General features: G+C 35.9%; 1 protein-coding gene, 1 long non-coding RNA gene and 1 pseudogene across 3 annotated transcripts in view; 1 reads left to right on the top strand and 2 right to left on the bottom strand.

Moving 5' to 3' along the window:
* Positions 1-36,775: 36,775 nt before the first annotated feature.
* LOC131042464 (uncharacterized) lies at positions 36,776-64,072 on the bottom strand. Of its 2 annotated transcripts, XM_057975755.2 has the most exons (4): positions 54,475-54,673; positions 54,268-54,361; positions 38,313-38,433; positions 36,776-38,187 (listed from the first exon to the last, which is right to left on the bottom strand). In XM_057975755.2, exons 3-4 carry the CDS (start codon positions 38,395-38,397, stop codon positions 36,989-36,991), a joined length of 1,284 nt encoding a protein of 427 aa, XP_057831738.2. In that variant the 5' UTR covers positions 38,398-38,433; positions 54,268-54,361; positions 54,475-54,673; the 3' UTR covers positions 36,776-36,988. The 2 variants fall into 2 exon arrangements, with proteins under 2 accessions (XP_057831738.2, XP_057831747.2); XM_057975764.2 differs by lacking the exons at positions 54,268-54,361; positions 54,475-54,673 and adding an exon at positions 63,918-64,072.
* Positions 40,617-42,382, top strand: LOC131043028 (ATP-dependent DNA helicase Q-like 4B; annotated as a pseudogene).
* A 7,668-nt stretch (positions 64,073-71,740) lies between the features above and the next one.
* LOC131042461 (uncharacterized) overlaps positions 71,741-72,089 on the bottom strand; it is a 1,263-nt gene continuing 914 nt past the window's right edge. Inside the window, exon 2 of the long non-coding RNA XR_009105260.2 lies at positions 71,741-72,038. This is a non-coding gene — a long non-coding RNA (uncharacterized LOC131042461). The remainder of the gene's footprint in view (positions 72,039-72,089) is intronic.

The raw sequence follows: 72,089 nt of genomic DNA, 5'->3' as shown, positions 1-72,089 counted from the left end.
ACTAAATATAACTTGCCTAGTGGGATTTTGACAAATGATCAAAAGAAAGAGCAATAGGAGAATAATCAAGCATTGGAGGCCATCATCAGTTCCTTGTCTGATTCAAAATATGTTGATGTTCATGGATTGGAGACTGCATATGAAGTATGGAAGAAACTGGAAGAGACCTATAGCGGTGATAAGCATGTTAAGATTGCCAAGGAATAGAGTCTAAAAGGAAAATTTGATGATATGTGGATGGCTGAAGGTGAAAAAATTCAACAGTGTGGTCAAAGAATCAAAGAGATAGTCAGATAAATCAAGAGTGTTGGAGGTATAGTGGAGGATACCACTATGGTTAGCAAGGTGTTGAGAACCCTTCTACCAGTCTACGCTATCTGAGTTGCAGCCATTCAGGAACTCAAATCTATTGATAAGACAAAGGTAACTCTTGACTCTATCATTGTAAATTAATTGAATTTGAATTAAATGGTTTTGATGGAAGTGTTTAGAGATCAAAATCTCCATTTAGAGCCTCAGTCTCAACCCCACCGGTAAGGAAAAGCAAAGAAGTGAACTAAAGTCATGAGTCTAGATCCAGCAGAGAGGTAGATGATGAAGATGGTCTGATTGAGCTTGAAGTATTGTTGGCCAAGCGATTACCCAGAGGTACCGGTAAGTACAGAGGCAAATTAATGTTGAAGTGTTTTGCATGTAGCCGGATTAGACATATTGTTGCTAACTGTCCAATTGGAGATAATGAGGAAAAACGTGAGAAGTATAGGAAGTATAAAGGCAAAGGTAAAAGAAATTATCTCATTGCAGTAGATGGAGGAATTACAGATGAAGAATCTGAGGAAGATGCAAATAAGGACATTATCTTTGTTGCTATGAAAGAAGAGATGTCATATCAGAAGGCATTAGTCTCTCACATGGATAGTTTTCATGATTGGATTATAGACAATGGTTGTTCACACCACATGACCAGTGACCGGAGTAAGTTTCTTACTTTGAAGGAATTTGATGGAGGTGTTGTGAGATTTGGGAATGACTCACCCTGCATGGTGAAAGGAAAGGGATCCATCTCTCTAAATGGTAAGAGAAGTGCAAATGATGTCTACTGGGTTGAAGGATTGAAACACAATCTTTTGAGTGTTTCTCAACTCAATGACAAAGGTTACCCACTGGAATTATGAATGGAATGTGCAAGATCTATGGAAGTAAAAGTAAATTGATTGCAACTGGCTAACAAACAAAAGGTAACTTGTTTCACCTAAATTCTAAAATCAATAATTGTTTAATTGCAAAAGTAGAAGATAGTTGGCTTTGGCATCAAAGATTTTGTCATATAAACTTTGATAACATTGTAAGAGTCAGTAAGTCCAAATCAGTAAGAGGTTTGCCACAGTTGGACAAACCGATGAATGCTTTGTGCAAGGAATGCAAGTTAGGAAAGATGGCATCCTCAACCTTCAAGGGCAAATCTTTCTCGGCTGAAATATTTGTTATATTTTGTTCATACCGACCTTTGTGGACCAATGAGGACTAGGAGTATTCAAGGTGATTGGTATTTCATGATCTTTACCGATGATTGCTCAAGGATTATATGGGTCACATTCTTGAAAGATAAGACAGAATATTTTAGCAAGGTTAAGGCATTTAGAGCCTTAGTTGAAAATGAAAGTGGAAGAAAGCTAAAGTGCTTAAGAACTGATCAAGGTGGTGAATTTACTTCAAAGCAATTCACTAGATACTATGAAAACGATGGAATTAAGAGGCAGATTTTTGCACCAAGGACACCACAACAGAATGGTATTGTATAAAGGAACAATAGGTCAGTATTTGAAGTTTCTAGGACTATGGTAATTAAAGGAGGTGTAGCTAAGACATTCTGGAGAGAAGTTGTCAACACAGTTGTTTATACAATAAACTGGATACCGGTTAAAAGAGGTAAGGATAAAACACCCTATGAGTACTGGTATGGTAGATCACCTAATGTCATTTACTTTAAGATTTTTGGTAGCAGATGTTTTATCAAAAGAGGTGATATATTTGTAAGTTTGATGCCAAGAGTGATGAAGGCATATTTCTTGGTTACTCCACCAAGCGCAAAGCTTACAAGTGTTACAACAACCGGACTAAGAAGATCATCAAAAGTGTTAATGTCTGAGTAGATGAGTTTCTTGAAGATTCAAGAGAAACCAACAAGAAGGAGGAAGAAGAAACTTACATATTATTTTTGGAACTGGAACCGGTAAAGCCAAAAGTTGGTGAACTAAATACGGAAGCCCCAATTCAACCAGAACAAGGAGGTCCTGCAGAAGATGAAGATGGTGAAGAAGAAGTGGAAACTGAAGACCATGATCATGTATTCCAAGATATGTTAGACTCAATCATAACCCCGATCAGATTATTGGAGACATGTATGTAGGTTTATTAACTAGAAGAGGGATAAGAGAGAACTCTTGTATGATCTCCACCATTGAGCCTAGAACAGCCAAAGAAGCCTTTGGAGATGAACACTAGATTAAGGCAATGGAAGAAGAACTTGACGAGATAGAGAAGAAAAATGCATGGTCACTAGTACCCAGATCAGAGAACGAGAATGTAATAGGTACAAAATGGGTATTCAGAAATAAACTGAATGAAGATGGAATAGTGGTCAGGAATAAAGCCGAACTTGTATGCAAAGGATATGCACAAGAAGAAGGTAAAGACTATGGTGAGACATTTGCACCAGTTGCAAGATTGGAAGGAGTAAGGACTCTACTTGCATTTGCAGCATATAGAGGATTAAAGGTATATCAGATGTATGTGAAGTCAGCATTTCTAAATGGAATATTAGAAGAGGAAGTCTACATCAAACAGTCAGATGGTTATGCATTGACTGAAGAATAGGATATGGTGTGCAAATTACATAAGGCACTATATGGTTTGAAACAAGCACCTAGAGCATGGTATGAAAGACTGCACTCTCACTTAGCGAAGATAGGTTGTCATAGAACCAGTGAAGATAGTAACATATATCTCAAGACAGAAGGAGATAAGATACTGCTTAGTGAGGTATTTGTGGATGATATTATTTTTGGAGGTAATGATGACATGTGTGATGAATTTTCTAATGACATGAAGAGTGTGAACTTGAGATGTCTCTGGTAGGTGAAATAAAAAAATTCATAGGTTTGCAAATTCAACAGACGAAGGAATTTTTATCACATAGTCCAAGTATGTGAAAGAAGTGTTGAAAACTTTTGGAATGGGAGATTGTAAACCAGTTGGAACACCAATGGGTACAGGTTGTAAATTGTCTAAGGAAGATGATTATGCATCAGTTGATGAAAAATAGTACAAGGCCATGATAAATAAACTACATTATGTTGTCCACAACAGACCGGACATTGCTCATGCAGTTGGATTGGTTGCCAGATTTCAAAAAAATACAAAGGAGACACACATGGTTGCAACCAAAAGAATTTTCAGATATCTAAAAGGCATAATTGATTATGGATTATGGTATCCATATGCAGGAGACTTTGATTTGAAATTCTATACAGATGCAGACTGGGCAGGCAATGTTGATGATAAGAAGAGTACAACTGGAGGAGCATTTTTTCTTGGAGGCAGACTAGTGTCTTGGAGCAGCAAGAAACAGAGTTGTATCTCTTAATCAACCGCAAAAGTTGAATATGTTGTAGCATACATGAATTGTACCCAAGCAATCTGGATGAAACACATTTTGGAAGGTTTCAAGTTGAAGATATCAGAACCGATAAGAATTTTCTATGATAACCCAAGTGCTATAAACATTTCAAAGAACCAAGTGTTGTATGCTAGAACAAAGCATATTGAGTTGAAGTATCATTTTCTAAGAGAGAAAGTGCAAAGTAAGGATGTGTCACTGGAGCGTGTATCTACAAAAGAACAACTAGTAGATATCTTTACTAAACCTCTCCCTAAGGCTACATTTGAGTATCTTAGAGGTAAGTAAGGGGTTGTACCCCTCCATGAAGTCAATTAAGAAGATGTGGAAGACATCCATCTCCAAGCCTATTGAAAATCTTGAAGAGGGATTGGTGTAGAGTGGAGCTACTCCACAGGGGGGTTAGCTAGTTGCAGAAAGGTGAAGCTTGAAACTATATGATTTACCTTCACTTTGGCATTGTTGTCAAAGGGGGAGAAAGGTATATGATTGATTGTTGCAGACATGAAAATATAGTTGAAGGAGAGTATATGGAGAAAAAGTAAACCAATATTCCCATTCTATGTATATGTTTTACTCTCAGCCATCACAATCAAGTGGTATTGATATTTGTATTGCCATCAATGCCAAAGGGGGAGATTGTTGGCATTGCATGCAGATTGCATTGATGAAGTATGGTGTTGTCATTGATGTCAGTAGAAACCGGTAATAAAGTTGTATGCAACCGGTAGTAATGCAGTAAAGAAACCGGTAGTAAAGTTGTGATGGAAACTGGTAATATTAGTGAAGCAGAGAGATCAACCGGTAACCCTAACCCGTGTTGGCATTTTGCTTGAAGATTGCATTAATGATATGTTATGTTATCATTGATGTCAATAAACTGGTTATGATGTTGTTATGATATTGTAATGATTTTGTTAATATTGTATTAGAAACCGGTAGGAGGAGCTAGCAAAGGGTAATGCAACCGGTAGGAGAATTTGTATTGGAAACCAATATTACTTATGTTGTGGAGAGTTGAACCGTTAACCCTACCTGTAGAAGATGTCCAAACCCTAACTGATGAAGTTGAAACAGATTATGATCAAATGGTGAATGACAAAGATTATGACACGTATGCATGTTGATTGATAAATATTTTAAATATTTCTTGGCACGTAGAGACAACGATTTTTATCTTGGGAATGAGAAAGTTCATTGCATCTAATGCAAACCATGTGATGAGTTACAGAGTTCAATGAAGCGGTAATCAAGGAGCGGTCAAGAATATCTTGAGTGATGTGCATTGATTTCTATGTTATTTTCTATGTAATCCAGCGGTCATACTTGAACCAATTTGTTTGTAATCTCTATGAGATGATTAGGTTTGTGATGTGTTACTGACCTATTGATTTTTTTATAAGGTCGATGATTTGTTTTGTTTGAGTGTTGGAAAACTTGTAGTTGAGAGTGAGAGAGTGGTTGTCAAACCTAATAATATATCTGTAGTATGTGTAATGGCATATAGGAGCATGAAAAGGATATGAACAAGCAAGTGTAGTGCTATTCACACAAATCAGCAAACCCTTGTTGTTTTCTAACAATTACAATAGTTAAATCCCCTAGCCGGGTAAGCTCTAACAAGATTATTTATTCAAATCCTCTAACGAGGTGATCAATTAGCTTGGATTCTAAATCCTCCATTGAGGTTACTCCTAACAGGGTATTTCTTTTAATAGGGTATTATAGTCAATCCCTTAACCGGGTGGTCCTTAATAGGATTTGTTCTTAACAGAAATTTTTGTAAAGCTTTGATAGGCTAGGCTCCTAACAAGGCGAACTTCAGAAGAGTTCAGAATACTTGTGGGTATTCATCCCCACCATGGTTTTTCCCATTTGGGTTTCCACATCAAAAATATTGTGTCAAGTGGTGAATGTTTTTGTAGTTATGTTTATTGTTGAATTGCTTAACTACTAAATCCACTTTGATATGTTATGACAACCGGCAGCAAACTGAAACATGTTTTAACTATTGTCAAGTAAAGTATTTGAATGATCAAGATAAAAGGTTTTGTAAGTTTCAAGTTGTTTTACTGTTAATCTGTTATAACATTCAACCAGTTAATCTTGTCAGTATTATTGCATTTGAAGTTCAGTGATGAAACCAATCAATTTAGTGTTTGTCATGAGAGGTTGATTTTAAGTTTGGTAAAAGAGTATCAAGTTTTATATCTACTGATTCAACCCCCCCCCACCTCTCAGTATTTGATCGGATCCTTATTCTTTCATCATACCATCAATTCATATCAGAGCATTTTAGGTCCTCTGAGGTCTAAGCCTTACAGCTTGAGGTAAAGATCTTGTAGATCATGATGAAGAAGGAAGGTCTAAAGTTTAACAGAGAGAAATACAGGATATGGAAAGATAGAATGAAAATTTATATCAAAAGTCTTGGAAGTCAATACTGGGAACATTTTGTTACTCAATATGTTGCACCTAGTGGGACTATGACTGATGATCAAAAGAAAGAGCAACAAGAAAACAATCAAGCTCTAGAGGTTATTATTAGTTCTTTGTCTGATGTAGAATATGTTGATGTCCATGGTCTAGAGACTGCTTATCAAGTATGGAAGAAACTTGAAGAAATCTACAGCAGTGATGAGCATGTGAAGATTGCCAAAGAAGAGAGTCTAAGAGGAAAATTCGATGACATGCGGATGGTTGAAGGTGAAAATATCCAACAGTATGATCAAAGGATAAAAGAGAGATTCGGTGAGATTAAGAGTGTTGGTGGTAAAGTTGAAGATGCCATAGTGATTAGCAAGGTGGTGAGAACCTTGCTACCGGTCTACGCTATCTGAGTTGCAGCCATTTAGGAGCTAAAGTCAATTGATAAAACTAAGGTAACTCTAGATTTCATCATTGGTAAGCTTACTGCTTTTGAATTAAATGGTTATGATGGTAGTGCTTAGAAATCTGAGTCTTCATTTAGAGCTTCATTTTCTAACCCATCTGTGAGGAAAAGTAGAGATGGCAGTCACAGTTATGAATATAGATCCAGCAAAGATTTTGATGATGAAGGCAGTCTTCTTGAGCTGGAAGCATTGTTGGCTAAGCGGTTGCCTAGAGGTACCGGTAAGTATAGAGGTAAACTACCTTTGAAATGCTTTTCTTGTAACAAGATTGGACACATTGCAGCTAATTGTCCTAATGGTGACAATGAGCATAAGCGTGACAAGTTTAAGAAGTTAAAAGGTAAAGGCAAAAGAGATTGTCTTATTGTTGTTGATGCTGGTATCACTGATGAGGAATCTGAGGGTGATGCTAATGAAGACATTGTCTTTGTTGCCATCAAAGAGGAGACATCTGATCAGAAGGCATTAGTGTCTCGCATGGATAGTTTTGATGATTGGATCATTGATAGTGGTTGTTCACACCACATGACCGGTGACTGGAGCAAATTTCTTTCTCTAAAGGAATTTGATGGAGGAGTTGTGAGATTCAGTAATGACTCACCCTATATGGTAAAACGTAAGGGAACTATTTCTCTTAATGGAAAGAGCAGTGCAGATGATGACTACTGGGTTGAAGGATTAAAGCACAGTCTTTTGAGTGTTGTGCAACTCAATGACAGAGGTTATCCATTGGAGTTTAAGAATGGTATGTGCAAAATCTATGGGAGCAAAGGTGAACTGATTGCAACTGGCAAGCAGACTAAAGGTAACCTGTTTCACTTGAATCCTAAAGTCAACAATTTTTTTATTGTTAAGATAGATGATAATTGGCTTTGGCATAGGAGATTTTGTCATATAAATTTTGATAACATTGTCAAAGTGAGTAAGTCCAAGTCTGTGAGAGGTTTGCCACAATTGGACGAATCGGTTAATGCTCTATGTAAGGAATGTCAGTTGGGAAAGATGACAACCTCAACTTTCAAGAGCAAGTACTTCTCAGCGGAACACTTGTTAGATCTAGTTCATATAGATCTCTGTGGACCCATAAGGACTAAAAGCATTCAAGGTGGTAGATATCTTATGATCTTCACTAATGATTGTTCAAGGATGATGTGGGTCACATTCCTGAAGGATAAGTCAGAGGCTTTTGGTAAGTTCAATGCATTCAGGGCCTTAGCAAAGAAGGAAAGTGGCATGAAGATAAAGTGTATGAGGACGGATCAAGGTGGTGAATTTACTTCTAAGGAACTCACTAGGTATTGTGAAGAAAATGGCATCAAAAGGCATCTTTCTGCACCGAGGACACCACAGCAGAATGGTATTGCAGAGAGGAACAACCGGTTAGTTGTTGAGGCTACTAGAATGATGTTGATTCAAGGAGGTGTAGCAAAAACTTTCTGGAGAGAAGTTGTCAGTACAGCTGTCTACACTATGAACCGAATACTGGTAAAAAGAGGTAAGGACAAGACTCCTTATGAATAGTAGTATGGTAGATCACCTAATGTCAGTTATTTTAAGATATTTGGTAGTAAATGTTTTATTTAGAGATGTGACTATGTCAGCAAGTTTGAGGCTAAGTCATGAAGGCATATTTCTTGGTTACTCCACCAAGAGTAAGACCTACAAATGTTACAACAACCGAACTCAGAGAATAATTGAAAGTGTTGATGTTCAAGTGGATGAGAATCCTAAATTCTCAAGGGAAACTAGTGTGGAGAAAAAGGAAGAATATCCTTGCATTATGTTTTTGGAGCCAGAATCGGTGAAACCTAAAACTGGTAAGGAGAATGTTGATGTGCCAGTCCAACTGGAACAGGTTGAATTAGAATTTGATGATGATAATGAAGAAGAACCCAAAGATAATGATCATCTTATTCCGAGGTATGTGAGACTCAATCATAATCTTGACCGAATTGTTGGACATAAAGATGCTAGAGTGCTAACCAAAAGAAGAATTAGAGAGAATTCTTGCATGATCTCCACTATTGATCCTAGAATTGCTAAGGAAGCATTTGGTGATGATCATTGGATCAAAGCTATGGAGGAGGAGGTAGATCAAATTGAGAAGAACAATACATGGACCCTAGTACCCAGACCGGTGAATAAGAATGTGATAGGTACTAAGTGGGTGTTCATGAACAAACTAAATGAAGATGGAGTAGTAGTCTGAAACAAGGCTAGATTGGTTTGCAAAGGTTATGCATAGGAAGAAGGAGAAGACTATGGTGAGACTTTTGCACTAGTTTCTAGACTTGAAGGTGTTAGGACTTTACTTGCTTTTGTAGCACATAAGGGATCCAAAGTATATCAAATAGATGTGAAGTCGGCATTTCTAAATGGAATACTGGAAGAAGAAGTGTACATCGAGCAGCCACATGGTTATGCTTTGACTGATGATAGAGATATGGTATGTAAACTGCACAAATAACTATATGGTTTGAAGCAAGCACTGAGAGAATGGTATGAGAGGCTACATTCACACTTGATGAAGATAGGTTTCCAGAGAACCAATGAAGATAGCAACATATATCTCAAATATGAAGGAGATAAGATACTGGTGAGTGAAGTGTTTGTAGATGATATTATATTTAGAGGAAATGATGACATGAGTAATGATTTTGCAAATAAAATTAAAATGACTTTGAAATGTCTCTAGTAGGAGAGATAAAAAAAATCATAGGCTTGCAAATTCAGCAGATGAAGAGTGGTATTTTTATCACACAATCTAAGTATGTGAAAGAGGTGTTAAAGACATTTGGTATGAGTGACTGTAAACCAATTGGGATGCCAATGGTTATAGTTTGTAAACTATCTAAGGAATATGAAGCAAAATTTGTTGATGAAAAGGAGTACAGGTCAATGGTAGGGAAGTTGCACTATGTTGTTCACAGCAAACTGGATATAGCTCGTGCAGTTGGTCTAGTTGCAAGATTTCAGAAGAATCTGAAAGAAACACGCCTAATAGCAACCAAGAGAATATTCAAATATTTGAAAGGTACTATTGACTATGCTTTATGGTATCCATATGCAGGTAACTTTGATTTGAAGGTGTATACAGATGTGGATTGGGTAGGTAATGTTGGTGATAGAAAAAGCACAACCGGTGGAGCTTTCTTTCTTGGAGGAAGGCTTGTATCTTGGAGTAGCAAGAAGCAGAGTTGCATATCTCAGTCTACTACTGAAACTGAATATGTTGTAGCTTATATGAATTGTACCCAGGCTATCTGGATGAAACACATTTTGCAGGGATTTAAGATGAAGTTTTCTGAACCGGTAAAGATCTTATGCGACAACAACAGTGCTATTAATATTTCAAAGAACCCAATGATGCATGCTAGGATCAAGCATATTGAATTGAAGTATCATTTCTTGAGAGAAAAAGTGAAGAGTAAAGATGTGATATTGGTGCATGTTTCTACCAAGGAGCAGCTTGCAGATATCTTTACTAAACCTCTGCCTAAGACTACTTTTGAGTATCTTAGAGGTTGGATAGGGGTTCTACCCCTTCATGAGTTCAATTGAGAATGATGTAAGAATACATCAATCCTGGAGCTACTTAAAGAATCTTACATCAGGATTGGTGTAGAGTGGAGTTATTCCACAGGGGGAGCATCAGTTTGTAGGTTGATGATGCTAAACAGTGAAGTTTGACATTGCATGTTTTACTTTCACTTTGGCATTGCTGTCAAAGGGGGAGAAGAACTATAAGACTGTGAGGACTATTGTATGATTGTGGTAAAATTTAAACTAGGATTCCTATACACATCATCGCAATCAAGGGTATTGATGTTTGTATTGCCATCAATGTGAAAGGGAGAGATTGTTGGCATTTTGCTTGAAGATTGCATTAATGATATGTTATGTCGTTATTGATGTCAATAAACCGTTTATGATGTTGTTATGATATTGTAATGATATTGTTAATATTGTATTGCAAACCAGTAGGAGGAGCTAGCAAAGTGTAATGCAAGTGGTAGGAGAATTTGTATTGGAAACCGGTATTACTTATGTTGTGGAGATTTGAACTGGTAACCCTACCTGTAGAAGATGTCAAAACCCTAACCGATGAAGTTGAAGCAGATTATGATCAAATGGTGAACGGAAAAGATGATGACACGTATGCATGTTGATTGATGAATGTTTTAAATGTTTCTTGAGACAACGGTTTTTGTCTTGGGAATGAGAAATTTCATTGCATCTAATGCAAACCGTGTGATGAGTTACGAAGTCCGATGAAGCGGTAATCAAGGAGCGATCAAGAATATCTTGAGTTATGTGCATTGATTTCTATGTTATTTGCTATGTAATCCAACGGTCATACATGAACCGATTTTTTTGTAATCTCTATGAGATGATTAGGTTTGTGATGTGTTACTGACCTGATGATTTGTTTATAAGGTCGATGAGTTGCTTTGTTTGAGTGTTAGAAAACTTGTAGTTGAGAGTGAGAGAGTGGTTGCCAAACCTGATCTATATCTGCAATATGTGTAATGGCAAATAGGAGCATGAAAAGGATCTGAACAAGCAAGTGTAGTGCTATTCAAACAGATCAGCAAACCCCTGTTGTTTTCTAACAATTATAGCAGTTAAATCCCCTAACCGAGTAAGCTATAACAAGCTTCTTTATTCAAATCCTCTAGCCAGGTGATCCATTGGCTTGGATTCTAAATCCTCCATTGAGGTTACTCCTAACAAGGTATTGCTTTTAATAGGGCATAATAATCAATCCCTTAACCGGGTGGTCCTTAACAGGACTTTTGTAAAGCTTTGACAGGATAGGCTCCTAACAGGATGAACTTCAGAAGAGTTCAGAATACTTGTGGATATTCATCCCTACCATGGTTTTTTCCATTTGGGTTTCCACATCAAAAATATTGTGTCAAGTGGTGAATGTTTTTGTGGTTATGTTTATTGTTGAATTGCTTAACTGCTAAATCCACTTTGATATGTTATGTCAACTGGCAGCAAACTAAAACGTGTTTTAACTACTGTCAAGTAAAGTATTTGAATGATCAAGATAAAAGGTTTTGTAATTTTCAAGTTGTTTTACTATTAATCTGTCATAACAGTCAGCCGGTTAATCTTGTCAGTATTATTGCATTTGAAGTTCAGTGATGAAACCAGTCAATTTAGTGTTTGTCATGAGAGGTTGATTTTAAGTTTGATGAAAGTGTATCAATTTTTCTATCTACTAATTCACCCCCCCCCCCAACCCTCTTAGTAGTTGACCGGATCCTTATTCTTTCATCATACCATCAACCCATTGATAAGAAGAACCCTAACTGATGGAGCTTGGAGAATTGGTTGTGATGATCTATGACCGAATGATGATCAGAGCTGAAGATGCCACATATGCATGATGCACATGATGAGTTTTGAAGTGGATTTGGCGCATAGAGATAATTGTTTATCTTGGGAATGATCAATTTATTGGTATGGAGTGACAAATGCATGATGAGCTACAAGATCCAATGTGCAGTGATCCAGGAGCGGTCGAAGTTGTCTTGAACGATGTGTAGTTGATTGCTATGCAATCTAATGGTCAAGATTAAACCGATATGTTTGTAATCTCTATGAGATCTTAGGTTTTGTGTTGTGTTACCGACCTTTTGTATTTGTTTTTAAGGTCGATGAGTTGTTTATAATTGTGTTGGCAAATTTGGTTAAGTGTGAGTTGTTGCCGAACTAGAAGGTGTATCTGCAGAATGTTGTGAAGGCTGATAGGAGCATAAAAGGATCTGATTAAGAAAAGTAGTACTATTACCAGATTAGCAAAGAACATGTTGTTCTCTAACCATTACAATAGTTAAATCCCCTAACCAGGTAAGATCTAATAGGCTTCTTCTTCAAATCCTCTAACCAAGTGATCCATTAGCTTGGATTTGAAATCCTCCACCGAGGTTACCTCTAGCAAGGTATTACCTTTAATAGGGTATTGTAGTCAATCCCTTAACCAGATCTATTCTTAACAGGTCATTTTTGTAGAGCTTCTAACAAGGCTTGTCTCCTAATAGGGCGAACTTCAAAAGAGTTCAGAATACTTGTGGGTATTCATCCCCACTGTGGTTTTCACATGAAAAATCATTGTGTCAAGTGGTGAATGATTCTGTGAGTGTGTTTTTGATATGGTTGATATGAATAACTGGTAAATTCACTTAGACATGTTTAGATGACTGGAAATGATCTGAAATGAGCTATTACTAATATTAGTTAAAATTTAATTGACCTTAAATCGATAACCCCATTCCATCAATTGAGAAGAAGAAAAAGTAGGGTTATTGTCACATACAAGGGCGAATGACATAGCAAACTTGGTTACAATGTTATCTTCGACAAATCTATTAACCATGTATGTGATACAAATTTTACAAGTTATAACTTATATCCAATAAGTGTAGTATATAGTTGTCATCAATAAAAATTTGTGACCTGTAGAAGAGTTTGGGTTAATGACACTACTGAAATATAATGCCCATTAGGCCAATGGTCTTCATACACCAAATAGTTGTCTAATTCTGTGATCAAACATTAGCTAAGTCTATGAAGTATCTAAGATCAAAATTTATCAGAATGAGGTCCATTTATTGTTAGGAATTTAGTAAAAGTGGAAGCCATTTTGATTGTTGGATCTCTATTTGATAAATTTTGATCTTAGCTACTTCATAGACTTAGCCAATCTTTGATATAGAGTAAATAAAATAGAGTTTAACCCAATACACCAAATAGTTGTCTAAGTCTGAGATCAAACATTAGCTGAGTCTATGAAGTACCTAAGATCAAAATTTATCAGAATGAGATCCATTTATTATTGAGAATTTATTAAAAGTGGAAGCCATTTTGATTATTGGTGACTGCCCTTTTAAAAATTTAAATGAATATTTGTCTATGTAATTAGAAATATGAATATAAACAACAAAATATATTTTCTACAATTCATGGGTTAAACTCTGTTTTATTTACTCTATATATCTCTATGCTATGGAAATGACCTTAAGTTTATTAAAAAAAGTAGTTCGTGTCTATAGATATAAAGCATTGCAATTGTGGAATATGACTTGAAAAGATTTCTAAAATATTGAATTAACCCTACAAAACTCCTTGTCTCAATCACAATGAAATTCTTGGATCACTTCAAAATGGCTTTCACTTTTACCATTTGTATGTTAACTTTTTATCGTAAGTGTTTATAAATCTAGTAACAAAGATTTCATCGTAACTATTTATAAAGCTAGTAACAAATCTAACTAAGACTAATCAATCTCTTAACATTAGATTATTTTTGCCAATATGTTCAACGTATGCTTGTTCTTTGTGTATGACACATTCGGCAAGTATCTTCTTCATCGTGTATTCTTGGGAATATAGTTCATCAGTGATTTTGGAAACCTGCATTGCCAATTCTTCATCCTCTTTGATCTTTGATGTTATGCGCTCTAAATTTCTACCCAATTCAACCTTGAATTGCTCCATCATCAAGAGCTCGTTGTCACTCATCAAATTCGGAAGATCTTATGCATTCTCAAACTTATCCACATCGCTTTTCAATAGTTTATAGTAATGATCATGAGTGGCAATCATCTCCTCATCCTTTGGCCCTGTTTTATCACACAACCCCTTCTTCAATGTCATATGGTTATCCAAGCTTGTGAAAGTGCCTTTGTATGCAAACCAGAATGGAGTAGCCTAAGATTTCATTGCATCAATCATGTGCTTGATTATCCTTGTTATCAATGCATGTACAGCAAAATCTTTCTTCTCATTTGCCTCATTCATTTTCTTCTCAAACTTTCCTAGTTTGTATTTCCAATATATGGCATCCTAAGATGCAAGCACAATCATCTCCTCTTCCTCATAATCAATAGGTTGTTCTAGTATTGCAGTCCTTTGATCCTTTTGCAATTGAGTGGCTATCTCTTGCCACTGTTTTCTTTATTCAACCTCTGCATGATATGCATCCTTCTAGTGAATCATTTCTCTTGTGACAAAATCCACCTAATCTACATTCACTCTAGCCACATATAAATTTAACATTGCAGTCTCCATCAGATTGTTCATCCCCACCTATTGAATAGTCAATGTGGAAAATAGCTCATTTGGATCAATCAAAATGGCCCTTTTGTCTCGAGGGTACACAGCCCATTGCAGTAATGCCTTTTTCCCTAGATCATATCTAGATCCAGTATATACAATATCAATATTTTTAGGCAATTTGAAGTTCTCTTTACCAACTGATGTGGCATATGTGTCAAAAATTAAAGCACCCTTCATATTCCAACCAGGATATATGATCATGCCAGCATCTTTTAGCATTTGTCTCCCTTTGGCTAGATTTATTGTCATCATTTCCTCATCAATGGACTCTTGAAGCTTATTTAAAGCTTCTTCATTGATGTCTTCTCTTCCTTTAATCCTCAACTACTTTGCTTTATGTTTATATATAAATGTCTGAAATTCATGGGTTTGGATGAATTGATCATCTGAAACAAAGTTGTCACAATCATCAATTCTCTCATCTGAAATTGCATATTTTGGGGGCTCAACAAGAATTTAATATTCTCCCTCTCCCTCAATAGCCTATATTGGAACCTCATCATGCCTCTCATGGGCCCTAGAATATGGTGACAAATGATCAAGAGGAACCTTTATCCTTGGTTCAGATGGCTTGCGCAGAAGAGCCTTTTCAGGGATTCCTTCAAGGATTTCTTGTCTTAGATCCATAAGTTTCTCTACTTTAGTCAGTGGTTCTGTGATATCTTCAAGATCATGTTTGATCAGATCCTTAACAAGATTCCATTTGTATGCACTCATCACTTTATTATATAGCTCCATCTTCTGTGATGCCTCCTTCCTTTCCAAATTTCTAATGAAATCTTCTTTTAACGAAGGTACATTCTCATAACCCTTAAGCCCTTGTAGATTCCTGGCCTTTTGAATATAACCTTCAGGATCAAATTGGACCCTTGCATCAACAGGTGACAATAAAAAGTATTTCATCTTCTTACCAATAATTTCATAACTTTTTGTATTCTTCACAATAAAATCTCCAAAAGATAAATAACCTGGTAAGAAGGATTGCTTGCCTCTTGATCTCAGATGCAAATAGCTGGACTCGTGCATCTACCTAATAATCTCCAAGTAAGCAATTCTATTTGGGATTGTTTTAGGTAATACATTGGGGGCTCCTTCAAATCCATAGACCCTAATTTCAGTATGGGTCTCAAACAAATGCCAATCTCCCCAATTGTGATCAAATTCCAACTCTAGATTGAAGTCTTTACGTCTCAAAAACTTCTTGATTTCAAGAGAAAGTGAAAAATCTTCATCATAGCCTAACAAACCCATTAGTGGTTTCACAAATTGATCTTCAAATCAATAATATTGACAATTGGCATAACATTGATCCCATATTGAAAGCCATAACTACATTGGCTTCTTCTTCCCCATAAGTTGTTTTCCTCTTCAACAAACAATAACATATGCATCAACAATGAATAATGTGTGAATGCAATTTGATTGGGATTCCCTTTTATATTTTCAAGGTCATGATTCATCTGGTCAGCAATGAAGGAAGCATAGTCAAATCCCCTAGGGTCCTTGGACTGTGCATCAATAGCAAGGACCATTAGTGCAATGTCCATGACTAGGGGTTCCTCAACTCCAATGACCTGTCCTATGGAGTAATAGATATATTTAATGTGTGGTCTAAACTGGTTCACATCAAAGGGAGCTTGATTAGTATCCTTAAATGTCTTAGCTTTCTTTCCCTTTTCCCTCTTTCTGTGGAAAGGCAATCTCCACTCCTTGTATACGCTCTCAAGAGATGTGTACTCATGTTTTAGCTTCCTAAGGTCAATGGTTGTCTCATATCCCCACTCCAAACCAAACACCCGCTCAATGACATCTTTTCTAATTGGCAATAGGGGTTCACCAAACCTATCATATATTGTTTTTGTGTTAACATCATACTTCTCAGCTAAAGCTCTCATCAATTTAGGGCTAGTAAAGATGTTTGGGACCACTAGCCTTCCTATATTTAGATTCCATGGATTGCATACAAGCTCAGGACTTCTTTCCTCTTCAAATTGAACAAGTCATATCCCCTCAATTTCATCAAGACATCCCCTAGATACTCATGATTATCTTCAAACCCCTCTTCCTTAGAGTTTACTTTTTTGGATTTTAAACTAGAGGCGGGGCATTTGTCTAACAAGTCTTGATTTAATGCCCTGCCCTCTCTCTTTTTCCTTTTTATCTTAGTAGTCTCACTAGAGTTTGCAGGTGGATAATTTTTTCATTTTCTACCCCTCAAAGGCCTAGTAGTCGAAGATGATTCCATAATGTGCAAATATAGAGTAAAATAAGTGTTAGTAACTCACTTGATTCGGGCTTGCAGAACAATTCCAACTTCGGCTTTGAATTCTCCTTGTGCTTTATCTTTCTCCAAGTTGGTGAACTTTATGTCTCTACAAATTTCATGTGAGCTTTTCTCCCTCTGCAATGGCTTCTTCTCCATGTTTTGAATTTCAATGCAGAAATGACTGATGTGCTCACGACAGTAAATTTCACCAACTTGAGTTTCTTGAAGATACACCAGCTTTGATGAGTGCTACTCGTGTGAGCATTAATCCTCAATATTTATTGAAATTGTTTTAAATGTCATATCATCTTCTTTTCTATGATTTCCACCTTGTCGATGACCTTTGATATGCCTTCATCGAAATCCTAATTCTTATCGAAATGGGTTCTCTATTTCTGGTTATCGATAAGATTTTCTTCTTTTATGAAACTTCATTACATTTTATCGAAACCCTAAGTCTCATCAAAACCGCTCTTTGAGGCATTTTTTCAAATAGTTTGTTGCCTTGTCTACGATATTTCTTGCTACTATGCTTTGATAGATTTTTTCCAAGCATCCATAGCTTGTTCAAAGGCACCTATTTTAGGCTTTTACCATTAGCAGCAAGGTAGTGAACTGTTTGATAAAATTCTTAAGACAAACATGTATTTAGTTGTATGTACCTTTTTCTAATCAGTAAATAAGTTACTTTTACCTACCCCTAATTGTGTATTTAGTGTGATGAAATGATTGATTTTTTACAATCCTAAAGAATACTCTTTACGATTCATTTCAGCATTTGTATAAACTATGATGACTGCATAGTGTAACAAGAAATAAAACTATTTATGTTGTCTACTATATATGCTTTATCATATGTATTATGTGACTTATGTAAAATTGATTATGATTTACCTTCATATAAGATGAAAGCTAACATATGATAAATGAATTACGCCCCCCCCCCCCCATGATTCTAGAGAGGGAGTGGAAGGACCTAGTTTCGAATGGAAAGGAGAAATCTGAAAAGAGAAAAGGACATACACCACCAGGCGTAGGATGTGATACTATAAACAATGTAATTATGTACTCATTACTCTTTATTTTTACATAATCTAACATATTTCAAATTTTTCATAGGCTACCTAACACATCGAAGGTAACAAAGGCAAGACTATAAAAACGCGAGCAGCACAAACTTGGCTTTGGTGGTTACATAAAATTTGCCACACGAATTTTAAGTACAAATAAATAAAATATCGCATCGAAATAATAAATTGCAAACAATTTTTTTTAATCACACAATAGAAGCAAAATTCATGAAATTATGCATAAATGTAGGGCTCTGAATTCAATAGAGCACCCACAGAAGATGACATGAAGATTGCCTTCTAGCAAGGCTATGGAGCCATGACTGAATTCCTAAGAGTCTTGAGTGAGCAAATACAAGCTTCCAGTGCATTCGTCATGCAGGTAAATAACCTAAATGAAGATTATTTAAAATTGAATACTTGAGCAATAATCTATTCAATATTAATTTCCACCATAAAGTGACTATATTTGTTTTAAATAAGCAAGCAATTATAACAATGCACATGACATTGGAATGCAGCCTGCTGAGGGTGGAGCACAACCTGCACATGATGAAGGTCATGGTGTGCATCTCGGTACTGGAGCTATTCATGTGCTATACATTTTTTTTATGTAATTATTAATACAATTAAACATCTTTAATTACAATTGTTGTAGTAATTAATGTAACCTTTTCTGATTTTAATTTAGAGCATGTAGAGCATGATGAACAAGTTGAGCATGATCAGGCTAGCCAACATCAGGAACGTGATGTGCCCCCATTAGGTAAAGAGGACCACTTTTATTCTTTTAAAGGAATTTAATTGCAATTGGTGTATTGATTAATGTAACCTTTTTTGTTTCAACTCCAGAGGATTTAGAGGGTGTTCAGCATGTTGAGGATGAGGTTAGATGACATTATCAAGAAGATGATGTGGCCCCATCAGGTAAAAAGCACACATGTAATGTTCTTTAAATTAAAAAAATACTTGTAACAATAATAATAAAAACTTATCAATTTAACCCATTTCTTTGTTATTGCAACGGACCCCCTTTTGCATAGGCATCCATGTCGTGAGTACAAGACTAGGCATACATTAAGATCATGAGCAGAGGGCACAACAACTGAAGAGGGATAAAATGATTAAGAAAATGATGCTCCACTTAGTCTTTACTTAGCTTCACAAAAAAACTGACTGTAATCATATTATGTGTTAATGAATGAATTTTATGTGTTAATGAATGTTATGTGTTAATGAATGTTATGTGTTAATGAACGTTATATGATAATGAATGAATGTTATATTTTATTAATGGATGAAAGAATGAATGAATGTTATATATTAACGGGGAATTCAGAGTGATGTTACGGGAGGGAGGGAGGGGCCAAATGAGATTTCACCTTCACACGGTTGGCCCTATTTAGTAGAGAATATTAAACTATTCTTGAAACAAAGAGAAGTTCAATAAGGTAACACACTTTTCAATATTTCATTATGCTCCCCTATTAATCTTATTGAATAATATGTATTGAATCTTAATTGTAGGGTCCAACAGAGCCAACACAAACAATAGCACAAGTTACTTAGTGGAGACCATCATAGGTAAGGTCCTTGATTAAGAATTCTAATTTTTATTTCAGTTTTTTGTTTGTGTATAAGCTTGTTGATTATCAAGCTTAATTCAACATGTAATCAGTTTGAAACTTTGATATAAATTGCATCAAATAGAAAATGTATTGGCCAATATTCACCAATTATGTATCCTTCATCCTAATGTTGAGTATAATCTTCATATACAATTCATCCTTCCATCAAGTATCTACACCCTTATCTCTTCTTCTTGTACATCATCTTTTGTGAGATCTTCTTCTACCCTAGGTTCCCTTTCTTTGGTTATCTCTTCCTTAACATTAACTTTTGAAACATTAGTCTTTTCAAGAACTCATTCCTCAGTATTTGTTATATAAATGGTCTAGGATTTTTTGCTTAGTGGTATCCTTTTCTGGTATCCTTTGGAGTGGTTGGTCTTCTTGTCTTCTTTAGAAGATTCAATAATCATTTGTTGGGAACCTTTTCTTAATATCTTATGGGCCATTGGAATGTCTTCGGGTGCTTCCTTAGTTCTTCTTTGGCTTTAGAGGACCTTGTCCTTTGATGGATTAAAGAAGGAGTTGTAGTAGTAATAGTAACAAGTTTCTCCTTTCTAAGGTTCTCCTTGCTAAATGAATGGATCTTCTGAGCTCCTTGCTAAAAGACAAAAGGATTCATGTTCTCATCATTGGCTCTATTAATGCATCAACTCTTGGACTGATCCTTTTGGGTTTGATTGAGACCATGGAGGCTTTGAGGTCTTTTCTTACTATCATATGTCTAAGCTAATGCATCTTGGACTGTGCATATATTGTTTCATACTGATATGATCTCCTTGTTCACTGTCTTTGAACTTGCTTCATAACTGTGTAGAGATTATTTGTGACCTTTGAAGTCCTTTTGAGATTTGTTTCTATCCCTAGCTAGTTTCTTTTCTTCCCAACTCAATAGGTGAAACTTCTTCTTTGACTCCTCAACCTACTCACTAGGCTTCAATAGCCCAAACTCACTCAAGCCTTCTCAAGCCCTTGTCCAACCACTCAAATACATTCTTCCACTCATAACCAACCTTCTTGAACTCTTAACCATGCTCCTCAACTCTAAGACAGTCATCAACACCATCTTGGCTACTCAACTAGGACTATCCAACTTGAATCTCATTCCTTCTCTTGTAGTAACTCATAGCATGTAACAACTCTTCCTCAAACCATGGGAATCAAGAGAGCAACTATCAAAACTCTCCTTTAAGGTTCTCACTGATCCATACAACTTGTACTTTGACAGGTTTGAGGCATCCTCTCAATTACTCCCATCAATAGGGTATCCATGGTTGCAACTTAGGTGTTCATTCACGCATCCACCTCTTCTACTGCCATAAACTCACAACTTCCTTGCCTCACCTAGGAGTCGCTTTCTCCTCTCACCCTAGTCTCTTGGCAACCACAACCAGGTTCTCTCCTAACCCATTCCAACACCTTCTCTACAGTTAAGTGGATCCACACCTGCAACCAAACACAACACAAACCACAAAATAACTTTTCCAACCCAATCCTTTTACTAGGCTCAATAAGTTAACGCACTTTTAAATATTTCATTATGCTGCATTGTTAATCTTATTGAATAATGTGTATTGAATCTTAATTGCAGGGTCCAACAGAGACAACATGAACAACAACACCACAAGTTGCTTGGATCGGCTTCTTAAACGCAGAGTTACAGATTCCCATGAACATCAAACCTTGAAGGAAAAGATGATAGAAAAGATGAGTACACTACCGAGTCTATACTATGAAGCATTGGATGTGTTCATGTCTTTAGGGCATCCAATGCTTCATAGTATAGAATTGTTAGTTTATTCATCTTTTCTTTTAAGGTTTGACGTTCATGGGAATCAACTTCTCTCTCTCTTCCTGTCTTTGGGGCATCTGATGCTTTAAGTCCAGATCTTTCAAACTAAGAGCAATACTTGACATCATCAGATCGGTTGAGAGCTTCAGTATTTTATCTTCAACAAAATTTCCAGAAGAAGGTATCTCTGAGCGATGTGGCTATATTTGAAGCCAGCTAATTTGACTAAATAACCTAAATTATTGACTAAATTAATTTCATATTCTTGTAATTTGTTTGGTTAAATTTTTCACTTTCTACTACATAAGCTAACATGCAATTGTTGATAAATGTTGGTTACAGATTAGGCGAGGAATAGTTCAGGTATGCTTACCCTTCAAAGTCTCATTGATGGTTGACTTTGAGTATAGTTTGCATGAAAATAACTCAACATTGCTATTTCATTTTGTTACCAGGGGCTGACTCCATTGATGTTCATATTTGCTTTAAGACGAATCAATACAACTTGTGTGTGAAGGTATAAATCTATATATTTTTCAAGTTTTATTTCCTCTCTTTGATTTTCAAGAGCTATTATAACCTCTTGATGTCATATTGTTGGATACTTTTCCATGGGTAGGATAACATGATTATTTTGAGATTCCCATGAACATCAAACCTTAAGAGAAAAGATGAGTAGACTAACGAGTCTACACTATGAAGCATTGGATGTGTTTGTGTCTTAATTGGGGCATCCAATGCTTCATAATATAGACTTGTTAGTCTATCCATATTTTATTTCTTCTTATCTTTGGGGCATTTGATGCTTCAAGTCTCGATCTTTCAGACTAAGAGAAATACTTGACATCATCAGATCGGTTGAGAACTTCATTATTTTGTCTTCAACATAATTGCGAGAACAAGGTATCTATGAGCGGTATGGTTATATTTCAAGCCAAGTAATTGGACTAAATTACCTAATTTTTTTACTAAATTAAGTTTATATTCTTGTATTTTGTTTGGTTAAATTTTTCAGTTTCTACCACATAATCTAACACGTACGTAATTGTTGATAAATGTCACTTACAGATTAGGTGAGGAACAGTTCAAGTATGCTTACCCTTCAAAGGCTCATTGATGGTTGACTTTGACTATGGTTTACATGGAAATAACTAACCATTGCTATTTCATTTTGTTACCAGGGGCTGAATCCATTGATGTTCATATTTGTTTTAAGGTTCGGATCAATACAAGCTATGTGGGAAGGTATAAATCTATATATTTTTCAAGTTTTCTTTCCTCTCTTTAATTTTCTTGAAGCTTTGTAGATGGATTGTTTTTTTCTTTAGAATAGTAGCATCTTGTCAATGCAATCATTAGCATTTGTCACTATCAAATACATATGGATATTTTGAACTTAGTCAAGCTAAGGACTTAAATAAGACAAAACCATATACCCTCATATCTAAGGCTTCCCATAAATAGTCAGAAATTTTACATTTCAAGATTTTAGAGCATCTTCTACACAAAACTTGCAATCATTGAACTAATAATTTTGCAATTAAAACATTACCCAAAATTACATAACAATAACTCAGTTGCTTTGAGTCTTCCTTTGATAGTGTCTTTCTAATCCAAAACCTCTCATTAGTATCACTTCTTGGTGAGTGATTGAACTCAAGGGTTTTTTGACCGTAGTCTTGGAATTTCTTTTACCCTATCTTCTATGACATCTTGATACTCAAAAACCCTTATCTCTATTTGATAATAAAAACCTCATAGCACTAACATTTTGACAGCACTGACGTTTTCCAAAGTTAAGTTTAAGTTTCGACAACCTTCTATAAACCTTAACCAAATTCAAGTAACTTAACCATCTATAAGCCAAGTAAAATTTTCCAAAGTTAAGTTTAAGTTTGTACTGATATGTAATGCAAATAATATGGATATAGAGAGTTTGTAGTGAACCATCAATCCCCAAACCTAACTCTAAACCTTGTAAAGAAAGGGAGAGATGGAGATAGAGGCCGACATGGAGAAGGGGACAGAGAGACAGAGAGACAGAGAGTGAGAGAGAGAGAATGGATAGAATGGGATAGAGACACCTAAGAGAAAGAAAGAGGCAAAGAGAGGGACAGATAGAGATAGAGGGCGAGAGAGAGAGAGAGAGAGAGAGAGAGAGTGGGAGGGAGAGAATGGATAGAATGGGATAGAGACACCTAAGAGAAAGAGGCAAAGAGAGGGAGAGATAGAGATAGAGGGCGAGAGAGAGAGAGAGAGAGAGATTGACCGACATTTTAAAATAATACATATTTTTTTTCTCGGAATTTCGACAAACGCCCCCAAAATGCCTCAACGAGACTGTTGAACTTCCTACGAAATTTTTCGTCGGAGGCACAATATTCACGTCTGAGCATAGTGGCAGTCCATCAAAATTCTGACGATTGATGTCGTCGAAATTCGACGCACCTACAGCATGGTTTCGATAGGAATGTTGTACGTGTGACGGAAAACTACCATGGTTTCCGTCGGAGTTTTGACGAAAATTGTTGCATGGTTTTGTGCGAGGTGAAATTGGTTTTCGATGGAATGTCTGTTGGTTGTTCGATGAAATATCCTGCATCGGACGCTCCGACAAAATTTCAGCGACGAAAAACTCGACGCCATTTCATCGAACCTACGACACAAAACTGTTGGAATTTCGACGATATTTCATCAAAAAATGTGTCCAAATGTGTTAGTGACTGCAGCAATAAACACGGTTAAGGGAAAAACAACAGTGGGAACCTACCCACAGTAAGATGATACTTTGTAGTAGTATGTGAAAATATTACAATGGGGAATGTACATGCATTCAGAAGGCTACAACCCTCAGGGAAGTCTCACTGACTTGCAATAAGATTTAGACTACAATCCTAAAGAAATGAACTGAAGGAATAGCATCTCCAAATGCCTGATTACAGTTCCGCTTAAGCACAAATGTCTACCATGCAATACCAATCTCACCTCAAACTCAACACTGAAGGATAAATCACTTGTCCGCACATACACCACTTTCTGATAATGCAGACACAGCATCAACACCCAAACTACATGAATAAATCACCTATATATACAATTCATTGACCTTGATAACAAGGTCGGCTAAACCCTCAACCCTCAATTACAAAATTACATCACATGATACAAAGATCGACCATCGGACCAATATAATGATTTACATAGCATAACATGGACCTAAATCAAATTCCCAAACACTCAACTCCATTGGAAATCACACCAAGATCAACCACAACACGCTACACCACCAGGAAAACTACATAACACGAAAATCATCATCGATTCATAGAAATCACCAAAAACTCGCACAACGATCAATGTGGATCGACAAAACAAATAGGACATGACTAGGAAACACCAACAAGCACATTAAAAACATCAGAAATAGTTGCACCAACACCACTTATCAAATCTTCATTTGTTAACATCTAGAAGCTCAAGAACACAACCAATCAGCAAGTGTCATGAAGAAAGATAACTTGCAGAACACCAAATCATGAACCATCTGAAATGAAGATACACAAGACCATCCAAAATAATATCCCAAAGTCTCATCACAAGATTTGATCACAGGGGAATATTCTGGAGGAAATATCAACCTCTACAAAACAGTGATTAGCAAAACCAAACTACAAAACTGGATCAGAAGATCTTCCCAATCACATCGGAATAAATCACATGAATATGTTGACATCAATGACAACAACGTATCCTAATAGAAGCAATGACCAACCATATCCAACAATCTTCCCCTTTGGCACTGATGGCAACATATGAATGTAAAAAACAGTCAATGCAAAGATAGAAGATATCACCAGCAAACTCCCCCTAAGGTCAAGAAAGATAAAGCAGATTTTTACATGATATTTCTCCCCTTTTGACAGCAATGCCAAAGATCTCCAAAATAGATAACCAAACTCTCTACAAAATAGAAACATGAATCTCTCTCCCCAAAACACAGACTACTCCTAGAGAGGAGCAACACCAACTCACCAATCCGGATAAAAGAATAAGGCTATGAAATCCACCATATCGATGCAACTCAATGCATCTAGTTCTCATCAGAAGGGGTGGATACCCCTAACTTGTCTCTCAAGTAGACAAATGTATCTACAGGCAAAGGCTTAGTGAAGATATCAGTTATTTGTTCCTTTGTAGATACATACTCCATCTTCACCTTCTCCTCACTAACTTGTTCTCTCAAGTAATGATATTTGATTAATATATTTTTATTCTTTGAATGTTGTATCGGATTCTTTGGCATGTTGATAGCACTGGAATTATCACAGTAAATAAAAGTAGGCTCATCATGAATAATTCTGATATCTTTCAACATTTGTTTCATCCAAGCCACCCGAGTGTAATTACTAGCAGTAGTAATGTACTCAACTTCAGCAGTAGATAAGGAGACTGAATCTTGTTTCTTGCTAGCCCATAAAACCAACTTCTTACCCAAAAGGAATGCTCCATCAGTAGTGCTTTTTCAATCATCTACATCACTAGCCTAAATAGCATCAATGTAGAAACACAACATGAAATCATCATTCCTCGATTACCAGAAACTCCCTCTCTCTGAGAGTAGCCTTTGGCCACCAGTCTAGACTTGTACTATTCTAATTGACTATCTGCTCCATACTTCTTTTTAAATACCCACTTGCATCCAATGGGTTTCCTTCCTTTAAGAAAACTTACAAGACCTCAAGTGTCACAATTGTCCAAAGTCACTGTATCCTCCTACATATCTTGTGTCCAAGATTCGCTTTCCTCTGAAGAGCCTCCCTAAATGATCTAGGTTCACTTTCAATTTTCAACAAATAAAATATACAACAAAAATCAAGTGGGCTATACCTATCAACTAGATTTCATTGTCTTGTGGACCTCCTTAAGGTAGGAGTAATGGGCTCAACCCAATCATTTTCCTCTATGTTCTCATCATGCACATCATCTGAACTCTTTGAACCCTCTTCTTCTTCTCCATCCTCAAATCCATCTAACTATTCTTCCGCATGTTCATGTTCCTGCATTTCAATCTTTATTTCAAAATTCTCTATCTTTGTCTTCTCCATTGTTTTCTTTTCGCCTGAGTAAGCTCTAAACTCCCTATAAATAACATCTCTAGAAAGAATCATTTTTCAAGTTGGAAAATTCCAAAGCTTATAACCTTTTACATTTTAATTGTAACCAACAAAGATACATTTCTAAGATTTTGGATCCAATTTAGATCGCTTATGTTGAGGCACGAACAAAAGCCTCACAACCAAAGACCCTTAAGTGTGCAACCAAAGGCTTTCTACATGTCCACACTTCATAAGGTGTTTTGCCAATAAGAGTTGAATAGGGAGATCTATTAATCAATAACAAGTAGTACCAACAACTTCTTCCCAAAAGTATCTATCAAGCTTAGCACCACTCGACATGGATCTAGCTCAATCCAATTTGGTTTGATTCATTCTTTCTGCTACCCCATTTTGTTGGAGAGTGTGAGCAATCTTTTGCCGAACAATACATGCATTCTTGTAGAACTCATCAATTTCCTTGGAACAATATTCACCCCCACTATCAATCCTCAACACTTTTATCTTACAATCTGATTTCTTTTCCACTAAGCTCTTCAAGTCCTTAAACTTAATGAAAAGTTTACATTTAGATTGCATAAAATTGGCTTTGTTTATTGCACTTTGTTTACTGCATAAATGTTGAAGTCCTTAAACTTGCTTTTCCACTAAGGTCTTTCTTTCTTAGATTGCAAATCTCTTTGTCAAATAAAGGGATCTTTATTTCTCATACCAAGTATGTTAAAGAAATGTTGAAGAAGTTCAAGATGGAAGATTGTAATCCAGTAAGTACACCTAAGGTTACTAGTTGCAAATTGAGAAAATATTATGACTCTCTTGCAACCAATCAAACTATGTATAGATCTATAATTGGAAGTTTGTTTTACCTCATAGCTACAAGACCTAATATTATGCAAGCAGTTGGCTTAGTGGCATGGTTTCAAGCAACTTTGAATGAAACCCATATTAATGCATTCAAGATAATATTGAAATATTTGAAGGAAAAATGGATTTTGAATTGTGGTATCCAAGAGGTGAAGACTTCACCCTTATAGCATACACAAATATTAATTGGACAAGCAATATTGATGATAGAAAAGAACCAATGGAGGTGCATTATTTCTTGGAAATTGTCTTGTATCTTGGCTAAGCAAGAATCAAGCATCATTTTCATTATCTATAGCAAAGGTATAATATATTGCAACAGTGGCATGTTGTACATGAGATTTATGGATGAAACGAGCATTGAAAGATATCAAGGTTGAGTATGAGACTCTCATCCCCATTCTCTTTGATTATATGAATTGCATCAACATATCAAAGAATACAGTTATACACTCCAAGACTAAGCATATTTTGATTATCATTTCTTGAGGAAGCAAGTACTTGAGCAACAAGTTAGAATGTGTTTCTATTAAGGAGTAGATTCCAAATATTTTCACAAAGCCTCTTCTTAAAAATACTATTGAGTACCTAAGGGAGAATCGGGAGTGAAGTCGCTCTCATTTATTCACTAAGTCTTTCAAGCGAAGCATGTGTTTAGAAGGAGCTAATCATTGCCTTATTTAGTTAACCCTGAATACCCCTTGCTAATGATGTCATGCAAGGAGGAGTATTACAATCAGGGGGAGCATTTCAATTAGCCTATTGCTTTCAAAGATAAAATTTCATGCATATCGCAGGTATAAATATTAAAGGCAAAAATAATTTAATATGTAGCTTTATCTCAATAAATGGCCAACATGTTTTGTGTTGCCAAAGAAACTAAAATATTCTTTGAAAGGCCGACCCATGTATCCTCCATGTCGGTCGATTGGGAGAAATAAAATAAATAAATAAAATGTTTTTTGGGGCCTTCCAAAAACAATTGACCTCCTAGTTCAAGTGCTTGCCATTGGGCAATAAAATTAATCTATAAAAAAGATTTTTTGCAATGGCCAACCTCATGGAAGATGGTGCACATTTTTGAGTAATTAAATTTAAATTAAATAATTATATATGCTCCCTTGACAAACCTTGTTGAAGAGGTATAACTGTTAATTTGAAGAGGCATATCAAGGGTATGGGGTGACATTTAAATCATTCATTCATTTAACATACTTCCAATCAAAATCATATTATAAGAACAAAAAATAGGATCTTTAGATGCATATTATAAGAGCAGAAATTGGATTTTTGAAGAGAAAAAATTAGAGATAATTGGAGCAGACATTGTGCAAATTGGTAAGCTTATTTTGAAGATCATATTTTAGATCTAAGTGGAGAAGTACAAGGCAAATTATGGGCAAATCGTGAAAGCCTTGAAGGGATTTAGGATAGATCCAAATATCATAATCTTTTTTTTCTCTCCAGGGTACCTTTTACTTTGCAAATTTAGGAGGTTTGAGCCTCTTACTCAAAGAGATCAGAGTCTCTTGTTGAGTCCGTGCTCAGTGGAGGGGATTGGTGTCCCCTGTGGGTTGGCGCCTATGAAGATGTAAGAAGTTCTCTATAAAATCAATATTTTGCCATGGTTTTCTCCTACAAGGGTTTCCACGTACAGTCATGTGTACATCTTGTGCTCTCTATTGTTATTTCTTAAATATTTTGATGCTTTGATTATTGTTTTGTGATTGTTAAAATTATTGATTGAAAAAGTTGGTCTTATACTAATTCACCCTCAATCTTAGCATGAGTGTGTGTTGGTGTTTTCTTCACAGGGCTATCACATAACCAGTGACAAGTTGAAAGGTAGGAGAAACTTCAAACCTCCAACAAAGAATTTTGTAAGGCCTAAGGCTGGCCTATGATGTAACATGTAGAAATTCAAATTTGGGCCTTCTTGCCATTCTAGGTTTAGGCCAACTAGTTTGGAAATTTTGTTAGGGGTCGTATTAAATTAGAAAAACATTTCAATTGTAAGCATTAATGTTATGTTATGCTAGCTTCTAGGCACTCTGTTGAAGTTGTCTTTTGTGGATGAAACCACATAGAACACTATGAGCATTCAACAAAAACCCATTGGTTACTAGAACTAGAGGATGGAAACCCTCTGGTTCTTTGAAAGCATTTTCACCAATTGAGTTCATTGAAGCTTCAAGGATTTGTAGGAAAGTTCAATGAGTCAATGTGTTCATTATTGGTTAATGTTTTACATGTGTAATGACTACCTTAACAATCCTTTGTTGTAGAGATTAGATCATAATCAATACGTATTACTATTGTAGTTTGAATCATTTGTGCATGTTAGTTTGTTTTGTTTGAGTATAAGTGATCATTATAGTTTTGAGTATAGTTTGCTTAAGATTGTGTTTTTATCATTTGGTAAATATTATAGTTTGTGTTTCAAATATGTTATTTTATTAAAATTCTAGAAAGGGACATCACACATTTCATGTATTCATGAAGTATTGCAAATTCCCTATTGACTTCTCCATCTCACAATTCTACAATGCTTGTTTTTTTTTACTTAAGGAGTCCATGTGAACTATTACCAAGCTTATGTGCATATGCTCCCAAGTTGCAATTTGTACATGGACTTCCAAAGCTTGCAAATCCACTTCCTTCATGTATACAAGATCTTGACCCTTCTTTGCATGACTTGCATGTGCACCACTCACCTATGCAAAACATTCAATGTTGGGAACCTAAAAGTATTTAATGTCTTATGTGGACTAGACTTTTATAAAACATGCTCTTTTCTCCTCATTTTCACATTCTTATGTATGCATATGTGTCTTCCAAACACTCCACTTAAAACTTATTCTCTACGATAGGTATCTTGACTTTCATACGAGCTCTCCTTTGCAAAGTCATTCATGGACATTTGTAAAGTTTTCAACTAGAAACTAATTCATGCTTGAAGTCAACTAGGGCATCATGAGAGTTTAATTTAGACGTTTCCCTCTACACTACAAAATACTCATCATTTGTTCTTCATGGTGCTCGCATTCTTTTCACAAAAAACAATCATATACTTAGTTTGATCAGCACAATCACACAATTCCTTGAAACCCCCTATATGCATTTGTGGCTTAGGGTTTGTATTTATATGTACAAATTCTCTCTCATTATGTGCATGTTGCTTGCTATTCCCTATGCTTAACTTTTGAATTTGCAAAGACTTAATTCCTTCAAACACAAACTACATTAATCGCTTCTTTTAAATATTTTTGTAGGTGTGTAGACTTTTTACATACACTTGTAAAACTTGAAACTTGGTCATATGCTTTTGCATCCTAAATCTCATAAATAGTCATGCATGCAATAGAATTACAAATTTGCCATGTAACTTGGCAATATTTGTTAATTACAAACCTACTTCCACTATCCATATTTCTACAATACTCATGTTTTATGAGTTTTTAGACTTCTTGCACAACTTTGCATAACTTGCATTGATCTTGCCTACTTCCATACTCCACAATCCATACAAAGCTATAAATAACAAACAAAACTCACATGCACTTTTCGTTTTATTTTCTTTTGATCATACCTACCTTAAGACCTCTCATATGACTTCTCCATGAACCAAAAAAAATGAATTACGAACTCAAGAGGGTAAACCCTCCTTCAAAAATCATATCTACAACAAATAAAGTAGATATTTATCTCATGCATGAATATGGGGATTTTGCAGAAGTGTAAATGCAAGGAACAGGATTAGCATACAAAATACATAGCAAATAGTGGAATAGTGTAGATAGATGTCTTCCCTACCATTCAAGCTCTAGAATTGATAATGGATTGTGCAAAATACTATGGGTCTTGCAAATGAAGTTTTCCTAAACATCACTCTTAATAGTATTGAAGAAACTGTCCAAATTCCACACCATGCTTAATATTATTGAGTGTTGTTGGTGACTTGGAATTCTAAAACTTAAACCCCACTTCAAGAGGGTTAACAATTCCTTTTTTAATTTGATTAGATGGAAAGAAAATGATATGAGTAAACACATCCCTGTGAAAGATACAACTACTATTACTAGTTGGGGTAATATGTTCATCCAACTCCTAACCTTCACATATATCAAAGTTGGAGGCTTTATAGGTGCTCCTTTCAAGTTGCCAAAGTATGTGAGTGATAAGCTAGTATTGTTCAAATTGGCAAGGCAAGTATGTGAAGTGCAAAAAGTCCTATCTAGCAAGCATAGAACAAGTGTTCAGTTCCCCCTTAGCATCACCAAATATACTTGTACCTCTTTCCTCTATGCAATTAAAGATGAACTATCTAAGTTTAGACTCTGCATACATGATAAGAGATTTGCATTCAACCCTAAGAGAGAGATGGAGAAATATATAGGATCTTCCTTCAAGCATAATTTCAACCTAGAAGGTTTATTGGTTGATTGTGATAATGAGCATGAAGTGAGGAAGAGAAGCTATTTAAGGTTAGACGTTTTGTAAATCAAAGCATTTAGAGTTGTGTTTTAAAGAATATATCAAATAATGGTAATGTTCTTGATCTTATTCCCTCTATAAATTGGTCAAAGGAAGAGGAAAGCCTATTAGAAGTTACGAGTAGAAGAGTTATTGATAATAGCCTAACTTGGTTCAATAAAAAGTTGGAAGATCCTAACCTTGTCACCAAGGAAGCACCCAAAGACAACAAGGCTTCTAAATTTCATCTTAAATAAGAAGAAAGTTGAAAGAAAAATGAAAACACCAAAGCAAAGGCTTCCAAATTTGAGTATCTTGGATCTAGAAAATGAAGTAGAGGTGGAAGAGAACCTTACAAAGGATTAGAAGTCCCAAGTATATTTCGAAGGTTAGGAAAGTCTCTTAGGAAATGTAAAAGGGGCAACCTCTTATGCGCTTGCCTCCTTGCAAGAGAAAGCTCCTATTCAACCTCTTCCTCTATCTCCTCCCCATTCATCCCCTTGTTTAATCCATTCAAGAACAAGTTCTTCCTGCTCTTAAACAAGAGATCCCTCTGGAAAAGGTGATGACTCCTTAAGGATCACTAGTAAGACAGAAAGCCCTCAAAGACCCTATTTTAGGATTCCCTCTCCTCTTTCATCTCTTCAAAAAAATCCTTACCATTTGTCGGCACCTATTTCTTCTATTCTCTTACAACCCCAGGAGAAAATTGTCCAAGACAATCAAGACTAGCAAGAATTTTCAAAATAGGATGTCTCATTTCTAGCTATGGTCCCACTTGGTTAGACCATGCAATCAAAAAGAGAAAAAAGAATTTCATAGCCCTTGGTTGATGATTTCTCCACCATCACATCTTATGATTGAAAATCCACCCTGAAGTAAAAAAAACTAAGGCCAATTCTTCTATTTTTATAGATGCACAAGGTTCAAGAGTTGTAAATATTTCCACTCCAATGGTTGACAAAGATGGAATAGAGCTACTACCCTTTAAGTATTGAGCTTCTAGTTAATTTGGGGAAGCAAACAAAAGAATCTAGAAGGTATGCAAATAGTTACCATTATTATCTCCCAATGGACAAAGATAATGAGGCCAAACAATAGTGAAAAGAGAAAATGAGACAACTAACCTCTTACATCAAACACTTGGTGGGCCCTCTTCAATCTTTTGATGTGCTAGTTGCTACCCTTCACACAATTTCTCAATAAGATGCAATTTCCAATTAAGATACTAAACATATATTAGATTCTACCAAGCAAAGGTGAAATGACCTATAGTCACAAGTGTTGTTATGTAGCTAGGTCGGATCCCTTCTAGGGCCGACCTAGTGCACAAAATGTCAAGTGGCCTGTCGGCCTTGACATTTAGAAATCTCAGTTGTAATATCCGATTAAGGGCAAGTCCTAAATAGGACGAATGATTAATATATATCTTGTAAATTGTAAATAGGTCAAGACCTATTTGATGTAACTTGTAGATAAAGTATTCAAATTCTTGTGACTTGGCACCAAAATGAATAAGGCCGACCAAGGCTTGTTGTGGGCTTGAACTCAGATCATTTGAGGATCACAAAGGCAATCAACCAAGTGAATACTTCTACCTCTATTGTGTGAACTTCCTAAACAACAAATTAATCATCTAAGGCAGCGAACTATTCAGTGAATCATCTTCTAACTGAGTGAACTTATTCACAGGCCTACCGAATCTGCTCTTAAGTCTACCGAGCATGCTCCTAGGGTGTCGAACCTGCATCAAGGGTGTTGAACCTGATTCAAGGTTGTTGAATCTGCTCCAGACCTGAAGACATTCATCCTAGGGCATGTGAATATCGCCATACGGTCTGAAATCTGCATTGTGGGCAAGTTGATCAAGTCTGATCTGAGTTGTGAATCAAATAAGTTACTTGTATGCCCTAGAGGAGCTATATTGTAATTTTTTGTTATATTTAACCTAATCGTATCTAAGATTTCTTGTTGGAGCTTTTCACCTCCAAGAGGGAGGTTTTCCTAGGATAGCATTGTGTTATGTGTTGCATTTATATTTTCTTTGTTATTTTCTTTCAGTCTGATTACTAAAATCAACAACAAGGATCTAAAGTTATTCTTTATATGATGTGGTTAATAAACACAATGACTTTATAGCTAAATTTATAGAGGAACTACAAATTCATATGGATAGCCTTACTCATATCAAGAATATGTATATAGTCAACTTTGAAACACTTGTGTCAAAAGGCATTTTGATTAAGGCAAAACAATCATTGCTCATGGAATGGCGAAAAATAATAAAGCTAAGCACTAACTTGCTTGGAGTAAAGAAGTTGGAGGATCCTCGTAATGATGTTGTTCATTCCATAATGGACACTTGTATCATAATTGAGAAGACAACAAAGCATTTTAACAAGGAAGACCAAACTACTAATTCTATGGATCCTTTCAACTAAACCCTAGTTATAATGATGAGTCAGGAATTGAATCAACTTTTCAATTTTGATTCTTCTTATCTTTATGTTGATTAAAATAAAGTTCATCTTCAAAGAATTTGAAAACCAAGTAGATATGATGCACTTACAATTATATCAAGTTGCAAACATTTAGGTTTCCTACCATTTTCACCCAACTACAAAGATGATCTTGTTTCAAATATAGCTGATAAAACATTGACCATATTTAAGGACTACTAATAGAGGTCAAATAAGAAGGTGATGGTTGACACCATCGTCATTGAAGAAATTAATATATATGTCCTAAGTTACCATGTCTAATGTTTAAGATTTCAAAAGTAACTTTGAGTGTGTAACATTTTTGGGATATTATTCTCTTCTCACATTCACCTACCAATTAGTGAACAAAGATTATAAATATAAGACATTGTCATTTTAAAAGGTATTAAGCTTAGAGCGAATTTTGTAAAGTTGTGCAAGAGAACAAAAGGCTTTTTGAACTCCTTGAAATTTTGAGAAATAAGAAAACTCCAAATTAGAACTTTGATTCTATTTCTAGTTGAAGTTGTATCTTTTTTCCTAATAGATATAACTATTATTGTGTGCAAATTTGATCATAATTTATTCATTCATTTCAAAGTAATTACTTTTATGTGTATTTGTGAAACTCTATTTTCTATTTAATAAAGTTTACATAATCACTAATCTTATCAACATTCATTTTATAAATTATTGGAAAATGCAAGAAAAGATATCATCTTGTAATATGGGCAATCTTTATATTATTTTATGTTTTAATTTTCGATAATTCAAGTATCCACAACTTCACAAGAGATTTTTACACAAATAACTATTGTAGATTTAACACGAATCTATTCGCCAACTAGAATACATATCATCTTTTAAGTTACCTAAATGTTGATATCTTTGGAATATATCTCTTACATCTTTTTATGTTATCATTGATTGTTAAACAAGTACTAAAAGAAAATCACGAGTTTGAGAAAATGATGAATATTTTCCTTATAGAGTGTTATTACTAAATAAGGTTAAGATTTAAGATTAATTATAGATTTTAATATTTTGTTTTTTAAAATAAAGATTTTTATATATTGTTAATCATTTACAAATAATATGTTCATGCAAGCATCAACATGAGACTAAAAGAAGCTCTTGCAAGCACAGTAATGAGACTGATACTAGCTCCTTTCGAGTAGAAACCACTTATGGAAGACCAAAAGTTACAACTTGAAATTAACTTATTTAGAAACCACCTCCACACTAGAAGCCAACTATGGAAGACCAAGAGTCTCAACTTGTATTCCAAATAGATGTCCCTTTCAAATTTGAACTTGGGCCTCCATAATAAGAACTCGATGCTTCAACCAATTAAGCTCAACAAAATAAGATTTTTTTATAATATGATTTTTGTTAAAAATTTATAAAGCACAAAAATATTAATTAACATTATCAGAATGATATTATTTTAAAAGGCTATTGAATTTTCTGAAGTAGATTGATAGCTACATTATATTAAAAAAAAATCAAAATTATTGATGATCATTATAACTTATTTGCAAACAATAATTGCACAAAACATTATGTACACAGCTATAAATAGTTACGAATAGTGATTTTATTCATTCATAAAAGACTCGGTTACACTCGATGAACGTTGATCAGACCGGCTAACTTGAAATTCGGCAAGCTCTTGCCTGAAACATCCTCGTCCAAACAATTAGTACTTTTTAACAGATTCCAGAAGGGTAAGCTCTTTTCCACTCAATTAAGCCCCTCCATATAGAGAACAATTAATGCTTGGCCTTTCGAATTGGTAAAAATTAAAAATTTGGGAGTTAAAATTTGCGAATCGATGGCCTTAAATTAAAAAATGAACTCTCAAAGCAAAGACATTTTTTCAATCCTCACGGTGAGAAAGTTGTTATATTGTGTAAAATATCGATTGTTTCTTGCAGTAGAGTGCACCCGGCTGTTTGCCAGATTGTGACCTCCTTTTCCCTGTTTCTGAATTTGATTATATATGTTTTTTCTTGCATCAATGTTTTGGATCACACTTTCTGATTTATTATCAGGATGAAAGAGTGGTCTTAAACATTGATGCAAAAAAACATACACAATCAAATCCAAAAACAGCAAAATGAAATAATATGAATTGTGGAAAACTGATATCTTTAATAGATCATGACCTTACTAAACTAATTTTTATTAGGACCTTTCATCAATATATTTGAAAGAATGTCTTCTTTTCAACAGTCTATTCCTGGTTTTCATAACTTCGAATTTTAGTTTCCAGCATGGTTATACGGTTAGTTCAAATTTTAGTTTCCAACACGATTATATAGAAAATTTTCCAATATTAAATTACTTCACATTTTATAGCATTGCAATTCCATATTCCCACACTTGTTTCAAATTGCTGTTTGATTCAGATTTCTGTTTCTAAAACTTAATTTTTCAAATTTACAAATTTAGATCTCTATGTTCAGAAATCCAATCATTTTAGAAGCTGAAACACTTAATTATGTTGGAATATTTCTGATTTTGGATCATAGAAGTGGTATCAAAGCATCCGGGATCACATAGACAAATTGTTAGGCGAACAACCTTAGGTTCCACCTAATCAAAACATGTGTCTAGCCAAAATTTGCCTCCACCTCTGATGTATTCTCGATTCACTACGTATTGGAATGTCATCTCAGGAGGCCAGGCAGAGGCGAGACGTATATAGGGCCATACAAAGCCTTGCTGTGCCAGCATGAAGCACTTATTCAACATTAACTTATTTTCCTCAAAGCTAAAGATTGTTTCCATTCCAAGCCATTGTTTGTCCAATTTAAATGTTGCTTTCTGATCTCCCATTAGCTCATTACCACAGCGGGACCTCCACCAACGTTGAAATGCACTCAGCTCATCTTGGCCCTTAATTGCTTCATCCTCCACATTCTGCACCTTTATTTTGTTTAGCAGGACTGTGAATCTTTCATGTAGACTGTTACCCCGCTGGCAAATCCGACTTATTTTTGAGACAACCCCAAAACCATGGTCCTCTCTAAATACCAAAAGAACTTCAGGGTAATGGTGATGCTCAGGCTCACAGATTTTCATAATGGCCAACTGTGACAATGACACAGGTGAGACTCTCCCATAGATATGTCTTTTGTCATCACTTGTCTGTATATCAAGGTATTTAGGTGGATACGATTTCTTGGTCAGTTGATTAAGCAGAGGAAGAGAAAGAGGAATGCTTCTCCATTTTGAGAAGCTGCCATTGGCTTTAATTTTATGCATCCACACGGACCACTTATTTTCTGCCTCTTTGGAAATTGCATCATTCAGCATCAACATGTAGGCGGAGTTTCCATCAGGACACCTTGCAATGTATACACAATTTCCCCTGTTTGGTAATGGGGAAAGGCTTTGCCAACCAATCATCCCCCGTGCTAAGTCAAGTGTATATACATTGTACATACTTTGATCATTTTCTGTAAGAATCAGGAAATATATACAATGGCCAGTGACAAGAATCTTCAGCATGGATCTGGAAGGAATACTACGAGGTAAAGGTAACCTTCTCACAAAACCATCTTGATAAAGCAGTAGCTTATGGCCTCCACTTAAAGCATTTTTCATGTAGAAAACAATCGATTTGGCAAGGACATGACATTGATGGTGTCTGAAGTAATTAGCATAGTTAGAATTGGTAAGGATGGCATCCCATGTTCTGTTCAAAGTCCTTAGTAATGGTATTTCATACCATGGCAGCCGACTGATGATGCATCCCACAGTAATCTCATTGTGCACTCCAGCAATCAAATCTATTATTCATCACAATTACAAGCCATGAAATAACTACCCTTAAACATAAGCCAACTCACAGCGCATTAACTCTTTAAATTGAATTAAATTTCTGTAAAATATGAGGTGTGAGTTAAAATAATACCAGAGTTAGATGTCTCGTTACTAGCACTTGATCTTGACTGTGACTCTGTATCTACCATTTTTTGCTCTTTTCTTTTGTCATCCATTTTAGGAAATACCTATTACAGCTATATTTAGTATATCTGCAAGAAAGAAAGTTGTAATACTCAAATATTAGCACTTGCTGCAGTGTAGCATAGAGCATCAAGTCCGGCATTAACTTAAACAAATGTGAAGCCTCATTTCATTATGCATTGGTGTTTATATCCTACAAGGCATTCGCAAGATATAATGTATGTCCCCAACTCAAGCCATGAAATTTTACTATGCATTGGTTGTTCTTTCCTTGGTTTACCCAAAAGGAAGAGGACTTAGAGTATTATTGGGTAAATGTAGAGTCTTTGGCTTGTATTCTATTTTATTCTTAAGTTGTGGGCACATCTATTTATGCAGCTTAAATGACCCCTAGCCTTAAGACTTAAGTTGTCCCCTTTTTATGTACTTCTAAGTGATTTTAAAAAGCATTTGATAAAAAGGCAAAGAGGGCATGGGTTTTCAAGGAGCCTATTGTCTCATTTTTAGGGTTTTGATACGCAGCATTTGATTGAGCTGGTTGTGGATCAAGGGCTGCTCTTTGGGAGTAATTATATAACAATCTAGGATTCTATTAAAGCTCATTATGTTATGTTATCAATTTTTGTCTTTTGCTGGTACAATCTTTGGTTTTTAAGGTCTGAAACCCATGAGTATACCTTTTCAAAGACACATATGGGCTCCCCCTAGTCAGAAGGATGTGTTTCGATGGAAGGGCTTTGATCTGTGATGCCCTAGCACATCATTTTCAGCGTTGCAATTCGTTATCAGGTTTGGAGGCTAACTTTTTAAAGGTGAGATTCAGAGTTACACGTTCAGATTTAGATTAACTACAGCAAGGTGTCTTCTTATTTTTGAGCATCATTGAGGATACCAACAGAAAGGACAAGTGGATCAGACCTAGCACTGGTTTTTTGGGAGTTTGGCAAGGACGGTAGGGTTTCAAGTTATTTCTATGGACAGCTAGGATGTCAAGGCAAATCTAAGATATCTGTATCTATATCTGAATATTTTTAGCAGCTTCATCTCAGAAAAAACTAAAGAAAATCAATGTAAATCATTTCTAAAATTTCTGGGCAGAATTAGAGTGTTTTCCTATAATTTTTTTGTATTCGGAAATACTCAGAAAATTATTCATTTTAGCAGAAATATCAGATCAATATTCTGATTATAAATCTGAATTTGTTGAAGAAATTCTTATATGCAAATAGACTTTCAGAATTTTTTTTGCCCTATTTTAAAAGATATTGTCATTTTTGAATTTTTCTATTATCCCTATATGGGTACTGGTCAGAGCTGTGCATCCTACTAGCTTGAAAGGGTTAATAAGGAAAAAAATCATTTTCAGACTGCTTCCAATAAGTGACCAGCACTTATTCATATTAATTTCAGAAAATTGTTGGCCTATTTTCAAAGATGAAGACAAATCAGGAACTTGTGACAAAAATTTTGCAAGAATTTCAAAAATATCAAAAATATTTAACAACATTACTAGAGAATCCGAAGATACCGAAACCCTACTTATCAGTTGAAAGGAAAGTTGAAGAGAAGTCAGAACAGACCATTGAGAAGAAACCCGTTTCAGTTGACACATTAGAGGAAGAAGATAAGCACTCCACTGATTTCAAATTAGAAACTAATGTTGAGCCTAATTATTCAGGAGCACCCGCGAAGGAAGAAGGGTACATGAATCTTCATAACAATGTTGGGATTGAGGAATATGCTGATTCGGAGTTTGATAAATCAACAACTATTGACAATTCAAATAAAGGCATGGAATTTCTTGATAACTTAGAGAACGGAAATAACTTCCAATCATTTTATAACTAGAGAACGGATTGAATTGAATTAAATTAGAGAACGGAAATAACTACTAATCATTTTATAACCCACTTTTTAAGGTAAATGCAAATCCATCTATTGTTAGTCCGCTCTTTGGGATGAATGCTGAGACATTTCCTGATTTTAGTAATGCAAGTGGTGACAATCACAAGATGTAGGATCCAAGTGAAGATTTTGAAATGATAATTGATTGAATAATTACAAAGGAGACAAAAGCTCCTTGAATAAGCAATTACAGAGGATCTTTCTATAATGAAAATGATCGAGAACTAAAGACATAAACTGAAGTTACTAAAACTGAGTAGCTGACATATAGAATAGAAAGATACTAACTAAACTACTTAAATGACTTAAATGTCCATTATACGCTACATATTACAATATTAATTTAATGGGTTTCAGACTTAAGGTAGTGTCACATGGTTGTGATTATGGGTTACCAAAGAGTGAAAATTACACAGCCCTGGATTTACTTTGCAGCTTTGAGCTACCAGCTATTGTTTGTCCCAGTGTAACTTTTGTAGTTGCTCCTCTTGTCTCACTCATTCAATATCGAACCATGCATCTTTCCCAGGCAAATATCCCTGCAACACATCTTAGTGCAAACATGGAGTGGCAAGAACAGCAACAGATATTAAAGAGCTCAGTTCAAGATGTAAATTCAAATTGATGTATGTGACTGATGTATGTGACACCAGAAAAGATTGAGAAAAGCGACCATTTGCTAAGGCATCTTGAAAGCTTGCATCAAAAGGAACTACTTGCTCGAATTGTTATTGATGAGGTCCATTGCATCAGCCAATGACAGCAGGACTTTTGACCAGATTATCAGGGTCATGGTGTCTTGAAACAAAGGTTTTGTCAAGTGCCTTTACTGGCTCTAACAGCAACAGCTACGGCAAGTGTAAAGGAGGATGTTGTACAAGCACTGGGTCTTGTAGACTGTTTGGTCTTTAGGCAAACTTTCAACCATCCTAATCTAAGGTGTGTTGTTATGCCAAAGACAAAAGAATGTGTTAAGGGCATTAATAAATTCATCAAAGAAAATTATCGGGATGAGTGTGGGTAATTTATTACTTATATCGAATGTATTGTAAAAAGAAAATGCTGAAAAACTACATGAATTTGGTCACAAAGCAGCATTTTACCATGGTAACATGGATCCTGAACATCAGTCTTTCATCCAAAAGCAGTGATGCAAAGATAAAATAAACATACTCTCTAGAGCAGGTCCTAGAGCTTTGGGAAATTCAAGGAGTATATTAGAGACAAACCTTGAAAATCTTTTAAGAATGGTTAATTACTGTGAAAATGATGTGGATTATCGAAGAGTATTGCAACTTGCTCATTTTGGTAAAAATTTTGATGCTGCAAACTGCAAATGTAATTGCGACAGTGCAAAATAATATTTTTTGTGGATGAAGATGTGACCGATGCAGCAAAACATTTGGTGCAATTAATAAAGGCAATGGGTCAACACTACTCATCATCTCATGTACTCGAGATGTCTTCCATGGCTCCATAAGTCAACAAATTAAGAGGCAAAAGCAGGAAACGCTGAATCTTCGTGGATCTCGTAAAAACATCAAGCTAGAAATATTGCACCACTTCGTTCTTCAAGACTTCCTTATAGAATATGTCATGAAGCATGATGTTTATGGATCAGTGTCTTCAATTCTTAAAGTCAATGAAAGCAAGGCAAGAAATCTCTTCTTAGGCTGTGAGAGAGTTATGAGATTGGCAGCCTCAAAGAAGGAAGAACCAAAAGAAGATGCATCGAAGCTCAACATGGATGAAAAACCAACTGGTTTAGCTGTGGTGAAACCTGCATCGACTTCACCAATACCTATTGTGTCCTCACAATTAGCTGGGCATACATATATTGGAAGAGACTTATATTACATGTCAGCAAGATCTTTAGCAAGAAGTCAAACACCTACAGCAGGTTCATATATAGCACAAATCCGTGGGTCTTGGCCAAGGACAAGTATAGGTTTGATTGTGGATGAAGAAAGTCCAGTTGACAACAGCATATTGACCAGTCTTCTACCTGCTAACTCCTCTGCTCTCCCTAAATCAAAGTCATTGTTTTGTGCAGCACGGGCAACATTCTTTCTTGGTGTTCTGAACTTGCATTTACCTAGGTTCAAGAAATAAACTACTCTTTCTAGTGATATGAAGGTGTTTGTTTTACCTCATGGGCAATAACTGTTGGAGGAAACAAATGGCTTTAAACAGAGTCCAATGCAGCAGATCAGTAAAAAGGTACGAGGACAACAGAGGAATTGATGGAAATAAACGGTATTGGAAAGGTGAAGGTTATCATATATGGTGCAAGAATACTTGAAAATTTTATCTACAATTAAGGAATTCCAAAATGCACAAAAGAGTATAAATGCCCTTGATAGAAACATTACAAATGAGTATGTTAAACCATCAGCAAAGTGGAGACGAGAAACTAGAGGTGATTCCAGCTTACGTGCTATCCAGGATGATGATTTCATTCAAAATGGAATCTCGACAATGAAAAGTCAACCGAAGAAATTGTCAGCTAATATTAAGGAAGTTGCAGGTTCAGACATAGTGTCAACCTGCTCAAAGACATCTTTAACCCCTATTTCTAAGCATTCAAATGGCATGGTCTCTTCTTTTGGACAAGATATAGCTACCTGTAGTCAAAATACAGCAAAAGGCATTGTGAAGTTTTAAACAGAAGTCAGACAGAAAAGTGGATTCAAGAATCTGAAATGTATTGCAAGCTTGACACGGATGAATTGTCTTTGACTGATCATTCTGGTGTCTGCTTCATTGTTGAGAGGAAAAAATTCCAAAGCTACCACTTAATTTTGGCTTCTAGGTAAGAATACTTCATGGCCAAGATAATAAAAACTATTGATATTCTTGAAGGAAAAGGCAGTTGGCAAATGGGGATCTTATGCTACTTGACGAGCATGATCTGAATGCTGAAATATTCGAAAGCTTACTGGAGTACATGTATATGGACAAAGTGGTTGATATTGACTCAAAACAAGCAAACAAGATGTTTAATGACGCATCAAGATATTTATTATACCCCCTGAAACGAGCTGTTGTTGATGCATTGCTACCACATCTAAAACATGCTTCCCCTGTAGAATTGGGCGACAGGCTAATGCTTGCAGATATGTATGGAGTATGGGAGATTAGGGAGCATTGCCTAGATGCAATGGCTTTGAACTTTGAGACATTTGTGGAAACAAGGGAGTTATGTAAAATGTTATTAGCATTACCACCTCCTTCTAGTGATACTCCACGGCATACAACTGTTTCTAGTGTACTTGGAGAACAGGGAAAGTCCACCAAAAAAAATACTTTTAAAAACTTGCAAGAGAAATGGATTGAGGTAGAGGTAGAAACAAGTGAACTTGATAAAAGAGATGAAAATGCCTTACAGTTTGACAAAAGATTGAAAATGCTTGTTCTAGTAGCAGAACACAAAAATTCAATCCACCACCTACCAAGAGCTACCATGGTATCAAAATCTTGATAAGCATACAACTATTCATATAAAAAATATGGGAGATGAATCTATTGAGGATGCAACATGGGAAGGAGAGGAGATTCTTAAGCATCGTAATTTACAAATGCTTAAGGAAAAGCATTCTTTGGATGGGAAGGGCTGTAATGTCCCCAACTCAGGCCTTGAAACTTAACTATGCATTGGCTGTCCTTTCCTTGGTTTAGCTAAGAGGAAGAAGCCTTAGAGCAATATTGGGTAAGTGTGGAGTCTTTGGCTTGTATTCTATTCTATTCTTAAGTTGTGGGCACATCTTTTATTCAACTTAAGTGAACTTAAGTAGTGGGCACATCTTTTTATGCAACTTAAGTAACTCCTAGCCTAAAGACTCAAGTTGTCCCCTTTCTATACACTTTAAGTGATTTTAAAAAGCATGTGATAAAAAGGCCAAGGGATTGTGGATTTTCAAAGAGCCTATGGGCTCATTTTTTAGGTTTTAATGTGGAGCATTGGATTGTGATGGTTGTAGATCAAGGGCTGAGGTTACTTCATCTCTTTGGGAGTTTTATATAACATTCTAGGGTTCTTTTAGAGCTCATTATGTTATGTTATCTGCCTTTTATCATCTGTTGCTTCAATCTTTGGCTTAAGGTCTGCAACCCTTGAGTATCCCTAGTTTTGGAGAGACGTAGGGCCCCCCCCTAGTCAAAAGGGTTTTTGGAGAGACATAGGGGCTCCCCCTAGTCAAAAGGGTGTGTTTCAGTGGAATCGCTTTGGTCTATGACGCCCTAGCGCATTATTTTCAGAGCTGGAATTCATTATCAGGTTTGGAGGCCAATTTTTGGAGGTGAAAAGCAAAGTTACAGGTTCAGATTTGGATTAACTACAGCAAAGTGTCTTCGTATTTCTCAGCATCATTGAGGATGGCAACAGAAAAGACAAGTGGATCAGATCTAGCGCTGGTTTTCTGGGAGTTTGGCAAGGACAGCTAGGGTTTGAAGTTATTTCTGAGGACAGCTAGTGTTTGAAGACAAATTCTGAGGTATTTATATCTAAATCTGCATATTTTAAGCATCTTCATCTCAGAAAAACTAAAGAAAAACAATGTAACTCATTTCTGAAATTTCTGGGCAGAATTAAAAGTGCATTCCTATAATTTTTCTATACTCAGAAATTTATTTATTTTAGCAGAAAAATCAGATCAATAATCTGACCATAAATCTGAGTTTGTTGAAGAAATTCTTATATGCAAACAAAGTTTCAGAAATTTCTGTGCCCTAGTTTAGTAAATAGTGTCATTGTTCTATTATCCCTATTTGGGGATATGACATATAATTTCCACAGTAGAAGCATATTCAGTATGCCATCAGTCATAATTTGCTAACTCAAACTTGATAAAATATTAAAAAAAAATGAGGTGTACATTGTATTCATGGTAACTGATTACGCAAGCCACAATATACTTAGTACTATAGATATTCTGACACAAACAGAATCAACTCAGTAAAGCATAAAAAATTTACTACCATTCAACAGTTAGGATAGCATTACATTTACAACAAAAATAACTTTACAAAATCATCTGTTGTTTTTCACTAAGTCATTTACTCTCACCGAAACTTTGCTGTATAAATTTCCAAATGTGCTGCTATCACAAGTATTATTTTGTTTCAATTTATAACAGAGGTCATACAACATTAAGGGTTCCTATAAAAAGACTACAAAAAATGGAAAGCATTTCCTAGATTGGATGAGTGCATCTGAACAGGCAATCAAATCTCATAATACATTCTCGCCAAAGTTTATTTATTTTTGAATTTTTTTTGGCATGAATAAAAATTGCTGATCCACGCAGGGGTTCAGCTCAAAAGATAGAGCATACTATTAGAATATTTAATTATATTTTAGTCACCTATATTTAGTTTCGTGTTTAATGGCCATTTAGCTTTTTAGTTTTTAGCTCGTTAACTATTACTTCTTTATTAAAGATGCATACTTAGCTTTTATTTAATTTGCTTTTAAGCTTTATTTAGCATATAGCTTTTCAGTCATTCCCTTCAACGATTTGTTCTTTTTATAGAACATCGTCTTGTAAACTCTATATATACGTTTGTATATCGTTCAATTAATCTATCCAAATATTTTCCATGGTATCAAAGCATGAAAATTAAAAAAAAATCGGAAGTTTTTTTATTAAAATTTTCGAAGGTTTTTTTAAGAGCTTTTTTTTTAAAAACTCTTTCTTTCTGGGCGAATTTTTTATGCAGGCTGAGGGTTTTTGATGCAGGTCCTAGGGTTTGCTGGAGGCCACGATTCTACCCTATGACAGAATCGCAAATTTATGTAGGAGATTTTCACAGCAGTTTTATCAGACAACGTTTTTTTCTTCCCACGGATTTTCTTTTGGGCTTCCTGAACGACATGATTTTCGCGCTTTTATTCTCCCAACGCGACTGTGTAATTTTCCTGCGGCTCCTGCACGTTTTTGCACTGCGATTTTCTGTGAATCGCGCCTAAAACTCGACGTGATTTTAGCGGCTTTCTCTACGATTTTTTTTGGTCGCACCTGTGCACGGCTAAGTTTTTTGACCCACACTTTTCCTGATTTCCGCGATTTGTGGGGGTTGCAGCTGTGCGCGAACCTAGGGTTTTGACCTTAGTTTTTTTAATAAAAAAGACATCTGTTTTGTTTTTATTAAATCAGAGGTATTTATTTTCTACAAAAAAAAAAATTTCTGATTATTTTCAGGAAATATTCAGGTTTAAATCTGCAGAAAATTTCAATTTCTGGGTTTCTCCCAAACCTCAAAAATCCACACATTGGGATTCGTGCCCAGCATTCCACTCCAAGGTTTCAAATTTTTTTGCAGCTGCTTCTATTCTGACTTTTTTTAATCAAATTCTTCTGTCTCTTGCTTTCACTCGGTTGACCTCATTCAACCTCGGTTTCCGTGATGGCATCTTTGACCAACATCATGTTAGAACAAAGTCAAAGTCCAACAGCCGCAACTACAACACCTGGATACAGTGCATATTGACCATTTTTTAGTACCGGTGCCTTGATCAGATTGTTTTGGGCAAGGAATCTCGTCCTACAATAGCAACTGATGATCAAGACAAACATGATGTGAAGAATCGAGAGGCTGTCATGCTTATCAAACTCTCAGTCAAAGGATCAACTCCCTCAAGTGCCTTCAGGTAAAACAGCTAAAGAGATCTGGGATCTTTTGAAGGATCTTCATGAAACGTCCGACAAGAGCCGAGCTTTCTTTCTAAAGAATATGTTGTTTTCTATCATGATGGATGAGAAGTCATCTATCCAGGCACGTCTTACGAAGATCAAGGACATCCGTGACCAACTGGAAGCTATAGGCCAAACCATGGTGGAAGAGGATATGGTAGTTATCAATCTGAAAAGCCTTCCCAGATCCTACGAGCATTTCATTGATACGCTCAAAATCTCCTCTACTAGTGTTGATCTGAAGTTTCCTGATCTTTGCAACAAGCTTCTATATCAGGATCGATGGAAGCAGCGCTAGTTCATCCACCGAACAAACCTTCAAAACCACAGCTTCGAATAAAAGCAAGGGTAAAGATCCGTCCTTCTAGCAGAAAGGACAAGGTCAAGGTCAACCTCAATAGTCTTCGAAGAAGAAGAGCTTACAATGTTCCTACTGTCATAATATGGCCATTTGGTGAAAGATTGCATGAAACTGATAGCATCCCAGCAATTCAAACAAGGAGGGTCCAAGCAGAAAGCCAATTCCGCCACGCATCCTGATCAGAAAAAATCTATCTTCTATGCGTTCATGGCCCAAACCCCATCTGATGATGTTCAATCATCAGCCTGGTACATTGACTCTGGAGCCTCTTAGTATTTCACACATCATCGGGATTGGTTTACAGAGTACATGCCTTTCATTGATTCAGTGATCTTTGGTGGAGGCGAAGAGTATATTGTTGTCGGCAAGGGCAACGTTCAAATTTCATCTGGTGGGAGGGATTTGATATTCCTCAATGTATACTTTGTACCTAGTATGAAGCTCAATCTACTATCAGTCAGTCAAACTATGCAACACTCACCACAGCTAGATGTCATCTTCGGGTTGCACAAGTGCAGCATTGTTGATAGAGGGACTCGCACTACAGTTGCAGTTGGCATTGAGGATCATGGTCTTAAAAGACTTGTTGATTCTACTAGTTCTTAGGAGCTCACCATGGTAGCTAGGAGTACTTCCATCAGCACTCTTTGGCATCAGCGATATGGATGCATGAATGTCCACTATATCTCTCAGTTGGTTCGAGAGGATCTAGTTGTAGGATTACCAGAGATTCAAACTCAAAATCATGGAGTTTGCGGAACTTGTCAAGTTGGAAAGCAGCATAGGAGTCTATTTTCAGATGGAGACGCTTGGAGAGCATCCAAGGTCTTGCAACTCATTCATGCGAACATTTGTGGTCCCATCAACACTCCATCAGTCACTAGATGTAGGTATTTTCTATTATTTGTTGATGATTTCAGCAGACGCATGTGGGTGTATTTTCTTATGCAGAAATTAGAGGTGTTCACCATGTTTCAGAAGCTTAAGGTCTTAGTGGAAAAAGAGTCTGGCTGTCCGATAGTCAGTCTTTGGTCCAAGTCACTCTTCGGTCCAACAATGGAGGGGAATTTTGTTCTAGAAAGTTCACCAACTTTTGTGCATCACATGGAATTAAGCATCAATTTACCACACCTTACACCCCTCAGCAAAACGGTGTTGTCGAGCACAGGAACCGTATAGTCAATGAGATGGCTCGGTCTATATTGGAGCATAGAAATGTTCCAAAGCACTTTTGGGCGGAAGCGGTCTTCACTGCAGTCTACCTTCTGAACTGATCTCCCACAAAGGTCGTTAAGAAGATGACTCCAAAGGAAGCTTGGTTTGGCAAGAAGCCCAAAATCAGTCATTTGAAAGTTTTTGGCTCTACAGCTTATGTTTGGATTCCAGTTACCAAGCGCACCAAACTAGATTCCAAGAGTCAGAAAATTGATGTTCACCAGCTACAATGACAACCATAAGGCTTATCAGTTGATTGATGTAGACACTGATCGTCTCATATTCAGTCGAGATGTAGTATTTGATGAAGAACAAGGGCTTTTTCAGTCGCCTCCTCTTGATTTGAGCACTGAAGATCAGATGGGTGTTCACCTTCCCTTAGCTCCACTTGATGGGAGGGATTCAATTGACTCTACAGTTGTGGGGTCTCCCAGGCATGACATTGCACCACCTAACTTTCCTCGAGACCATCCGAATCCACATCTAGATGAGCTTGCTCCAAATATTCCAGGTATTCTTCTTCATCCTGTAGCAGGTGTTGGTACTTCTACTCTCCAGCCCAAGTGGTGGGCCAAGAACATTGGCGATCTTCATGATGATGAGCTCATTGAGGGTAGATCAGATAAAGGTAAGAGCAAACAAAACACAGTTAATTTTGCTCTTATGGCCAACATTCATAGTATTTATGAGCCTCAGACATATATAGAGGCTAAAGGTGTAACTGAATAGGAACAAGCTATGGCAATTGAGCAACAGTCTTCTGAAAAACAATATTTGGGTATTGTCAGATCTTCCTCCAGGGAAGAAGCCCATTGGCTGCAAATGGGTGTTTAAAGTCAAGTATAAAGCTGATGGAACTCTTGATAAGTACAAGGCTCGATTAGTAGCAAAAGGGTTTTCATAGAAGGAGGGCATCGACTATGAGGAGACATTTGCTCCCACAGCTAAGATGAGTACCATTCGGCTTGTCCTTGCTCTCTCGGCTCTTTGTATGGAAAGTCCATCAAATGGATGTCAAGAGTGCCTTTCTCAATGGTGATTTGCAAGAAGAAGTCTACATGACGCAGCCTCCAGATTTCAAGGTTGCCGGTAAGGAACACCAGGTATGTAGACTAGCCAAAGCACTCTATGGCCTCAAACAAGCTCCTCGTGCTCGGTATATAAAAATTGATAAGTACTTGATTGATCAAGGCTTTCAAAGGAGTCCTTTTGATCCCAATTTGTATGTCAAGCAAACTCGTGATGATATTCTATTTCTAGTCATCTATGTTGATGATCTCATCATTACTGGCAGTGCAGCACATTTGATCAAGCAGGTCAAACAGAATTTGTGCAAGAATTTTGACATGACAGATTAATGACTTCTCCATTATTGTCTCGGTGTAGAGGTTTGGCAAACTGATAGCCACATATTCATTTCTCAATCAAAGTATGCCAAGAGCCTGTTGGATAAATTTTGAATGCAAGATTGCAAATCTGCATCTACAGCTATGGAGATAGGGCTGAAATTATCAGCCAAATCAGATTCACCTGTGGTAGATGAATCTTCATTCAGGCAACTAGTGGGCAGCCTCATCTATCACACTGCCACTAGACCTAACATCAGTTATGCTGTGAGCTATATTTCTCGCTTTATGTCAGTCCCAAAAGATGAACATTGGGTTGTACCGAAGCGCATGCTAAGATATGTGAAGGGCACTCCTAATTTTGGCATTCTATATAGCAGAAGTAGAGATCCTAGGCTGGTTGGTTTTACAGACTCAGATTGGGCAGGTTGTGTTGATGACAGAAAGTCAACCTCTAGGTATGTTTTCAGCTTGGGTACAAGGGCAGTCACATGGACCAGCAAGAAGCAACAGGCAATAGCTCTTTCCTTGACTAAAGCAGAGTATCAGGGAACTATTAAGGCAGCATGTGAGGCAATTTGGCTACGTAGGATGCTTGCAGACATGCAAATGTCTCAACTAGGACCTACTCCCTTGGTTTGTGATAATCAAGGGGTTCTAAAATTAGACAAGAATCCAGTCTTCCATGAGTGGACCAAACATGTGGAACTACATTGTCATTTCATCCGCAAGCATGTTGAAGATGGATCAGTGATATTGCAGTACATTCCAACAGAAGATCAGACTGTAGATATCTTCACCAAGTCTCTGAGCCCGGCAAAGTTGTCAAATTTAGAGGGCAGCTTGGTGTGATAGCTATATTTAGTTCCTTGTTTAATAGTCATTTAGCTTTTTAGTTTTTAACTCGTTAAGTGTTAACTATTGCTTCTTTATTAAAGACACATAGTTAGCTTTTATTTAATTTGCTTTTAAGCTTTATTTAGCATTTAGCTTTTTAGTCATTCACTTTAACGATTTGTTCTTTTCATAGAACATCGTCTTGTAAACTCTATATATACATTTGTATATCATTCAATTAATCTATCCAATTATTTTTCACATACTAACAGAAAAGTGATAGAGAAACAAACATCCTTCAACTCAATAATCACACAGATCAATTCACTTGTAAATGAAAATTCACACTAAACAACCAAACTGAGGTGTTTGGTGAGGCACATACAATTACAAATTATAACCACACAATTGAGAGATGATCCAAACTCTCCCAAAGCCAAGAAGAATTCAGTGATAACATCCATGCTTCGGCAATCAAACTGGTAAAACAAACACTGCTACTGTCATGTCCCCCTTTTTCAGATTAAAATAATTGATTTTATCTTTTTAGTTGGATCCAGTCACTTTTATTTTTGGTGCAACTTAGATAATAATATTTTAGTATATTAAAAAAGTATTTCTTTAAAACATATAAATAAAAAATTATATATTTTTATTATGTAGAGGTCAAATAAATAAACGGAGTGCCCAAAAAGGCAACTTTAAAAGGAGTACTTTTCCTCATTTCATAATGAGTCAAGTTATCCTTTGCGCCAAATTTTCAAATTTGAGCAATTTGTTCGATCTAAGGTATCCAAGGATGAAAATCCTTGGTTTGTTTGAGGTTTGAGAGGACGAAAACCTTCTTGAATTCCAAATTTGAGATCAAAAACAAAAACCCTTGTTTTCAATCTTGGGTAATTCCGTCCAGGAATCACGATTGTGCAGATTTGTGATAGATTTGGATTTTGCACAGTGTCGCTACAGTACTACTATAATGTTTTTACCAAGCAAAAATCATCATTTCATCACTAACACATTTTTGCAGGTGTATATATTAAGTTTCACAAACTTTGGGGATCCTAAAGGGCTGGATTTGAGTTCATACTCATACCAGCTCTGGATTGACATCATTGGAGTGTTCTGGCACTATTTCTGGCGTAGCCCAGCTGCACAAAAATTCAGAAATTATTTTTCAAGGTGGCAAATCATTTTATGAGATATTTATTGCTGATTTAGGAGGTGTCAGCTATGAGGACAATCCATACATGCTTATTTGGCCCTTTGAGGTCTGATTTTTTGTAAAACCAAGGTCTGATCAGCATTACATCAGGAGCAAGGAAAGTAATAAATAGTTTGTTTGGTTATTGTAAGCTCTTACCAGAGCCATCCAGCTGCTTTACCAGTCTGTACAACGCTTAATCTAGCTGGATGAGCAAGCCATACCACTCCAATAAGGTCTATCTGAGTTGAAAATTGTTATTTTTTAATCTGATTTTGGTTTTAGAGCAATTTCCAGCTTGTAATCATTGCAAAAATCAATAAAATCAGACTTTAAAAGTTCCCAAATTTATGTATGAATTTGATCTAAGCATTTGAAGTGACCTAGGGCTTCTACCAGCCATTAAATTCATCAAAATTTGGTTCAGATTTGGCTTATGAAGTGTTTTGGCTTTGATCAAATATTTTCCATCATTATTTTTAATTTCAGTTTGTTTCTTATTTCAAAAAATATTGAAAATACTACAAAAGTATAAAACCATAGACAAATATATAGGAGGCATTACATCTACTGGTATATATATATATATATATATATATATATATATATATATATATATCTGTGTGCGTGTCTAACTGAGAATGCACAACAGGAATGGAGCTACATATATAGAGGACTGGGCTTACTTTATATAGTGTGTCCAATCCTAAAATCTAGGAACATAAGTATTATGTGGTCTGGATACATAAAATGGAATTTAAACAGGGATAAAGCAATGACCTATGGATATTAATTTAGAATTTTTCACTTCCCCTTGTGTTATGAATTCCATCCAAATAATGTAAAACATACATTTTATAAATAGATTTTGAACTCCCATGAATTTTCAAGATTAAAATTTCTATCTGGTTGGAATGAGAAAATCACTACAAAATATATTCATTGAAGATAGTTGCTAATTAGAAAATGAAATTGAATTCAAGCAAATCTCTCAAGGAAAAGCAATTTGCTCACAAACAAAGATTTTTCTACCAATGGTTTGAAGTAGGATTACAGAACTCAGCAAGTCCTCCGAATCCAAATCCCAGCAAGCCCAAACAAGGCATGCCAAGTCTGAGTCAAGTAATGCTGACCCTTGAAGAAATTTTCTAAATATCATTACTGAATAACACTTTTAAGAAACAACTGTTTGTTTAGTATCAATTATGTGGCAAGATTTTGCCGGGTTAACTCAAAAAATCAGCCTGCTGATTCTGTGGCAATTCAGAGTCTCGGTAAGACTGGTTTGGAGTTTCAAATAATCAATCAAATAAGGGCAGGAGGGCAGGCCCGATTTGGCATTTTATAAGGAAATTCTACCGTAAACTAGTCTCCAGAATCATATTATAAAAACGAGTTCAATTGGTTTGATGGGCTTGGCTGGTTACCAAAATTCAGGTGATGTCACAAAGAAGATCAAGGTCTGAGCCCCACCAAAGATAGGTTCCCTGCCAAAGCAGGTTTCCCTAGTTCAATGGATCTAAGCTCAATGACACTCTGGCTAAATTACAGATGGCAAATTATGGAGGCCTGTGGTGGAATGGGACGCACTCAAATGGGAAAGAATAGGACTTCTTAAAAGGAGCTCCCTTGTTCAAACCAAAGTAGTTTGCTCTCCTTTCCTGCCAACACGTGCCAAATGGAGATCTAAGCTCCATAACACTCTTGTTAAATTATAGATGTGTGCAAACTAAGGAAGTCCGTGGTTCAATGTCTGCACTCCAATGGTAAAATATAGACTTCCAGAAAAGAACTCTTGGTTCAAACCTTTAAAAATATCATTAAGTATTGGAACTATGTAAAATGCCACATTTAAATGACTGGATATGGTATACCTCAATGAATCACGGCATTCAAGCCGAAAAACACCCGGCAAGGGCAATTCACCAGTCAAAAGAACTACAAAAAATAATGAAAGGGTCTGTGGCATCCACACTATAACCCAAGAAAAATATCTTCGAGTATTGAGGCGCCCATACTACAAACCATACTCAATTTTGAATTAGGTCAAAAAGGAAAAAGAAAAATGGGTAGACTAATTTTATGTGCAGGTATCTTCTATTTACTAGAAATATGATAACTACCATTTCGTGACTCAGCACAAGGCTTAAGCTAATTAAATTTGAGGAGAACAGCTTTGGATCTCTTTGTAAATTCCAAACTATGACCTAAAAAAGTCATTTAACAACGATTAAAAGACACATTCAATTAAAAGATGTCATAAATTGTTTCTCATTCAATACATTAGCGCTTCAAGATTTAACCAAAACATCTCACATTCATTTTCCTGTCAGATCAAGACTTACCCAGAAGCATAATCCAGACTTTCGGCGTTAAATTTGAGGATTCCACAGATGCGAATTTTTTACAGCAATCAGCGCTATAAAGATATATCCATTTCTGTGATGAAAAGAATACAAAAGGGTACATTAAAATTACAATACTCAGGTAAAACAAAGACATGTCATGCAATCGTCTGTTAAAGCCATGAACGTAGAATAATATTTCCTTACCTGTGTATCCTCAGGTTCGGTCCAACAGTTAAAAAAATCACAGGGCTACCAGGAACAAAACGAATGGATTAGGAGCGTCCTTACACGATTATTGAAATAAGGAAATTCCATTATTGTACCCTAATGGTTGAATGGGTCAGTAAGATGATCCCCAAAAATTATTAAACAAAAATGACAACCGGACAATTTGAGTCAAATCTCCCTAAAGTTTAAATAGGAGGGGAGTCCTTGAGAACGACAAAGAATTGTACCTGTCACTTTAACTCATTGGTGGCTGCTTTCCCCATGGTTAAAAATAATTATTTCTTTACTAAAAAATCATTTTTTTTTACATTAATGAAGTATAATTGGGAGGATGATAGTATATTTCTTAATTACTTTGTTCAAGGATGAAACAATTGGAGGCAAGATCAGGCCAAGTGTGATACTTAGGTGACTTTGAGATACAAGATCTATCTATTTGCGACAACATTCAGTTTAGATATATGTTACATTCTTCACGGACACATCCTCATGTCAACAAGATGTTTTGGGGACAAGAGGGCAGCAGCGTACTTTGTTTTTCTGTATTTTGAATTTACATATCGTAGTTGAAAATGAAAGTATATGGGAGGAGTGTAGCCTTTGGGCATTTTGTATGTTATTTTTTTAATATCACATGCATATTGAGAATGAATTTTGAATTATGAATTCATATGGAGTACTGACAATCAATTTTCAACAAAAATGTTTTATGTTAAAAACTTAAGTTTTATGAAAATAACACATGCATATTGACAATGAATTTTGAATTATGAATTCATATGGAGTATTGACAATGAATTTTCAACAAAAATGTTTTATGTTTTTTATTATAAAGCAGCCAAAATCAGGGGTTGACCCGAAAAAAATAGAAAAAAGCACTACCAGCACACACACACCGCAGACACGCAGCAATAAGCCAATCCCTACTCTAGTAATCAAAAACAAAAACTGACTGCCTCTATTGGATAACCCAAGATCGAAACCAATCTCATCCAACAAGCGTCATAACCAGTAGTAAACCATCATAATGTCAATACTATAATAACTGTTAATAGTAGTAATATCACCATGGAACTAGGCGTTCCAGCGACAAAAACTATAGCAAAAAGGAAGGAAACCAACCATACAACCTAATTATCAACACCCGTGTGCTTAGAGAGCATAAGCCTTATCCAATTATCAGCCAGGAACTGGAACAGTTCCTTAGTGGTGTCGCTTTCCAACCCGTCTGGATCAGCCTTATCTTGGTGGAGCAAGCACAAAGAGGTAGCCGACGAGTGCATCACTTTGATAGCGAATTTCCCAACCTTGTTGACATAGGACTCCAAGTGCTCCAGCTTTTTCTTAACACCATTTAAATCTTCAGAGATAGCACTGCACCGCCTCTTCCTTCTCCCCTTCTTCAGCAGCAGTCTTCCCACCATCAAGATGTCTACCATCCCCCTCGAAGGTGTGGGGCAGGGAAGTGTTAGAATGAGGGGAGGTGTTCTTGATATCCTCCTTGATGGTTTCCGAGTCGAGGACATTAGTGCCCAAAATGGAGGAATTTAAGCCCTTTGTGGCCTCCAAATCCTCCTCCCCCTTCTCACTTTCCGCTTTCTCATAATCATCCTCTTCTTCATTAGCATAATTATTTCTCATAACCATTTTCTTCATCCGGGGTTTGATTCCGTGGGATCTGCGTGGGGTGATACCCTCCTCCACATCAGACTCAACAAGGAGGATTTTGGGCTCCTTTCTGGGTTTCTTGGAGGTGGGTTTTGCAGCAGAAGGGTTGCATTTATTTTTTTCCCCAATTTTGAGGGGGCAGGGGGGCCTTGGTCAAGGGATTGACAAGGAGTCATTGGCTTTTTCGAAGACTTTTTGAGGCTTTTTTTAGAGCCTTCAGGGGGACCCAAAATGGAGGGGGCGGGTTGAACCGAGATAGGTTTAGGGGGGCAAAGGGCCTTATAAAAATTGTAAAGCCTAAACATCAGCCCTTGGTGGAGGATGGTAAAATTACCCTCTTGACTCATATAATTGCGGACATCTTTGATAGTAGACTCAAGAGCATGCAGCAGAAAGAAAGGAAAAGAAATGGTGTCATGGTTGCGAAAGTGGTTGAGCAGTGGGAAGTGATAATAGTAGAACACACCATACCTTCCCTCGAGGGTGAAGTATTTCATTATGATTTTGCAAACTTGATCCCACAAGTAGGGTAAACATTCCTTGTTGAAACCCCCATGCATTTTGGCCAGTTCCTCGCCCTTTTTGAAGAAGCAGTTCATGTTGTTTTCGTCTGCAACCCTGCTGGTTTTCTTCCATTTCCTGCCTTCAGTAGAGAGACCCGTAGCCTAGGCGATAACTTCCTCACTGATTTCAAATGAAATGTCCTCCATGACCACCCTCCTGTCCTTCCAACTATTGACAAATTGCATGGAGAGGTTTTCGTCGAATCCCTTCATGGTTTCCATGAATGGGATGATTCCTCCTTCTTTAGCATACATATAGATGAACGAGTCGTTGCGAAAACAATCATCTATAATGTCCAGTTCTACCCGAACTAAATCCCCTCCCATGATAGCTTCCTTCGGAGTGAAGTTGAGATATAGCGCAAGCCTGAAAAGAGAAAAGTAGGGAGGAAAACCAGAGCTAGAGTTAAGAGAAAACAAACGGTAATTAGCCAAAATATTGTGCAAGGTGTAATAATGATTTTTGGTGGTGTTTCCCAAGGCATGCGTCTGCCAGCTCCGGGAAGCATGCGAAGGGACACCTCTTGATATTTCTGGCAACTTGTAAAGATCGTCATTATGGCGAGTTCTAAGTTTCTAGTTAAGGTAATAATTAGGGTCCTTGCTATGATTAATGATTAAAAGTTGGCACTCCAACCCATCAACGACGCAGAAATAGGTGGCCAACCAAGTCAGCATCTGGCAAAGAAGGTGGGGACCACAAGAAGCTAGCATGGCAAAGCCCACCCAATTTGAATTTAAATTTCCCGCCAGCAGAGTAGCATAGTTGTCGGCCCAAAGAAACCTGTTGAGGAAAGGAAAGTGGCACTTCATTGATGGATAGAGGCGATTTGTTCGTTCCTAATAAGGTCATCCTGCTTGTTAGTGAGAGAATCTAGGTGCCTCTAGCACCTCATACCTTTTATCTCCAATCCCGTCGTAGCCAATGAGTCCGCCACCACATTCCTCTCTCTATAGATATGTTGAATTTGAAATTCCACCAACCAGACAATCATGGACCAAATGTCCTTGATGACATTGTTGATTCTCCAGCTGATCCCTAAAATGCCTTTAGTGACCTTGATAATAAGTTTAGAGTCCCCTTCAATGATCAGTCTTTTGATATTAGTGCCAAGAGTCAGCTTAAGCCCCCAAAATAGAGCAAGGGCTTCAGCCATGTTGCTCGAGATAGAGTCAAAATTTCCTACATAGGCCAAAACCAGGTTGCCCAAGTTGTCCCTGATAATTTCGCCCCCTGTCGCTAAACCACTACGAGCAGCACCATCAAAATTGAGCTTGAGCCAGGGGGGGAGGTGTTGACCATCTGGTATTAAGCCTCTCCATCTTTTCCAAAATGTCATATCGAAGGAAGCTATCTAGAAAATTCCATGTTTTAATCCACCTCCGATCCAAAGCCATAGGGCCAAATTGCAGGGTTTTCCACTTGCCGATGAGGGCATTCTCCCTGAGGTAATTCTTAGTTATGTCAGTCGTCGTGTCAACCGAGTTGCTTGTGTCACAGAATATCCTATTATTTCTTTCCTTCCAGATATGCCAACAGACATGGGGAGGAATGAGTCTCCAAAAATGTATGACTGGCGAGTGTGCGGAGGGGCACTTCCAATTGCTGATAAACTGCTGCAAGTCTTCCAAGAATGTCCAAGCCAAATTAAATTTTTGTAGAACTTTGTGCCAAACCCCATAAGCGAATGGGTAATGAATAAAGAGGTGATTTATGCTTTCCTCAACACAATTACACATAACACATTTGTTGACAAGCGTAAATCCCCTCCTCTTCAGATTATCAATAGTAAGGATCTCCCCGTGAAGGGTCATCCACCAGAAGAAGTTAATTTTAGGGATGAGTTGAGAGTTCCAAACTGCTTTCCAGTTGTAGCAATCATTGAAGGAGGCAACCAAGAGATTGTAGGTCGATTTAACACTGAAAGACCTTGAGGGATTCACAGTCCAAACAAGTTTATCAGTGTGAGTGAAACAGGGAATCTTGATCCCCTTAAGAAGGGATTGCAGCTCTTCAGCCAAATGAATCCATTAAGGGGTATTTCCCAGACTATCAGCAAGCCTTAACCAGCAGCAGGAGGGAGAGATGTAGTTTATCACAAGGGAGCCAATCGAATCCTTGAGAGTGACCATGAGGCAACTGAACCAGGAGGAGGCAAGGGTCTGTCACCAATCCAGTTGTCCTCCCAAAATCTAATTTTCTCACCATTACCAACTTGCCACTTTAGACCTTGCTTGAGAAGTTTCATGTTCTTAACAAAGTTGTTCCAAATTTTAGACCCAGGAGGGAGCTCATTGGAAGAGAGGAGGGAGGGGAAGGGGGTGGGATTGAAGTACTTGGGCCTCATAATCATGCTCCAATCAGTTTTGCCCTTCATAAGGATCCATCTGATTTTAGTCAACAAGGCCTTATTCAGGTCAAAGATTTTTCTAATCCCAAGGCCACCCATGACCTTCGGTTTGCACACCTTCTCCCAGTTGACTAAGTTGATTCTGGCCTTCTCCTCCACTCCTATCCACAGAAAACTTCTTTGGATTCTCTCGAGTTTCTCAGCCATAGAATTGGAAATCTTGAAAAGAGAGAGAAAGTAGATAGGAACACCTTGAAGAGAGGCCGCCAAGAGATGGAGTTTACCCGTACTACTCAAAGCTTTTCCAGTCCAACCAGCAAGTTTCTTTTGCATTCTTTCTAGGATTGATTCCCAAAAGTGGGAGGTGACCTCCTTGATAGTGAGGGGGAGACCCAAGTAGGAATCAGGGAGATCAACAACACTACATCCAAGGATTTGAATAAGTTTACCCTGGAGAATTTTGTCTGTGTTAAAGAAATAAACCTTGCTCTTGCAATAGTTAATTAGTTGACCAGAGGCAAGGGCATACTCTTCTAGCAGATGTTTCTATTCGTTAGCCTCTATCACAGACAATAGGGTGAAAAGGAAGGTGTCATCCATAAATTGTTGCATAACCATAGGAGGGAGTGTGGAAGCAGCCTTTACCCCCGAGATTCTATTGGTCCTGATCAGATTGGAGAAATTCCTACTCAAGACTTCAGCTACCATAATTAACAAATAAGGTGAGAAAGGGTCTCCCTGTCATAGCCCCTTCCCAGCCTTGAAGAAGCCCTAGGGGGTGCCATTGACAATCACCAAATAGTGAACACTTTCCACAGCCACCCTGATAATATTGATAAATCTTTCCTGGAATCTCATCTTAGAAAGGACCGCATATAGGAATTTCCAATTAACTTTATCATAAGCCTTAGATGTCAAGTTTGAGAGCCATACCTGGGTTGCAACTTTTCTCCATGGAGTGAATGACCTCATGAGTAGTAATGACAACATGAAGAATCTGCCTACCCGAAACAAAACCTCTTTGAGAGGGACTGATGCATTTATCAAGGAGGGGTTTGATTCTGTTGACAACAACTTTAGAGAAAATTTTATAAACTGAGTTACATAGGCTGATGGGCCGATAGTCAGTCATGAGTTTCAGATCAGGAACTTTGGGCACCAAAACAATGAAAGTGTTATTCAGCTTCTTCAGGAGTTTACCAGTGTGAATGAAGTCCCGGGTAGCTCTAGTGAGATCATACTTCACAATTTCCCAAAAAACCTGGAAAAAAGCAGGGGGGAAGCTGTCAGGACCAGGGGCCTTAAAGGCAGCCATAGCAAAAACTGCTTCTTTAACTTCTTCTTCAAACACACAGCTTATCAGCAACTCATTATCAGCCTCATCCAGGACTTGAGGGATAAGATTGAGGAGTTTATCACTGATCTCAATAGGTTCCCTAAACCTATCATTTGAGTAGGCATTAGCAAAGTGAAGGGAAGCCCATTGACCAATTTCATTATTCCCCACCACTTCCTCATTTCTGTTATTGAGAATGGAATGGATAGTGTTCCTCATTTTATGCTTTGAGGTCGATCTGTGAAAGAATGAGGTGTTCTTGTCACCCTCAGTTAACCATTGGATCCTGGATCTTTGCTTCCAGTAAATTTCTTCTAGATTCATGATTTATTTCCATTTGTGTCTCCATCCCTCCTCCTCTGTATGAGTGTCCATAGAGGAAGTCCCCTCTGCAATGGTCCTCTGGAGGGGGTCCAAATTGGTTTCATCCTCCTTTTTTCTCTTGAAGATATCCCCAAACGAAGAAAGACTCCAATCTTTCACCTCCCTATTGATAATTTCCAACTTTTTAGAAATTTTGAACATAGTCGTACCTTGAATAGGGGAGTTCCACCAGTTTTGTATGCATTGTTTGAAGTCTGGATGGGAGTGCCAGATGATCTCATACCTGAAGGGTGAGGGACCAAAGGTTAGCTTGTCAACCCAAGAGAGGAGGATCGAGGAGTGGTCAGAGATAGTGCATGAGAGAGATAAGAGTGAGGAATTAGTTCCAATGTTCCACTTGGCAGAGATCAAAAACCTATCCAGCCTGACCTGAATCAGATTGGAGCCTTTTCTATTGTTAGACCAGGTGAACGGGTTCCCTTGAAGGTCAAGATCAAGTAACTCATTATTTCTGATGAAGTCAACAAAGTCAAGCATTCTCTCACTTTAGTCCGTTAGACCTCCTATCTTCTCAGAAGGATAAAGGGGGGTGTTGAAATCCCCAACTAACATAAACAAGTTCTCCTTATTGTTAGTTAGGAAGGTAGTGATTTCCTCCCAGATCAGAACCTGGTCGTGTCTAGTATTAGGAGCATAAATGTTAAAAAGGAACCAAGAGAAGTTATTTATAATGAACCTGGTGGAAAGAAAGTTGTGAGAAGAGCCAACCGCAAGACCATTTAGCTTGCTCTTATTCCAAAGGGTAGCAATTCCTCCTGAGGCACCATTCGCCTCTCCATAATGAAAGGCAGCACCCAGCCATAAACTGTTAACAAGCGTAGCAAAATTTTGGTAATTCATTTTCACCTCCTGGATTAGGATAATATCAACTCTATTGGTGAGTATGCATTTCTTAAGAGCATACTGCTTTTGGGGGTTGTTTAAACCCCTTAAGTTCCATGAGAGGAACTTCATTTCTTGCCCTTAAGGTTTTATAATATTTTCATATGCATGTTATATTCATGTTTTCGTATGAATATAAAGTATATATGCATGCTTTATCCATGTTTTCATATGACCATATAAAAATTTCTCTATATATTTTTTTTAAAATCCATATTTTATATAGTCATCCCTTTTGTCATCCCCTATTTGTCCCCAAAATTGGCAATGATGATGTTATCAAAGGTGTCTTGTGTATTTTTAATAGGTTAGCAAATTTCTTATAGTGATGTGGCTATGATGGCTTTATGGTTCTTTTTTGTTTTAGCATTTTGAGGTCACTGTTGAGTTTTCAAAATGTTTGATGTGTTTCCCACAATTGTCTATCATTCAATGTTCTTACTTCCATGTAGATTGTAACCCATGTTCAAATCAGTTTTGAAATGCTTAGCTACCCCACCATTTACTATTCATCTTAACCCACCATTATTTTTGCTTCAAACCCATGGGTTCCCTAAGTGTTGATGTGTCCTTGAAGGGTATGAATTGGGTATTCATCTCAAGCCATGCATAGGTAAGCTTGTACTGTTTTGTTCTTTTACGTTGTGGTTTCCCTTTTGTCATTGGACATCATAGTGGTTTGCATTCTTAGTGTCTAATCCTTAGGTCATTTATTAGTTGATCTTTATTTCTTAGGAAGGATGTTATATGTATCTCGTTGGCAATGCAAGGACTAAAATTTAAAGTTTCCCTCTGACATGTTAAACCAAGTGTTGTATCCCAATGTGTTGACGATGGGTTATTGGGTTTGATTGGCATATTGTTGTACAATAGACAAACAAAGGAATGTACATTTTGTCTTGCATCTTATTGGGTTTGATTGGAATATTGTTGTACAATAAAGAGACAAAAGGAATGTACATTTTGTTTTGCATCTTATAGTGCATTGAATAACAATGAATATACAAATCACCATGTGATAATATGACGATAGTTTGACAATGTAAATGCCAAATACAGGTTAGAAGAGAGCTAGGGGGAAACATACTAAGGCAAGGGCACAAAAGGGAATGTAGAATTGTACAAAGGAAATAATAGGAATAATGGCAAAAGATGACATCTAAGCACTTAGCGTAGACACCTAAAATTAATTAAATTAATATTCAATAAATTATTTCGCCTATTATTTTTCTTAAAATTAATTGAATTATATTTAATTAATTTTGTCTTATCCACAGCTTTGAGCCCTATTACAAACTTAAATAATTTTTATTTTAATATTTATTATATTTTGAAAAAATAAATATAATAAATTAATAATGAATTATATATTTAAGACTTTTAATAATTTATATGTTTAAATTTGATGGGGGCAATGCAAATTTCGCTAATTTTAATTTTTGAGCTAAGGTCAAAAAAACAAACAGATCTTGATTCCCTCTCCACATAACTCTTAACAGATTATTTAAGAATATTATTTAACAACGATTTTTAGCAATTAAGGCTAAGGAATGCCTACAATACCTCTATCCTATTAACTCTTATGTCCAAATGAGCATGCCCTACTTAAATGTACAAGTCTAATATAAGGGTGAGGTCCAATGGATATGCAGGGGTAAAAAATAAATAGAATAAACTTCATTTTTTCTCCAAAATTTTGTTCCTAAGTTTCTAACCCCGCGGTAAGGTCCAATGGATATGCAGGGGTAAAAAATAAATAAAATAAACTTCATCTTTCCTCCAAAATTTTGTTCCTAAGTTTCTAACCCCACACCAATTGCACCTCCATAAATATGGAGATCTAAAATGTAAGGTCTACTATTTTTGAAGAAAAATTCAAATAATGGGCCTCCTCTTCATTGATAAGTCAGTTCTATGAGACTAGCCAAGGCTATTATCCATACAAAACAACATCTGAATAAAACACAGATTTGCAAAACACATTATTTTTCAGCAAATTTTTAGCCGATAGGCTATATATGGTGGCAATGGCCACCAGATTCGTCTACTGTCAGATGTCGAGAAAAAAAATTATTCAAAACTTGCCGAAAAAATAATTCTGAAAGTAGTTTTGTACATCTATCTGTAGTATTAATAGAATTGCCTTCTTTTATGTCTGCAACAAGAATTCTATGGGCTCTTTTACCACGGTGTCAGAATAGTAAAGTTTAAAATGAAAACTCGTACAGACAATACCTCTTGACCTCTGCTCACGCATTTTTGTACATACGCCTTTCCATTCTTTCTTCGTTCTTCCCTCGACTCGACTCTTCAACGCATTATATCTACTCATTTGTTTATGGCCTTCCTTCATTCACTCATTTTATCCTTTATGTTTGTGTGCTTCCCCATCATTCCTATTTAGGTTGAAAATGACAAAGATTGGAAGGGAAATGCTACTATTTCTACAAACTTTGATACTTCGGCAGAGGTTGCCCCATCAAACTCCCTTAACTCATGATAAGGCCTATGGTAAACGTTTGTATCATTTTCAGATTTTTTCTTTCCTTTCCATTTTACTATTTTGGACATTGTTTTTCTAATTAATCAAAGTTGGGATCTTAAAACTGGACGGAAGAGATTTAAACACAACACCTCTCACATTTCTTTTTCTAAGCATTGTTTATTGTTTATAGGGGAGGAAGAGGATTTCGCAGAGCAAATGCTTAAGCAGGTTGACTTGGATATGCGGTACGAGCCATGCCCAGGGCTCACTAAATATGTGTGTCTATTTTTAAGCCCTTTTGAAGAACCTTTTGTAGAGGATTATGTGAAATTAGCGATGTATGTTTTCCTTTTCTATTTTTAAGGCCATTTCAAGGGGTTGTAAATAATTTAGTAAAGTTACCCCTATTTTTTCGTTTATTTATCTTAAGCTCTTTTAAGAAATTATCATGGAAGATATATTGAAGTTTTTTGACTTTTGGTTGATCTTTGAAAGTTGGAATAAAGACATGGATGGCATGGGATGAGAAGGAAGCACGAGCCACATCTGCTATGGCCGTTGTCGAGAAATCCTTTGTTGTAGGCTCTGTAGCGACCAATAGCCTAGTTGTGGGGCCGCATATAGATGAGCCAAGTTGTTTGGAGCTTTTTGTTGATGTAGTGGGACCGTCATAAAGATAGGCCATTATAGACTCTTCTTCTACACCATCACTGCCTAAAACTCCCAATCATTTCTTTTCCAGTTGAAATCGCATTGGTCTTACCAAATTTAAATGACGGTGCAAAAATACAGTAAAAGTCCAAACCAAAAACATTAAAAATGATTATGCCATTACAAAACTTTCTTGTAGAGCGACCCTCAAATTTTTCATTGTATGGAAAAAAATTGGCTTTGGCAAGAATTGTTATGTAATTGTAATTGTCATTGTCTGTAACTGAACCTCCACAAATAAATAGAGCAGGAACTTGGGGTTCCTCCCTATCTGTAATTGCGCTTAATGAGTCCACATCATCAATGGCATGATGAACATTGAACTGACACAGATGTCTTAATATTTATTCCACATCACGTACGTGTACATCATCAAGTACATTATCTTGACTGGAAATTTGCGCCACTTTAGAGGAAACCCGTTCCAAGGTTTGTCAAATATGCTAGCGATCAATCTTGCTAGATTGAAAGGACGATTTACTGAGAAGTTGGAATTAATATTTGTGAATGATGTTATGCTATAAAAAGTGTTTAGCTTATTGTAGCTTTTGGTGGCATAGTTCCAGAATGATTTTCTGAGGTCTGGGAAATCATTCAAAAATCAATTTCAATGTATGTCTATTACCACATTGAAATTGTTCTATGTTTATCTCATCTCTCTAAGCATAGAAATCCTCCAACATAATCTTTAGAGCTCCCTCCCCCAAGAAATGTAGAAGAAGTTTTGAAGCTTCACCATGAAGGATGAAGGGATGAAGGTGTAAAGTAAAAAATTGGATCCTAGTGACTCCCCACCGAAGAGAGAGAAAGGAAGCCACTAGGACAGTTTTCACTTGGAAAGGACTTTACATTCAAAAGAGGGGTTGAATCCACTAGATCAAATCTGAGGGAAACAAGGATGTGGATTCTGAGTGGATTGCGAGTGGTTGAAGTGTGATTTACCTTTTTTTGTAAATGAGAAAGTTGACTTGTTGACTATGCAAAAAAGAGAGTGGAAATGGGTGAAATGAGGTGCTACCAGTTCGGGATCACGTTGTAACTTTGGATCTGAACTAATTAAACTGACGTGGATCTGCCCTGCAAATTTGGAGAAAAGTCGTCAGGACCGTGGCGGGAATGTACATGGTCCACCACAAAATCCGCGAAACGAAAAGGGTTCTTCTGTCTCTGCAAATGAAGCCCAAACCTGCAATTACAGTTGTGCACCTACAACCTAGACATAGAAAGAGAGAGAAAAGGGGGTTGTGGATAGGGGTTTGCCTTAGTCAAACCCCGGTTGAGGAATCAACCTAGAAAGAAAGTAATTGCAAATGCTTAAATGTAAATAATGAAGATGTATACCTTGTAGATCTGCAACTTGTTGATGATGATTGCTTTGATTCTTGAATGTAACCACAAATGTTGTATGGAATGGCATGTAACATGACAAAACCCTAACACACACACACACATGCTTGCAAATGAATGTTGTAATGTTGCTCCAATGGATGAGAGATTTGAATGCTTGATAATGACCTTGAAATCTTGTATCTTCTCCTTATGCTCTCTATCTCTTATCATCTGTCCTTGAATGGGGGTATTGAATTCCCCCATTCAATACCTTGAAGACAAGAAGTGCATAGGAGATCGAGCAGACCAAACATAGGGCCACCCTAGGAGGTGGGGACAATGGTGCCACGCCACTGTCCTGCCCTATTTTGGGGCTCGGACAGGGTCTAAAGAAGACACAAGACATAAAGGAGGAAGAGAGAAGGGTTGGAGATGCAAAAATAGGTCTCAATTAAGGAAGGAGATGTCATTGCCAAAGTGAGGACCCCAAATGTGGTTAAAATTACAGGGGTCACAATTTTATGACACTACAGAAGGAAAGAAGGTAGGATGTAGGTTTAATCATAGATTTGAAATTTGGTGAACACTCTATGAAATGTACAATTTGAGTTGGTTGGAAAACTTTATGTTTTTTAAAATTATTATAAACCAGCTTAAGTGGATCTTGCATTTAATTGGTAATGTTAAGTTTTAAACAAAAAATTTAGGAAATAACTTTTCAACAGATTGTTACATCTCTAAAGCTCTAATTTTTTAACTTTAAGCAACTTAAAGTATTTTTTTTTAAAATTAACCACTAATCAAATGGATTAATAATGTGTATTGTTTAGGTAAATGTATTTGTCATTTTTACATATATAGTGAGTAAATTGAAATGGCTATTATGTAAATGTTAAATATTAGTCTTGATTTAGTCCCTCTTAGATTTAGTATCTCAAAAATAAATAATGTCTATTTAAAAAATTAACAAGTGCCACGTAGTAGCTAGTACTTGTCGTCTTTATAGTATTGCAATAATGAAAAAATTGTCTAGTTAATAAATTAGTTATAAAATATCAATTTGGACATACGTTTCAAGAATAGTTAGAGATAATATACTTTCAAGGCATATGTATTGTAGTTATGCAAGTACCCAAAATTGTAGTATATAATAACAAATTGAAATTCAAAGTTGAAGGTGTTTTATTTTTTATTTTATTTTTTGACAAAAGTGGCGAACCAGTTCACGAGCTCATCAGGGAAAGAACCAAAAAGAAAACCTGCCTGAGTATAAAAGGATAAGAAGAGAAAACCAACCCAAGAGCAGCAGCTGAGATAATAATGGTAATGCACTCCTTGGTAAAAAGCATTACTAAATCACAAAGATGATGCCATGCATTAAAAGAGTATTTGGATTAAGAGATTGGCCAACAAATCTACAACTTTGTTGCCTTCAAGAGAGTGTGAGAAATACAATGATCCTCAAATGAGTCTATTAAGTGCCATATTTGGTTCATGATATATGCAATTCTCCAATGATGCAAGCATTAATTATAACCATTGAATCGCCTTCTATATGCACTTTTGAAAATCCACCTAGTTTAGCATAATTATTCCAATTTTTAAAATAACAATTAAGTAGGTGTTTTATTGATTAAACGTTATTGCATAATTATTCTAATTTTTAAAATAACAACTAATATGTTCCAACTCCAAGATTATATAAAATACAATAATCTCTATAAATTTAATTCTAAATTTAACAATAACCATCAATCTAATCTTAACTCTGGTCTAATTTTAATCCTTACCCTAATCTTAACCCTTATCTAAGTTTAATCCTAACATTAATTTTAATCTTATGTCTAGCCACAACCCTAATTCTAACATTAACATTAATTTTCACTATAGCCCTAATTCTTAACATAATTTTAAAATTAAATACAACCCCTAATTCTAACATTGAATACAACCCCTAATTCTAACAATAAATAAAATCTTAATTCTATTTTTTTTCTTAACTTCTATCCAAAGTGCTTAATCTAAGTCTAAGCCTAACTCTAACCTTAACTATATTGATTTTTGAATTATAATAATTAATAATAATTAAGATTAGAGCTATAATATAATTAATAATTATAACTTAAGTTATAATGATTTATTTGAATTATAACATTAAAATTACTAATCATTATCTTGATCTTAATTAATAATGATTTAATTTAGTGTAAGGAAACACTGGGTTCTCACTATGGAGACCCAAGTTCAATTCCCAATAAGGACATCTAAAGTAGAATTCTAAGTTGTAATAATAATAATAATAATATAAAAAATTACGGATTCGGACTATTACCTACCAAAAAAAAATAATGATTTAATTTAAATATTTAAAATAATTATTAATTAACATCATAATTATAATATAATTGATAAAAATATTTATATTGCATAATTATTTTAAATTTTAAAATAATAATTACTATATTCTAACTTTAAAATTATATCATTATGAAATTATAATAATATATATAATTCTAATTCTAATTCTAATTTTAATCATAATTTTAAAAATTAAATCCACAAACATTTAACCAATTAAATATTTATACAAGTTAAAGTTAAATTTTATATTACATATATATTAATTATATATATAATTTTATATTAGATTATGTTATTATATCTAATTATTATAAGAATTATATATTAAAAAAATATAATTAATATAATAATAATAAAATTAATATTAATGAAATATAATGAATATAATAATAATATACCCAATTTTAAAATAATGTATTAATAATTAAGTTTAGTTTAGGGTTAATGTATTAATATAATGTATTATAGATTTAAATTATTATATTATTTTTTCTAGTATTATATTATTATTATATAATATTTAATTAGATTATTTTCATTATATTACTAAATTACATAAAAATTACTCAATTTAACTTTGTATATTATATATTGATTTTTAAAATAAATTATTTTAATGTAACTAAAAAAATTGTCTAAGATGTAAATTTTCCAAGCCAATTAGATTGGAGAAAAAAATAAATTTATAATTTAGAAACTTAAAAATTAAAATCATTTAACGTTTTAAAACAAAAATGTTAACACTAATTTTAGAGCTTTTTCAAAACAATTAATTATTTTTCAATTAAATTATTCAAATAGTAACTATTTAAAACTTAAAATACTTTTTTTCAAAACAAAGAATCCAACACTGATTAAGTAAATTAAAAATCTACAATTAACACTTTTCAATATATAACAATTTATTTTGACAACTATCATGTAGATCCAAAATTTTAATACTTGTTCACATAAGAAACAAATAATATCTATTAATAAATTAAAACAGATAAAACTATTTATTAATGTCTTTAACAAACTTAAAAGATAATAATTAAAGAATTAAAGGTAAACATGAATAATTTACTTGATTACATCCTACCAACTAACTTAATATTCCAAGTGAATCATACGAACAATTCCAAAAGGACCATATTAGCAAAGATAGAAGCTTGTGTAGTTGGATAATAATTTATAGTCTAAAATCAAGCAAGAATAAAATGTAAAGCTAGCTATATTCAAGATTAGCTTAATGTTATTACAAATACCAATAATGAACCATAAATATTATGTCATTACAGCAAGAAGACAATCCCACAAAATACTCTCATTTCACTTAACCTTGTATTACAATTGCTGCATCTCTACAAGTTATAATTAGTTACATTTGTTAGAAAAATTTTATTTGGGTATTTGCTATAAAATATTTCTGATATTTCCCTCATCTCATACACCTTCATTTGATGCAAGTGCTAGTTTACATTTTTACAACATTATATCAACCAAACTAAACCTTCATATCTGTGTAACCATTGCATATGGAAGTGCTAGTTTACATTTTTACAACATTAAAACAAGTGCTAGTTTATATTTTTATAATATTAAAAAAACATATTAAGATGAGATACAAAGCATCATGTTCCTGCCAAGTGGTAGAAATGTGGATGATTGAAATGAATGTCATATGTTGGTAGAAATGTGGATGATTGAAATGAATGTCATATGTTGTTTTATGCATTTTAGAAGAAGGTCAAATATCCGAGTACTAAAACAGTGGAGAGGTCGATCGTTCACCCATGTGGCCAAAATTAAGTGTCCAGCTGCATGAATTCTATGTTTCCACATTTTGCGTGCACACATGTCTACCAGAGTGTTTGCAACTAAGATATCTAACTTAATTCCTCTCTGCTTCATGCTTTGATGGATGTGTATACCCTGTTTTAAAGCTCCCATTTCGGCTCAGAGCGTTCATGCTTTGATGGATGAGTATACCTTGTTTTAAAGCTCCCATTTCGGCACAGGCATGGACGGCACTAGCAAAGGTAGTGAATTCTGGCTTTTAAACCTGCCAGTTGAATTTGCGAGTTGAATCTACAACATCTAACAGAGGTCCTTTATCCTCTATGCTTTATGGATGTCTATACCCTGTTCCAAAGCTCCTATTTTTGCAGAGGCAGTGTCTCTACACCCGCCAATTGCATTTCATTTAAGGTTTTCTAAAGCCTTTCCAAAAGATCCATTTTCTACACATCCCGCAATCATGGCATCCCACGAAACTATATTTCTTTGAGACATTCTGCCAAACAGTTGGCATGCCTTTTGTATTCTTCCACATTTTGGATACATTTGCTATATGATTTGTCTGCAATTGGGAGTAGTAGTAAATCATCACAAAAGCTAGTTAATGGAGAATATTGCAGGCATTTTATCAAATACGGTTGATAGTGTTTGTGGTGTAGGATTGTTGAGCGATTATCAATATGATACTGTACACAATAACATTAGGAGAAAAGTAGATTCAAAACAAGAGCTTCACCTTCTCTACCTCTTTTGCAGATTCCATCATGGTGTCGTCTAAAAATATCAGAAAAACAATGTAAATGGTAGAAGGCTGAATTTGAGAACCTGCAGTTTGTTTATGTATGACATGCATAATGTGGGTATTGGAGAGGAGTTCAAGCTGATTTTTGTAACAGAAAATGACACAAAATTATTCATCAGAAAACGAAAATACCAGATGACCATACCAAACAAACAATATCGGAGGCAAAAAAATGCAAATGGCAAGAATTCTAAATGTTTCCACCCTAACAGATTCGGAGACAAAATGCAAACGAAAGAAATTCTACATGTTTCCAGAAGTTTTATAGTTTCCGGAAGATACAGACCCTAACAGATTCAGATTCATAGTTTCCAGAAGATACAGACCCTAACAGATTGGGAAACAAAATATGTTTCCAGAAGATGTTTCCAAAAGTTTCATACTTTCTGGAAGTCTCTACTTAGAATTAATTTATTTTTTATAAATAAAATTAACGGTACTGTCTAATAGTGTACAATAGAAATTAGGATAAATAATTTTATACTAATTATTAAATTTGTTTCAAAACATTTGAAAAAAAATAAGAAGTTTTTTCTGTGAGTGGATGGCTCAAAATAATAAATGCATCACACGGGCCGGCACTGCAGTAACTAAAAATCAATCCAATGATTTTATGTTTTTTTATCAGAACCTGTTTGCATGGAAAATAACAACTCGCCATGAAACCTTACCCTAAGGAAGCCATAAACTTTCCATAAGAATAAAAGCACCTGTCCACCAGGTTAAAATCTCTTCTTTTTACGGTCAATGTCATTTTTGGGTTGTTAATATTGTGCTTGGTCCTTATATCTTGCCTGGTGTTTGTACTATTTCAGCCTGGCTGTTGATTGTAAAGGTATTCTCTTTTGATTTACAATCAGCTTTGTTGAAAGTCACTTGAAAAATTCCTCTGCAAAGGCAGGGCAAGTAGTTTAAAACGCTGTTACAGACAGCTAAAGGG

Source organism: Cryptomeria japonica, chromosome 5 (assembly GCF_030272615.1).
Source record: "Cryptomeria japonica chromosome 5, Sugi_1.0, whole genome shotgun sequence".
NCBI classification, from domain to species: Eukaryota; Viridiplantae; Streptophyta; class Pinopsida; order Cupressales; family Cupressaceae; genus Cryptomeria; species Cryptomeria japonica.
The sequence above is the reverse complement of the archived record's forward strand: the minus strand, read 5'-3'. Positions and strand labels throughout refer to the sequence as shown.

Bases quoted from the DNA above. Each gene is read 5' to 3' on its own strand.
- LOC131042464 (XM_057975764.2), bottom strand. From the start codon at position 38,397: ATGGATGACAAAAGAAAAGAGCAAAAAATGGTAGATACAGAGTCACAG. The intron at 38,188-38,312 runs GTATTATTTTAA...GATGAATAATAG, and splicing joins TAACGAGACATCTAACTCTG to ATTTGATTGCTGGAGTGCAC.